The sequence below is a fragment of the Salvelinus fontinalis genome, chromosome 13, assembly GCF_029448725.1.
Source record: "Salvelinus fontinalis isolate EN_2023a chromosome 13, ASM2944872v1, whole genome shotgun sequence".
Lineage (NCBI taxonomy): Eukaryota > Metazoa > Chordata > Actinopteri > Salmoniformes > Salmonidae > Salvelinus > Salvelinus fontinalis.
The window spans coordinates 31,730,961-31,803,049 of record NC_074677.1 but is presented as its reverse complement, the minus strand read 5'-3'; positions in this window follow the sequence as shown (position 1 = coordinate 31,803,049).

The window sequence follows — 72,089 nt, the reverse complement described above, 5'->3', positions numbered from 1 at the left end:
ATTGGTAACGAAAACAACTTTGTTTTCGATGCAGGCGACAGGTGGAAAATATGAACACGTGTATGCAGGACGGCAGATGAGTAAATGTCCTGCACAAACAATTGAGAAGTGTTTGGGGAATTTTGTCCGGGTCAGAAATGTCCCAAAAATTAATTGGTCCGCAAAAGTAAAAATGACTACTTTTATGTGAATGAATAAGGCGAAACACACATCATTTCAAACTGTTATTAGAAAATAAAAAACTTGTTAGAAAATAATTTTAAATTGACAAATAAAACAGGCTGCGTTCTTTGGTTTGAGGGCAGCGCAGGTTAAATGTACTGTTACATAACAATCACATTCTGGAATGGAGAGAACGTTCTAACATCACGTGCATAAAAAAACTCACGCTGGGGCGACCGTTAGAAATATTTGGAACTCACGCATGAAAGGGTTAAAATGGTGTAAAATACATGTATGTTTGAGGAATTTTAATTATGGGGTTTCTGTTATGAATTTGGCGCCCTGCTGTTGAAGAGGTGGGACGCTACCGTCCCACGTACCCTAGAGAGGTTAAAAAATGTATCTCTCCAGAAATAAGTCTCTCACTGATTCCGCCTGTTATAGACCCCCCTCAGCTCCCAGGACACCATATGTGAATTGATTAACCCCCATCTATCTTCAGAGTTTTTTCTGTTAGGTGACCTAAACTGGGATATGCTTAACACCCCAGCCATCCTACAATCTAAGCAAAATGCCCTCAATCTCACACAAATTATTAAGGAACCCACCAGGTACAACTCTAAATCCATAACCACGGGCACCCTCATAGATATTATCCTGACCAACTTGCCCTCCAAATACACCTCTGCTGTTTTCAATCAGGATCTCAACGATCACCGCCTCATTGCCTGTATCCGTTATGGGTCTGCGGTCAAACGACCCCTCATCACTGTCAAACGCTCCCTATAATACTTCTGCGAGCAGGCCTTTTTAATCGACCTGGAAGGATATTGACCTCATCCCGTCAGTAGAGGATGCCTGATTGTTCTTTAAAAATAATTTCCTCAACATCTTAAATTAGCATGCCCCTTTCAAAAAATATAGAACTATTAACAGATGTAGCCCTTGGTTCACCCCAGACCAGCACAAAAACATCCTGTGGCGTACTGCACTAGCATCAAATAGTCCCCGTGATATGCAACTTTTCAGGGAAGTCAGGAACCAATACACACAGTCAGTTAGGAAAGCAAAGGCTAGCTTTTTCAAACAGAAATTTGCATTCTTTAGCTCTAACTCCAAAAAGTTTTGGGACACTGTAAAGTCCATGGAGAATAAGAGCACCTCCTCTCCACTGCACTGAGGCTAGGAAACACTGTCACCACCGATAAATCCACGATAATAAAATATTTCAATATGCATTTCTCTACGGCGGCCATGCTTTCCTCCTGGCTACCCCTACCCCGGCCAACAGCTCCGCAACCCCCGCAGCTACTTGCCCAAGCCTCTCCAGCTTCTTCTTCACCCAAATCCAGATAGCTGATTTTCTGAAAGAGCTGCAAAACCTGGACCCATACAAAACAGCCATCAATAAAAGACAGTACTGTGCAGCCGTCTTCATTGACCTGGCCAAGACTTTTGACTCTGTCAATCACCGTATTCTTATTGGCAGACTCAACAGCCTTGGTTTCTCAAATGACTGTCTCGCCTGGTTCACCAACTACTTCTCAGATAGAGTTCAGTGTGTCAAATCGGGGGGCCTGTTGTCCGGACCTCTGGCAGTCTCTATGTGGGTGCCACAGGGTTCAACTCTCGGGCCGACTCTTTATATATGTATATATCAATGATGTCGCTCTTGCTGGGGGTGATTCCTTGTTCGACCTCTACGCAGACGACACCCTTCTGTAAACATCTGGCCCTTCTTTGTACACTGTGTTAACAAACCTCCAAACGAGCTTCAATGCCATAACACTCCCTCTGTGGCCTCCAACTGCTTTCTTATGTGGACAACCACAAATACATTGGTGTCTGGTTAGACTGTAAACTCTCCTTCCAGACTCATATTAAGCATCTCCAATCCAAAATTAAATCTAGAATCGGTCTCCTTCACTCACGCTGCCAAACATACCCTCGTAAAACTGACTTTGGTGATATAATTTACAAAATAGCCTCCACTACTCAGCAAACTGGATGCAGTCTATCACAGTGCCATCTGTTTTGTCACCAAAGCCCCATACACCACTCACCACTACGACCTGTATGCTCTCGTCGGCTGGCCCTCGCTACATATTTGTCGCCAAACCCACTGGCTCTAGTCTTTGCTAGGTAAAGCTCCGCCTTATCTCAGCTCACTGGTCACCATACCAGCAGGTATATCTCACTGGTCATCCTCAAAGCCAACACCTCTATGGCTGCCTTTCCTTCCAGTTCTCTGCTGCCAATGACTGGAACGAATTGCAAAAATTGCTGAAGTATCTCCCTCACTAACTTTAAGCATCAGCTATCTGAGCAGCTTACTGGTCGCTGCAGCTGTGCACAGCCCATCTGTATATAGCCCATCCAACTACCTACCCTATCCCCATATTGTTTTTATTTCCTTTTTTGGGGGCTCTTTTGAACACCAGTATATATACTTGCACATCATCTGCACATATTTCACTCCAGTGTTAATTTGCTAAATTGTAATTACTTACATCTCAGAAAGTTTTAAACTATCTAGAGGAGTAAAACAAGGTTGTTCACTATCGGCATATCTATTTATTATTGCCATAGAAATGTTAGCTGTTAAAATTAGATCAAACATTAATATTAAGGGATTAGAAATCCAGGGCCTAAAAACTAAGGTGTCATTGTACGCTGATGATTCATGTTTTCTTTTAAAACCACAACTAGAATCTCTCCACGGCCTCTTAGAGGATCTAGATACATTTGCTATCCTCTCTGGATTAAAACCAAATTATGATAAATGTACCATATTACGTATTGGATCACTAAAAAATACACATTTTACATTGTCATGTAGTTTACCAATTAAATGGTCTGACGGAGATGTGGACATACTCGGTATACAAATCCCAAAAGAAAGAAATGATCTCACTCCAATAAATTTTTATAGAAAGTTAGCAAAAATAGATAAGATCTTGCTACCATGGAAAGGAAAATACCTGTATTTGTGGGAAAATCACCCTGATTAACTCTTTAATCATATCACAGTTTACCTATTTGCTTATGGTTTTGCCTACACCTAGTGACCTGCTTTTTAAATTATATGAACAAAAAATATTCAATTTTATTTGGAACGGCAAGCCAGATAAAATTAAAAGGGCCTATTTATATAGAAAGTTGGTTGCAATTTCTGTTTAATCCACCTGAAAGGACGGAACAAATCTTGTGGTTAAATTCAAATATAGTAATTGATAAAAAAAACTGTATTTATCGAAGAAATTTTTAAAAAAGGTATAATTTTTGTGAATGATATCATAAATAGGACTGGTGGAGTAATGTCACACATGCAGCTAACACAAACATATGGAAATGTCTGCTCTACCCAAAATTACAACCAATTAATTGCAGCATTACCACAAACATGGAAGAGGCAGGTAGAAGGGGATAAAAGTAAGGAACTTGTATGTCGGCCTTATATTAAAGAACATAAATGGTTAAAGAAAAGTGTGATAAATAAAAACATATACCAATTTCATTTAAGGACCAAAAAACTTACAGCTGTGCCATAGAAATTGCAAAATAGTTGGGAAGAGATTTTCGATGTACCCATTCCATGGCACATGGTTTATGAATTGATACGCAAAACAACGCCGGATTCAAAACTTCGAATTTTCAAATCTTTTGTGAAGATTCAAATCTTTTGTGAAGCATCACAGCACAGTTGAAAAATATATGGCAAATAAAAATCCGAAATGGATGATGTTGGAAGATAGATGGGAAAGGTTGAGTGGAGCTGAAGGGTGGGACTAATAACAAGATAAACAATGTAGGGCATACGGGATCTGTGAAATGTGTATAGGTGCGGAGCTATTGTGAAATAGCACAGTTACAAGTGGAAATCAAACTGGATGGACAACAGAAATAGAGGAAGGACTAAGAACAAACAAGAGAGAACTATTATAAAGTAGACTGTGTCTGTAAAATGTGTATAAGATGTATAAATTGAAGGTAAAAACAGAAATGTTTATCAGTTTACTCCAATTGGGGGATCGGTGGTAGGGTTTGCGGGGAATAATAATAAAGGTATACTCTTTAAAAAAAGTATGTGTGTATGTATATATGTGTATATGTATGCATACGTGAATGGATATATATATTTACCCCCAAAAATATGGGGGATTGGAAATGATGCAGACAATTACATTGGAAGCAACATTCTTTCCGCAATATTAAGCTGATCCACCCCCCCCAAAAAAAGAAAAGAATAAAAAAAAAATTGTAATTACTTCACTACTTTGGCCTATTTAATGTGTTACCTCCTTACTCCATTTGTACACACTGTAAATAGATTTTTCTATTGTGTTATTGACTGTACTTTTGTTTTATCCCACGTGTAACTCCGTGTTGTTTTTTGTCACACTGCTTTGCTTTATCTTGGCCAGGTCGCAGTTGTAAATGAGTGCTTGTTCTCAACTGGCTTACCTGGTTAAATAAAGGTATAATTAAAGACATGTTTTAAATTGCACAACATGACTTGTCATACAATAAATTACTGACAGTGCGTTTGAAAAGTATTCAGACCCCTTGACTTTTTCCACATTTTGTTATGCTAAAACCTTCATCTAAAATTGATTCAATTGTATTCTTCCATTCAATCTATATACACCCAATAATGAAAAAGCACATCACATTTGTATTAGTATTCAGACCCTTTACTCAGTACTGACTGGCCTAGTTAAATAAAATACTTTGTTGAATCACCTTCGGCAGCGATTACAACCTAGAGTCTTCTTGGCTTCTTGGGTGGCACACATTACAAGCTTTGTACACCTGTATTTGGGGAATTCTGTCAGGTTGGATGGGGAGCGTTGCTGGACAGCCATTTTCTGGTCTCTCCAGAAATGTTCTATCAGGTCCATGTCCGGGCTCTGGCTGGGCCATTCAAGGACATCCAGAGACTTGTCCCAAGCCACTCCTGTGTTGTCTTGGCTGTGTGCTTAGGGTCATTGTCCTGTTGGAAGTTGAACCTTCACCCCAGTCTGAGGTCCTGAGCAGGTTTTCATCAAGGATCTCTCTGTACTTTGCTCCGTTTATCTTTGCCTTGATCCTGACTAATCTCCCTGTACCTCCCTCTGAAAAACATCCCCACAGCATGATTCTGCCATCACCATGTTTCACTGTAGGGATGGTTCCAGGTTTCCTCCAGATGTGACACTTGGCATTCAGGCCAAAGTGTTCAATCTTGGTTTCATCAGACCAGATAATCTTGTTTCTCATGGTCAGAGTCTTTAGGTGCCTTTTGGCAAACTCCAAGTGGGCTGTCATGTGCCTTTTACTGAGGAGTGGCTTCCGTCTGGCCACTCTACCGTAAATGCCTGATTGGTGGAGTGCTGCAGAGATGCTTGTCCTTCTGGAAGATTCTCCCAGCTCTATCAGAGGGACTATCAGGTTCTTGGTCACCTACTTGACCAAGGACTTCTCCACCGATTGCTCAGTTTGTCCGGGCGGCCAGCTCTAGAAATTGTCTTGCTGGTTCCAAACTTCTTTGATTTAAGAATGATGGGGGGCACTGTGTTTTAGGGGACCTTCAATGCTTCAGAAATGTTTTGGTACACTTCCCCAGCTCTGTGCTGACACAATCCTGTCTTGGAGCTCTATGGACAATTCCTTGGACCTCATGGCTTGGTTTTTACTCTGACATGTATTGTCAACTGTGGGACCTTATATAGAGAGCTGTGTGCCTTTTCAAATCATGTCCAATCAATGTAATGTACCCCAATCAAGTTGTAGAAGCATCAAGGATGATCAATGGAAACAGGATGCACCTGAGCTCAATTTGAAGTGTCATAGCAAAGGGTCTGAATATCTATTTACAATAAATTTGCAACATTTTCTAAAAACCTTTTTTCGCTTTGACATTATGGGGTTTTGTGTGTAGATTGCTGAGAAGTTGTTTTTATTTAATCAATTTTAGAATAAAACTGTAATGTACCAAAATGTAACACATACTGACTAACGAGGTGACACAAATCGGTGTTGCTGTACGTGCTAACGAGATATACATGCCAACCTCAAAACACAATTGGAAAATCCAAAACATGTAACAGCTGTTACCTTTGAACAGAATGGTATTAGAGAATTAACAATTCCATATGTGGAAAAATTACCACTGCAACATGTTAATAACACTTTCACCACCACATGTGAACTTGCAATTGCACATGTGAAAGTTAAGCTCAACATGTGAAAACTATTTTGTAAGTAAAATATCTCTATCAATTTTTGATCATATGAAATAAATTGAACACAACACTCCAGACACAGATTAAGGCAAATCCTGGACTATAAATCTACTGCAATGGAGATTCGCCATTGACTAGGCTTTTTAGTTCTGGAATAGGCTTAATCGGTGTCCAAGAAACCATCCCATACTGTTCAGCAGCTAGTATCTGTTCTGCAACTAGAAATTTAGCAGCTAGTAGCTTTCATTTTAAAGGTAATGCAGAATGTAAAAAAAGAAAATATATCTAAAAGCACAGATTTGGGATAAACCAATAAACACTGCACATATGCACACACCTTTGCACATTAGGCTTTTTATGTTTACCATACCAACACCTTATTCTACTTGGAGTGCAGTTGAAGTAAAAGAAGATACATTTACCAGAGAGTGAGAGAGAGAAAGAATTAACTTTGTTTTTCTTCACTTAGCTTTTCAGGCGTGCTCTTGCAACCCTCTCAGTGACTCTTTCTCCACCTTGTCGTCCTCTCGAACAGAGGAACGCTCCAACTGCCCAAAAAATGACCCTACATCCAAGCCTGTCACTGCTACACTAGCAGCTGCTCCCTCACATCTGACCCTGGACTATACCTGCTGCTTTCTCCTATAGGGGGGAGAAGGCTAATCATTTTTTACATTCAGCATCACTATGTCAAGGGAAATATAGTATTCTTTCTAACAAAGATATCTACATATATATCAGGGTGTTGTGTATCCCAGGAAATAATCAAAATTCATGTAAGCGTTACAGTTTTGAAAATCGAGCTTGTCCAAATAAAGTGGTCTCTTGGCACAACTTACCACTGAGTATGGGGTAAATTGCGCCGCTGGACAGGGTAAGTTAAGCCGCCTACACATTTCTGTACTGAATTAAATGTTACCACTACCTTTATAAAACCATATCTGTCTTTGCTTCTCAAACCCAATTCAAAACAATCACAATTGCTTTTTTGTCTTTTAATCTTTAAACACAGGCTTAACACCTAACAAAGGTATTTCTATTTTTTTTTAGATGCAATAAATGTGCAAACCTGTTTTCGCTTTGTCATTATGGGGTAATGTGTGTAGATTGATGAGGGGGGAAAAAAATGTAATACATTTTTGAATAAGGCTGTAACGTAACAAAATGTGGAAAAAGTCAAGGGGTCTGAATAACTTCTGAATGCACTGTATATAGAACAATCTTAAAAGGATCTACTTTGGTTTAGATACAAGCATCATGAAACCTATAAGACAATACATTAATTTGACTTGATGGAAATCTGTTTTTGGACCTAACTTGCTTACTTTTACATTGTGGATTTTTCCTTCACAGACCATGAAATTATGACCTTTTCCTAAATATTGGGTCAAATTAGGCATGGGTCCTCAGAAGGTTCTACAGCTGCACCATTGAGAGCATCCTGACTGGTTGCATCACTGCCTAGTATGGCAATTGCTCAACCTCTGACCGCAAGGCACTACAAAGGGTAGTGCGTACGGCCCAGTACATCACTGGGGCCAAGCTTACTGCCATCCAGGACCGCTATACGAGGTGGTGTTAGAGGAAGGCTCTAAAAATGTTCAAAGACTCCAGCCACAGACTGTTCTCTCTGCCACCGCATGGCAAGCGGTACCGGAGCGCCAAGTCTAGGTCCAAGAGGCTTCTAAACAGCTTCTACCCCCAAGCCATAAGACTCCTGAACATCGAATCAAATGGCTACCCAGATGATTTGCATTGCCCCCGCCCCCCTCTTATTATCTATGCATAGTCACTTTAATAACACCACCGGAATTACCTCAACTAACCGGTGCCCCAGTACATTGACTCTGTACCAGTACGCTATTGCTATTTTACTGCTGCTCTTTAATTATGTTACTTTTATTTATTTATTTAGGTATTTTTCATAACTGCGTTGTTGGTTAAGAGCTTGTAAGTAAGTATTTCACTGTAAGGTCTACACCTATTGTATTTGGCGCATGTGACAAATACAATTTGATTTGAATTACCCCACTCTCCACTACAACTCCTGGCATGGCATCTGACCTCTCGCTTGTCAGAGCAGACTAAATTACAAAGAGGTTCCACAATTATTATGGAAAATGAACATTGCAGTTTCTTTGTTAAACTTCATCCTCTTTCGATGATGACAAAATCTAAGGTACGTTCCATTTTGTAAGTCGTCAAGATAGAAATAATTACGGTCTTGCTTTGAATTTCCAAATGGAGTTGGAGTCTCATTTGAGCTTGGTGTCATTACGTGCAATTACATAGGGATTTGTGATATTCACATTAGCATGGCATTACTAATTCATAAGGTTTATTATTGTCTTGCTTTGCCAGGCTTGATAATACTGTAACGGGTACAAAATGTAGTGTTGTACAAAACAGAGAATCGTTAGCAAACCAGTAATTTACACAAACCAGAGCCAAATTAAGACTTAGCTAAACAAAGCATGTGGAATCATTATGTGTATTAATGTTTTCAGAGTGATTGCTTTGATCTGCACACTAGGGCGTTTATGACATCATCGGATGTTTAACATATTCATAGGTTGCACCTCCGTCACTTGATCGTTCATTAACAATGGCTTGACACATTCTCAAGCCACCCTCTGTCGGCGGCACCATATTCGTGCCCTAAAGTCGTCATACGCATTCTGGACGGAGGCTAACCACAGTTTAGTCTAAATTATAATGATGCTGTCAAATGTTTAGAAGGAAACAACTTTGCCAGCATTATCATGTCATCAAATTTACTTCAGATATATGGCAATGTTGTCATTAGCCAGCAAAGTTCGTGAAAAATAGTTACTTAGCGAACTAGCGTTATATCGTTTTACTGCATCTTATTACGTTTTAGGGATAACCCAGAGTCGAAGTAACATAAGTTTATTACTAGAACAGGGGGCAGGCAAAATGACCGGTCAAGGGCAGGCAGAGGTCAGTAATCCAGTGTGATGTGACAAGGTACAGAACGGCAGGCAGGCTCAGCGTCAGGGCAGGCAGAGGTCAGTAATCCAGTGTGGTGTGACAAGGTACAGAACGGCAGGCAGGCACAGCGTCAGGGCAGGCAGAGGTCAGTAATCCAGTGTGGTGTGACAAGGTACAGAACGGCAGGCAGGCTCAGCGTCAGGGCAGGCAGAGGTCAGTAATCCAGTGTGATGTGACAAGGTACAGAACGGCAGGCAGGCTCAGCGTCAGGGCAGGCAGAGGTCAGTAATCCAGTGTGGTGTGACAAGGTACAGAACGGCAGGCAGGCTCAGCGTCAGGGCAGGCAGAATGGTCTAAAACCGGAAAAACAGAAACTAGAAACAGACAGGAGCAAGGGGGAAAACGCTGGTAGGCTTGACAAACAAAACGAACTGGCAACAGAGAAAACAGGTATAAATACACTGGGGATAATGTGGAAGATGGGCGACACCTGTAGGGGGGTGGAGACAAGCACGAAGACAGGTGAAACACATCTAAAGTTAATAAAGATTTTCCTACTAATTATTTGCCTCCTTTTGAATGGCATTGAATTTCCAAGCCACTGTAATACACTTTTGATGAAATCTTCATCAACGCTCATTGACGATGCATTGAGTAAAATGTTCAATTGGGCATCAGTCGAAAACAAACGTTCAAAACATTATTGGGACGAAACATGCAACCCATTAATACCTCCAAACAAACTGAACCAAACATTTGAGCCAAGTAATCCAACAAAACCCTACACAGTATGATAGTGTCCTTAGTGTTGTCTGTGAATTGGATCTGCTAAGAGCACAACCATAAATAATCCACCTACCTGTAAGGCTGTTTTCTCAGCTACGTCCCTACAATGAACACTTTAAACCTTTTCCCAATTGCTTTGCCGAGAAAACACCATAGCCCCCATGCCAAGTTAATACTATCTTAATCATAGTCATCACTCCAGGCAAATGGATTGAACACACTGGGTGAGACATGCGTTGCCTCAGTCCTCTTCTCTGTTGCTCTTATGGATACAGCAGTAACAAAATGGTACCTCTGCTTTGTTAAAAGCAGAGACATGTAAAAATTTACCATGTCGAAAGTGTGAATATATTGTATGACAATTACCCGTCATGGATGCCATGTATTGTCAATATGAAGACAATACCATATAAAAGGCATTTCTTTAAGGGACAAAGTGTTTATTATATGGTATATGGTCATTATAGATCATTTCATGGTAATAATGTTGGCAGTAAGTAACCAGCCTACTGTCACCCCCACAATACTCCGGAGTATACAGTTTGTGCCGAGGGCACAAGGTCACACATAACAAATCTAGCCTCTCTGGAGTGTCTCGACTTGCCTCTAAATAATCAATACCCACTTTCAGCAGCAGCCAATGACCTGTGTGTTCTGTCTGGGGTTCCACTCTGAGATTGAGGGCTACAATCAACGTTCCAATCCAAACCGCACAAGCAAAAAGCAACTAAGGCATACACCACCACAGTCAAGGTGGAGATCTGTTCTGTGGCCAAGGAATGCCAGAGTAGCAACCTTCTGTTACCTACTGGGGGTCTTCTCCAAACCGATTGTCTGCAATCCCCTGCATGAGAATTGAGGATCCAAGCAGCTTACTGTCCATAAAATGCTTTGCAAGCAACATGACTAATTCAACATACAGCAACATATCAACAAATACCATCCAAAGTATTATATAACTAAATATGTATAATTCCTAATTTCCAGCTTAAGGTCTGCTGTGTTTGTGGAACACTACTTTAGTTAAATTTTTTGAGCTCTCAAGCAAACTTAAACTCTCAATTGCAAAATGTTCAGCAGGTTTAAAGGCAAACCTACAGTATCAGAGGAATTTCCAACCAAAAAACTTTACTGCATGGAAATATATCGCAACTAATCTCGCCCGATTCAAATAATACCGCCACTGACTTTAAGTCCATGTAAAACTAAATTAGAGCCATGGGTGTCTTGGACTTAATCATGTTGTAGTTTTGATGATCAGATAGTGCTGCACTACTAAAGCAGTACAGTGCAATCAAAGAAGTTGTTGCCATGTTGAATTTCCTTCAGGAGCTAATTTGCGTCTATCCTGTTGGGTCATTAACTCGGTGTGACAGGAGAAATGGTGGCATCACTCCCCACGGTGACGTTGATGAACACACTGACTGGGTGGATGATTTAATCATCTACAGGTCAATTTACATATCACACAGTACATACAAAATGGGGGCTGAGGTTGAAAATGCAACTATTATAGAATCTGAATGTATAATAAGCAGAGACATGAGGGCATACAAGTAAAGTAACTGCAGTTAGTGCTCTCTTCTTCCGAAGAAACCTTTGTATGATGATGTAGTCATTGGGTGCAGACAACACATTTCAAAACATAATGGCTCTTTACTGCTGTGAACCTAAAGAAATGCATTCTGAAAAAAAACATTATTTCATAGCATGTCAGCTGTGACAGGCAACACAATTTCTTGTTACGAACAGAGATGAAACATGTCTAGCCACAATTTGTTTTAGTCCTTTAACATCATGCAAATGGAATAGTAAAAATGCTCTCAATAGTATTTGGGTTTGTCTTGGTTGAGAATAAATCACGTTATGTTCCTAATAAATTGTGTGTCAAAAAATAAGTACCTTAAAAATGACAGCGCCTGTTAAATGATTAATAGATTTTGCATGACTAGTCATGTTTAGAATATTAAACAATTTGTACATCAATCCCTTATTATGCCTCAGTCTATAGCACAATTTCATTACATAATTAGAAAATATATATTTTATAGTTTCCACGATACTATTGTTTGGCTGATAAATCACATAATATATTCAGATGTGTAGCTTACTCAGGATCATACATTGTTCAGTACTCTTGGTAAATGGCAGCGGAGAAGAAGGCTGACATTCTACGTGTACCCAACCGATTGTGTTTTTTTGTTTATTTATTTGCAACTTATTTTTTAAACGTATTTTGTACATAATGTTGTCGCTACCGTCTCTTATGACCGAAAAAAACTTCTGGACTGCGATTACTCACCACGGACTGGCAGAATCCTTTTTTTCCTTCAACGAGTCTGACAAGCCCCAAACAAATTATATACTGCTTTCTCGGGAACAGGCCCAGATCCCCGTGATTTGCGTGAAGAGGAGGTGGAGAAAAAGGGGCCAGAGGGCGGGCTGCCTTCTGAGAATTCGTAGGCGATCGGATAAACCCCACTTCCTTCCATTCTGCTAGCAAACGTGCAATCTTTGGAGAATAAAATCGATGACCAACGCGGAAGATTAAACTACCAACGGGACATTCAAAACTGTAATATCTTATGCTTCACGGAGTCGTGGCTGAACGACGACACTATCAACATACATCTGGCTGGATAAGACAGGAAGTGGAGAAAAAAGGGGCCTAGCCCTAAGAAGTTATATGCTGTACCGGCAGGATAGAACAACAACGTCTGGTAAGACAAGGGGCGGCGGACTATGTATTCTTGTAAATAACAGCTGGTGCACGATATCTAAGGAAGTCTCAAGCTATTGCTCGCCTGAGGTAGAGTTTCTCATGATAAGCTGTAGACCACACTATCTACCTAGAGAGATTTCATCTGTATTTTTCATAGCGGTTTACACACCACCACAGACTGAGGCTGGCACTAAGACAGCATTGAATGAGCTGTATTCCGCCATCAGCAAACAAGAAAACGCTCACCCAGAGGCGGCGCTCCTAGTAGCCGGGGACTTTAATGCAGGGAAACTTAAATCCGTTTTACCAAGATTCTGTCAGCATGTTAAATGTGCAACCAGTGGGAAAAAAACAAAGCTCTTCCTCACCCTCCACTTGGCAAATCTGACCATAATTCTATCCTCCTGCTTACAAACAGAAATTAAAGCAGGAAGCACCAGTGACTAGATCAATAAAAAACTGGTCAGATGAAGCAGATGCTAAGCTACAGGACTGTTTTGCTAGCACAGACTAGAATATGTTCTGCGATTCCTCCGATGGCATTGAGGAGTACACCACATCATTCATTGGCTTCATCAATAAGTGCATCAATGACGTCGTCCCCACAGTGACCGCACGTACATACCCCAACCAGAAGCCATGGATTACAGGCAACATCCGCACTGAGCTAAAGACTAGAGCTGCCACTTTCAAGGAGCGGGACTCTAACCCGGAAGCTTATAAGAAATCCCGCTATGCCCAACGACGAACCATCAAACAGGCAAAGCGTCAATACAGGACTAAGATTGAATCGTACTACACCGGCTCTGACGCTCGTCTGATGTGGCAGGGCTTGCAAACACAATAACACTGAGGCATGCATGAGAGCACCAGCTGTTCCGGAAGACTGTGTGATCATCCTCTCCGCAGCCGATGTAAGACCTTTAAACAGGTCAACATTCACAAGGCCTCAGGGCCAGACGGATTACCAATACGTTACTGCGAGCATGCGCTGACCAATAACTAATAACATTTTATTATGTGTTCATATTGGACATTTCTGGGGCTCAAAGGTGACCCATATACACCTGAAATAGACCACGTTGATGGAATGATGAAAGTGTAAATTATGTTTGCTCGTTGCAATAGTGTTCTCCTTTTCCAGGTCTCCTCAATTGCACAGCAAACTGGATGATGCATTGCATATTAAATATACCTTCTACAAAATATTGGAAAACAGTGATCCCATTTTTGAGTAGCCACCATTTCAAATATGTCACTAAACAGCATGTGGCCTTCTTTCGCTTCCAGTGGTAAATTGATAGGATGTTACATGGTGGGGGAATGCCATGAGATGTCATCTCCAATAAAGAATCAATATGTTTCCTGAACAGGAACGCTTCAGAAATCAGAGGTGGTTGCCATGACAACCCAGCAATACCCAGCACCCCATCTACCTGTGGCTTGCCATCCAGGCCCTATTTTACAATTGCAAGAGGTTTAAGCTTGTTTAGGGTTTTATGATCCCTATGTACAGACTAGAATACTAAGCAGTGGAGGGAAAGCACAAGCTCAATCACTTAAATCTGCCAAAGTTATGTTGAAGGAAGTCGTTCCAATATTTTAAATGGCAAGCCCAATATAGTTTACAGGGATTTACATAAACATCCTATATATGCTGCTGGCTCAACCGTTTTTGGTGCTGTTGCCTTAACTTCCCTAGGGTAGGGGGCAGCATTCGGAATTTTGGATGAAATGCATGCCCAAATTAAACTGCCTGCTTCTCGGGACCAGAAGATATGATATGCATATAACTGGTGATTTGGATAGAAAACACTAAAGTTTCCAAAACTGTTAAAATAGTGTCTGTGAGTATAACAGAACTGATTTGGCAGGCGAAAACCTAAGAAAAATCCATTCAGGAAGTAGTTTTTGGTTTTGTAGTTTTCTATTCAATGCCATTACAGTATCCATTGACTTTAGTCTCAAATTGCAGTTTCTATGCCTTCCACTAGATGTCAACAGTCTTTAGAAATTGTTTCAGGCTTGTATTATAAAAAGGAAGAAGTAAGAGCAGTCTGAATGAGTGGACCCTAAAGTGTCACAGAGCTATTTCATGCGTGCGACCGAGAGTGCCTTTCTTGTTTACCTTTTATATTGACGACGTTATTGTCCGGTTGAAATATTATTGATTATTTAGGCTAAAAACAACCTGGATTGAATATAAACATCGTTTGACATATTTCTATGAACTTTACGGATACAATTTGGATTTTTTTGTCTTCCTGTTTTGACTGCACGTTTTCTTCAGTAATCCACAGGCTCAAAAACAAACAAAACTGAGGTTTTTGGATATAAAGAGACTTTATCGAACAAAAGGAACATTTATTGAGTAAATTAATGTCTGCTGAGCGCAACCATATGAAGATCATCAAAGGTAAGGGATTCATTTTATCTCTATTTCTGACATGTGTAACTCTACTTGGCTGGCTACTGTTTGTAATGATTTGTCTAGTGGGCTATGTTCTCAAATAATCGTAAGGTATGCTTTCGCCGTAAAGCATTTTAAAAATCTGACACCGTGGTTGGATTCACAAGAAGTTAATCTTTAAACCTATGTAAAATATGTTTTGTTTTTAAAAAATGTATAATGAGTATTTCTGTATTTGAATTTGGCGCCCAGCAGTTTCACTGGCTGTTGAAGAGGTGGGACGCTACCGTCTCACATGCCCAAGAGAGGTTAAAAGACAGATAGATATCCTTCTGTCTGGCAACGCCATGTCTATAATTACATTACCCCTTTTATATACAGACAAAAATAACACTCTTTCCCCCCATACCATATTTAACCCAGCTTTTGTTTCTGTCTGAAATGGGTAGGGGTAAAAAAAAAAGTGGAACATTAATAAAACCCACCTCAAGACCTAGTCATTAAACCTGTATTTTCAGAGACCCTCTAACCAAAAACCAGGTAACGGGGCTGTGAGAATGGCTCTCTGTTTTTATGCAGGTAAATTCATTAGCATTTTCATTGTTAATTAACAGCTCCCCGAAAAATATCTTCATTTTTTGGTTTAACGTGTTGTGTAAAGTAGTAGAAGTTTTTTTTTTGCCTTTTACACTGAAACCTACCGTTTACCTTAGTTGGCAGCACTATTTTCATGTATTTCTGAAAGCCAGCATGTTGCTGTGAATGTGAACAGCAGCCCTTTCAAAGCATAGCAGGGGTGGGTTTAGAATGTATCAGACTTGATTGCAGAATTGGAGCTTGTTCCAAGTAAACAGTGGGTTTTATCTGGGGTTTGTGTAAGGCATGATCAGTGCCAGGGCTGCCTCTCCAGGAGGTGAGGGAGGGCACCATGCTCCCTGCAAAGCCCCAGATGATTGAGGAGGATGGGGCAGGAGTGGAGGGGGTCTAAGACCTTTGCCAAGACCAAAACCTCCTTCTGCCACTCTTTGTTCAATTTAAAACATCTGATTTTTATTCACTGGAATGATAAATTGGATGCGAGAAATTGACAGGTAGGGAATGGTTTAAATCCCATTTGCTTTGAAATCATAATGTCTTTATCTTTATTCTATGTCCATTTTGATATCAGCTAAATTTGAAAACTGGTCATTAAATTGCATATCAATTTACTGTGGTGTTTTATTGGGATATGTACATTTGCAAAATACAGTACCGTAATTTCCGGACTATAACTCGCTACTTTTTTCCCACGTTAACATTACATTTACATTACATTTAAGTCATTTAGCAGACGCTCTTATCCAGAGCGACTTACAAATTGGTGCATTCACCTTATGATATCCAGTGGAACAACCACTTTACAATAGTACATCTAACTCTTTTAAGGGGGGGGGGGGGTTAGAAGGATTACTTTATCCTATCCTAGGTATTCCTTAAAGGTGGTGGGGTTTCAGGTGTCTCCGGAAGGTGGTGATTGACTCCGCTGACCTGGCGTCGTGAGGGAGTTTGTTCCACCATTGGGGTGCCAGAGCAGCGAACAGTTTTGACTGGGCTGAGCGGGAACTGTACTTCCTCAGAGGTAGGGAGGCGAGCAGGCCAGAGGTGGATGAACGCAGTGCCCTTGTTTGGGTGTAGGGCCTGATCAGAGCCTGAAGGTTAACCTCGCGGTTTATACAATGACGCGGCTAATTTATGATAATTCTTTTTTTTCACAAGATTCACGCCGCCAAAAAACTGAGCACCGTCACATAATGTGACGTAAATATCGAGCGCGCTCAAACTTCCCATCATTCTGATTACGGTAGTCATTTTGTCACCCTCATCATGGCAAAGACACAGAGAAATGCATATGATGCAGCTTTCAAGTTGAAGGCGATCGATCTGGCTGTTGGAAATGGAAATAGAGCTGCTGCACGGGAGCTTGGCCTTAATGAGTCGATGATAAGACGTTGGAAACAGCAGCATGAGGAACTGACTCAGTGCAAAAAGACAACAAAAGCTTTCAGAGGGAAGAAAAGCAGATGGCCCGAACTAGAAAATGAGCTTGAAGACTGGGTCAACACACAACAAACAATCGCCACCGCAAGAAGTTTGACTTTCTTGGTAGGCTACTATTTACTGCTATTTTTTTTATTTTTGTTACAAACGGTGTTTCGTTAAAGCCTATTTATTTTTGTTACAAGCCGTGTTTCGTTTAAAGGCGGTGTAAAGTTCATTTGTTTCAATGTACCGGTAGGCACTTGCGGCTTATAGACATGTGCTGTTTATTTATGTACAAAATAAATATTTTCAAAAAATTCAGTGGGTATGGCTTATATTCAGGTGCGCTTAATAGTCCAGCAATTACGGTATGTTAAATTAATATTGACAATTAAGCATGGTTGGTTACCAATAAAGCTCCTCATTAATATTGGTAGTTAAGTTTAATAGTTAAAGTAATCTGTGATTTCTATTTGTATTTTTCTTTTAAATGAATGATATACACCCATTCTTGAAGAATTTAAATTATTCTCAGAAGTTATATATATATAGTCGAAGTCGGAAGTTTACATACACCTTAACCTCAGATTTTCACAATTCCTGACATTAAATCCTCATAAAAATTCCCTGTCTTAGGTCAGTTATGTCAGAATAATAGTAGTGAGAATAATTTATTTCAGCTTTTATTTCTTTCAACGCATTCTCAGTGGGTCAGAAGTTTACATACACTCAATTAGTATTTGGTAGCACTGCCTTTAAATGGTTTAACTGGGTCAAACATTTTGTGTAGCCTTCCACAAGCTTCCCACAATAAGTTGGGTGAAGTTAGGGCCATTCCTCGTGACAGAGCTGGTGTAGCAGGTTTGTAGGCCTCCTTGCTCGCACACGCTTTTTCAGTTCTGCCCACAAATGTTCTATAGGATTGAGGTCAGGGCTTTGTGATGGTCACTCCAATATCTTGACTTCGCTGTCCTTAAGCCATTTTGCCACAGCTTTGGAAGTATGCTTGGGGTCATTGTCCATTTGGAAGACCCATTTGCCACCAAGGTTTAACTTCCTGACAAATGTCTTGAGATGTTGCTTCAATATATCCACATCATTTTCCTTCCTCACGATGCCATCAATTTTGTGAAGTGCACCAGACCCTCCTGCAGCAAAGCACCCCCACGCTTAGCGGTTGGGATGGTGTTCTTCGGCTGGCAAGCCCCCCCTTTTTCCTCCAAACATAACGATGGTCAAACAGTTCTATTTTTGTTTCATCAGACCAGAGGACATTTCTCCAAAAAGTGCGATCTTTGTCCCCATGTGCAGTTGCAAACCCAGGTCTGGCTTTTTTTATGGCGGCTTCTGGAGCAGTGGCTTCTTCCTTGCTGAGTGGCCTTTCAGGTTATGTGGATATAGATACTTTTGTACCTGTTTCCCCCAGCATCTTCACAAGGTCCTTTGCTGTTGTTCTGGGATTGATTTGCACTTTTCACATCAAAGTACGTTCATCTCGAGGAGACAGAACTCGTCTCCTTCCTGAGCGGTATGGCGGCTGCGTGGTCCCATGGTGTTTATACTTGCGTACTATTGTTTGTACAGATGAACGTGGTACCTTCAGGAGTTTGGAAATTGCTCCCAAGGATGAACCAGACTTGTGGAGGTCTACAACTTTTTTTCTGAGGTCTTGGCTGATTTCCCCATGATGTCAAGCAAAGAGGCACGGAGTTTGAAGGTAGGCCTTGAAATACATCCACAGGTACACCTCCAATTGACTCAAATTATGTCAATTAGCCTATCAGAAGCTTCTAAAGCCATGACAATTTTCTGGCATTTTCCAAGCTGTTTAAAGACACAGTCAACTTAGTGTATGTAAACTTCTGGCCCACTAGAATTGTGAATTATAGGTGAAATAATCTGACTGTAAACAATTGCTGGAAAAATTACTTGTGTCATGCACAACGTAGATGTCCTAACCGACTTGCCGAAATGTGTGGAGTGGTTGAAAAAAATGAGTATTAATGACTCCAACCTAAGTGTATGTAAACTTCCGACTTCAACTGTGGTACCAGTCAAAAGTTTGGACACACCTACTCAATCAAGGGATTTTCTTTATTTGTACAATTTTTTTATTTTAGATGTAACGGTCGTCTGTTGAAGAATGATCGGACCAAAGCGCAGCAAGTGTTCATGCTTTTTATTACTGTAACGATCGTCTAAGGGAGTGGACCAAGGCGCAGCGTTTTGAGCGTACATACATATTTATTAACGATGTCGACAATAAAAATCCAAACGAAACGTGACGCCAACGTAGTGCTCACAGGCAACTAAACATGGACAACTACCCACCAAACCAACATGGAAAATGGCAACCTAAATAGGCTCCCCAATCAGAGACAACGATAAACAGCTGTGTCTGATTGGGACCCATAAACCTACATACCCCTAGACAATACAAAATCACCATAGATGACTAAAAGACAGTACAAAAACTAAACAAACCACCCTTGTCACACCCTGACCTAACCAAATAATAAAGAAAGCAAATATAACTAAAGTCAGGGCGTGAGAATTACAACTGAACACTAATAACAAAAAGAATGAACGAAGGTGTCAGGTGCAGAAAACACAAAACAGAAAATAACTACCCACAAAGCATCGGTGGGGAAAAGCTACCTAAGTATGATTCTCAATCAGAGACAACGATAGACAGCTGCCTCTGATTGAGAAATGAACATAGCATGCCCACCCAAATCACACCCTGACCAAACCAAAATAGAGACATAAAAAGCTCTCTATGGTCAGGGCGTGACAGTAGAATAATAGTGAATACATCCAAATTATGATACAACACATCATGTAGTAACCAAAAAAAAGTGTTAAACAAATCAAAATATATTCTTCAAAGTAGCCACCTTTGCACACTCTTCGCATTCTCTCAACCAGCTTCACCTGCAAGACTGTTGGAAAAGCATTCAAGAAGGTTGGAACCAAAAATCTAAAATTTGGACTCAGCAGACCAAAGGACAGATTTCCTCCGGTCTAACGTCCATTGCTTGTGTTTCTTGGGCCAAGCAAGTCTCTTTTTTTATTGGTGTCCTTTAGTAGGGGTTTCTTTAAAACAATTCGACCATGATGGCATGATTTTCGCAGTCTCCTCTGAACAGTTGATGTTGAGATGTGTCTGTTACTTGAACTCTGAAGCAGGTAACTCTAATGAACATATCCTCTGCAGCAGAGGTAACTCTGGGTCTTCCTTTCCTGTGACGGTCCTCACGAGAGCCAGTTTCATCATAACACTTGATGGTTATGATGGTTTTTCTCTCCCAAGTGGACATTCTCTCTTTCTCCCCTGACCCATCTGTCTATCGCCTCCTTTGAATTCCATGCTGTCACAGTTACCAGCCCTTTCAAGCTTAACATCCTTATCATTTATCGCCCTCCACGTTCCCTTATAGAGATCATCAATGAGCTTGACGCCCTGATAAGTTCCTTTCCTGAGGATGGCTCACCTCTCACAGTTCTGGGTGACTTTAACCTCCCCACGTCTACCTTTGACTCATTCCTCTCTGCCTCCTTCTTTCCACTCCTCTCCTCTTTTGACCTCACCCTCTCACCTTCCCCCCCTACTCACAAGGCAGGCAATACGCTTGACCTCATCTTTACTAGATGCTGTTCTTCCACTAATCTCATTGCAACTCCCCTCCAAGTCTCCGACCACTACCTTGTATCCTTTTCCCTCTCGCTCTTATCCAACACTTCCCACACTGCCCCTACTCGGATGGTATCGCGCCGTCCCAACCTTCGCTCTCTCTCCCCCGCTACTCTCTACTCTTCCATCCTATCATCTCTTCCCTCTGCTCAAACCTTCTCCAACCTATCTCCTGATTCTGCCTCCTCAACCCTCCTCTCCTCCCTTTCTGCATCCTTTGACTCTCTATGTCCTCTATCCTCCAGGCCGGCTCGGTCCTCCCCTCCTGCTCCGTGGCTCGACGACTCATTGCGAGCTCACAGAACAGGGCTCCGGGCAGCCGAGCGGAAATGGAGGAAAACTCGCCTCCCTGCGGACCTGGCATCCTTTCACTCCCTCCTCTCTACATTCTCCTCTTCTGTCTCTGCTGCTAAAGCCAATTTCTACCACTCTAAATTCCAAGCATCTGCCTCTAACCCTAGGAAGCTCTTTGCCACCTTCTCCTCCCTCTTGAATCCTCCTCCCCCTCCTCCCCCCTCCTCCCTCTCTGCTGATGACTTCGTCAACCATTTTGAAAAGAAGGTCGACGACATCCGATCCTCGTTTGCTAAGTTAAACGACACCGCTGGTTCTGCTCACACTGCCCTACCCTGTGCTTTGACCTCTTTCTCCCCTCTCTCTCCAGATAAAATCTCGCGTCTTGTGACGGCCGGCCGCCCAACAACCTGCCCGCTTGACCCTATCCCCTCCTCTCTTCTCCAGACCATTTCCGGAGACCTTCTCCCTTACCTCACCTCGCTCATCAACTCATCCTTGACCGCTGGCTACGTCCCTTCCGTCTTCAAGAGAGCGAGAGTTGCACCCCTTCTGAAAAAACCTACACTCGATCCCTCCGATGTCAACAACTACAGACCAGTATCCCTTCTTTCTTTTCTCTCCAAAACTCTTGAACGTGCCGTCCTTGGCCAGCTCTCCTGCTATCTCTCTCAGAATGACCTTCTTGATCCAAATCAGTCAGGTTTCAAGACTAGTCATTCAACTGAGACTGCTCTTCTCTGTGTCACGGAGGCGCTCCGCACTGCTAAAGCTAACTCTCTCTCCTCTGCTCTCATCCTTCTAGACCTATCGGCTGCCTTTGATACTGTGAACCATCAGATCCTCCTCTCCACCCTCTCCGAGCTGGGCATCTCCGGCGCGGCCCACGCTTGGATTGCATCCTACCTGACAGGTCGCTCCTACCAGGTGGCGTGGCGAGAATCTGTCTCCGCACCACGTGCTCTCACCACTGGTGTCCCCCAGGGCTCTGTTCTAGGCCCTCTCCTATTCTCGCTATACACCAAGTCACTTGGCTCTGTCATATCCTCACATGGTCTCTCCTATCATTGCTATGCAGACGACACACAATTAATCTTCTCCTTTCCCCCCTCTGATAACCAGGTGGTGAATCGCATCTCTGCATGTCTGGCAGACATTTCAGTGTGGATGACGGATCACCACCTCAAGCTGAACCTCGGCAAGACGGAGCTGCTCTTCCTCCCGGGGAAGGACTGCCCGTTCCATGATCTCGCCATCACGGTTGACAACTCCATTGTGTCCTCCTCCCAGAGTGCTAAGAACCTTGGCGTGATCCTGGACAACACCCTGTCGTTCTCAACTAACATCAAGGCGGTGACCCGTTCTTGTAGGTTCATGCTCTACAACATTCGCAGAGTACGACCCTGCCTCACGCAGGAAGCGGCGCAGGTCCTAATCCAGGCACTTGTCATCTCCCGTCTGGATTACTGCAACTCGCTGTTGGCTAGGCTCCCTGCCTGTGCCATTAAACCCCTACAACTCATCCAGAACGCCGCAGCCCGTCTGGTGTTCAACTTTCCCAAGTTCTCTCACGTCACCCCGCTCCTCCGCTCTCTCCACTGGCTTCCAGTTGAAGCTCGCATCCGCTACAAGACCATGGTGCTTGCCTACGGAGCTGTGAGGGGAACTGCACCTCCGTACCTTCAGACTCTGATCAGGCCCTACACCCAAACAAGGGCACTGCGTTCATCCACCTCTGGCCTGCTCGCCTCCCTACCTCTGAGGAAGTACAGTTCCCGCTCAGCCCAGTCAAAACTGTTCGCTGCTCTGGCACCCCAATGGTGGAACAAACTCCCTCACGACGCCAGGTCAGCGGAGTCAATCACCACCTTCCGGAGACACCTGAAACCCCACCTCTTTAAGGAATACCTAGGATAGGATAAAGTAATCCTTCAACCCCCCCCCCCCCCCCCCTTAAAAGAGTTAGATGCACTATTGTAAAGTGGTTGTTCCACTGGATATCATAAGGTGAATGCACCAATTTGTAAGTCGCTCTGGATAAGAGCGTCTGCTAAATGACTTAAATGTAAATGTAAATGTAATGGTTTTTGCGACTGTACTTGAAGAAATGTTCAAAGTTCTTGAAATTTTCCGCATTGACTGACCTTCATGTCGTTTCTCTTTGCTTATTAGAGATGTTCTTGCCATAATATAGACTTGGTCTTTTTTTTTTGTCTCTCTGAGTCATCTCCCTGACCAAGGCCCTTCTCCTCTGATTGCTCAGTTTGGCCGGGCGGCCAGCTCTAAGAAGAGTCTCGATGGTTCCAAACTTCTTCCATTTAAGAATGATGGCCACTGTGTTCTTGGGGACATTCAATGCTGCGGTATCCTTCCCGATCTCTACGTACAATTTCTTCGACCTCATGGCTTGGTTTTTGCTCTGACATGCACTGTCAACCTTGGGACCTTAGGGGTGAGCCTTTCCAAATCATGTCCAATCAAGTAGTAGAAATATCTTAAGTATGATCAATAGAAACAGGATGCAACTGAGCTCAATTTAGAATCTCATAGTAAAGGGTCTGAATACTTATGTAAATAAGGTATGTTTTTTATTTGAAATACATTTGCAAACACTTCTAAAAACCTGTTTCGCTTGGTCATTATGGGATGTTGTGTGTAGATTTGAGGGCCATTTTTTAAATCCATTTTAGAATAAGGCTGTAACGTAACAAAATGTGGAAAAAGGGAATGGGTCTGAATACTTTCAGAATGCACTGTATATATATATATTTATAAGCAGTAAGGCACGAGGGGGTGAGGTACACGCATATGGTCAATATACCACGGCTAAGGGCTTTTCTTATGCACGACGCAACATGGCGTGCCTGGTTACCAACGTAATTACAGCAGTAAAAATAAATGGTTTGTTATACCCGTAGTATACGGTCTGATATACCACAGCTGTCAGCCAATCATCATTTAGGGCTCGAACCACCCAATTTATAAATATATACATATGTATACACAGTATATACCGTGACATTTTGAAAATGATGATAATGCCACTTTTCAACTTTGTCCACCTCTCGATTCCAAAAGCCAATAAAAATATATATTAGATGACAATTAACTTGTGCACATTCCTTCAATATAATTACACTATGCTCAACCTTAATTACCAACTTAGTCTTGGTGAAAACACTTAACAACTTTGAGTGAGGCAGGACAGGAATGTGGCCCGAAATGCTCATTGGAACTGGGAAATATGAGGTTTCAACTCTGTAATAACCACTTGAATGACCCTCCTAAGTCATATTTAGCAGACCTGTACAGGATTCATCCCCAAGTTTCATCAGTCTTGCCTCATTTGTATTTAAAAAGGAACTTATTTTTTTAACAGCATCCTCTCCTGAGTCCGTAGGGGAGTTGCAGCGATGGGACAAGACTAACTACCAATTGGGGAGAAATGAAAGGTAAGGTCATGGGGACGAAGATACTTCAATTTTCTTCCAAGAGTTGCTGAATATCCTCCTCCTGTCTACTGTTTTAATATACAGTATTTGGCATTTCTTGAGTTTTTATGTCAGCTTTTTGCTCACTCCGGTAACCTGTGCCTTAACATTAATCTGAGTCTGATCCTAATTAATAAACTGGTCATATTAGATTTCTAGAACAATGATATGAGGTGTACTGTATTTTATAGCATAGGCTAAGAGAGATGACATGCACAGTGCTTTTATGGTCAACATAACTGCTGAAAAAATAAGAAACAGAGCTATGGATGGCGCAACTGTTGCACATTGCATGCTAATTCAGTATCTCTGCACACAAGGATGTGTCTTACAAAATACACCTGAATTGACAGAGAAAAAGCGGCTTAACCAATTGTTGAAATATATTATTGTATCAGTACAAACAAAAATGCTCAGAGGTATTTGGCAATCATCTACGGGACTAATGGAAAACAAAACATCTGAACCAAGTGCTTTCCCCCCCACTCAGTCTCAGATATGGATATCAATTGTTACTGAAAAGCATGGAATTTTGCACAGATGGATAGAAAACAAGCAATTATGAATGGCTGTTAAGTGCCCAAAGCCTCGAACCATGTCATTGCATTTGAAAGAGAGACAGGCCAAATTTCCCTCGCTTCTTCAACATGAGCACACATAAATGTTGCTGGTCTTTTCCACTGACCCTTTTAAAAGTTAATCACGGTGAATTTACTCTGTGATTCTCAGCTTCTCATTGTTCCCCCACTGGCACAGGATGCAATTATTCTTAATGACAATTAAGATTTTGACCTTTAGTTTACTGAAAACAGAGGTGCACAAATTACTTTACAGCTTCCTTTGAGAAGTCCCAAGGTGCAGAGACTGAGATGAAATCTCATTGGAGGACTTAACTTGAAAGGTTAAGATACCATGGACATTGTTGTGTGCTTCCCACACATTCAATCTATGGCATGTTCCGTCTTGTTATAACAGTTGATATATACATTGGCCCTAAAGGGAAAAGTAGCGTTTAAAATGTAGTGATAGCATGCACACTTTTATACTTAGACTAGCAGGTTAGTCCATTAGTAGCTAGCTAGGTTTAACCCAAAAATGCTAATATGGCTAACACTTATTTGTACACGGTAGTTTTCTCTCTCTTATGAGTGCACAAGAAACACAATCAGGGCTGAAACAAAACACACAGCAACAAATGTTTGATTAGTCACGGCGTCTATTGCTCTTCTTAAATTTTGCACTTGCAAAACCCCCTCAGTCGTCCAAAACAAAGTGGGAATAAAAGCGCTGTGCTCCTTTAAGATTTAATTTAAAGTGAATTTTTTACCCTCAAAATACCAACATATTTGACATACATGGCCATCTGGAGTCATTTTGACCAAGAAAAAACTGTTGCTTTTTCCAATAATCAGCCTTCTTCTAAAACGTATTAAATTGTATTTTTTCCTCATCAATCTACACACAATACCCCATAATGACAAGGCAAAACCAGGATTTTATAATTTTTTGCATGTCATTTTGAACATGGTTATACAGTACCTAGTTATAACAAGTTATAACCATAGGCGAGTACATAAGGCGCTCCATCTCTGCAGGTGATCTGGTAAAAATCACGAATAGAGGTCCCCATCCACCCTCTGAGGATTTACAGTAACAGTCAAAAGTTTGGCACACCTACTCATTCAAGGGTTTTTCTTTATTTTTACTATTTTCTACATTGTAGAATAATAGTGAAGAAATCAAAACTATGAAATAACACATATGGAATCATGTAGTAGCCAAATCTAAAATCGATTTTGATTAACACTTTTTTGGTTACTACATGATTCCATATGTGTTATTTCATAGTTGAAGTCTTCACGATTATTCTACAATGTAGAAAATAGTAAAATTCAAGAAAAACCCTTGAATTATTAGGCATATTTTTATATGCAAACATTTTTTGTTATTTTGTTTTTGTACACAGTCACACGATACGTGGTATTGAGTTGAACAATCTTAGGCGAGTACATGGGGTGCTATATCTCGGCAGAGGATCTGTCTATCTGGTCAAAATCATTGATACAGGTCACCCTCCACCCTCTGGTGGTATAGATACATTGTTATTATGTCTTCAGAGAAATCTAGATTCAAGTAAAGATCCTCTCTTTCAAATAAAACATTTGAAGAACTGAAATTTGAAGAACCACCTTTGGGCTATGATAAAAAATGATGTCGCTAGAATGAGGGTTAAACCGCAAAAAGGCATGATTTGTTTGCCTCAGCCAACCTTCCTCCTGTGATGGACAGTCAAACAGCAGGCTGACCTTTATGAAAAAGGAGTCCATCTTATTAAAGCCTGTTCATATCTTAAACCCCTGTCACTTAATTATAATATGCTATTAATTAATTTCTGCCTTTTAACATGGACCCTTTTTTTGATCAGGGACCACAGGTCAATCAATACCAATATCCTGTTTGTGAAGGTGATCGTGGAGCCATAATTTACATCTTTCTAATATAATTAAAGAACCTTTTCCCCTCTCCATATTGCTTTATAAACTCATAATTATCATGCCTTAGGCTTAGTGCTTTCTCTAATGCAATTTCACTGTGCAATCAAAAACATTAGTGTGCGAGTGAATTATGTGTATGTCCATAGGTTTAATACAAAATGTGCAATGCTTGGTGTGTATGCTTGGTCACACTCTCAGGGGTGTGTTTTTTTCCACAGGTAACAGGCGTCGACACAGATGAGCTGTGTGCCTGGAGAGCGGATACATCGCATTTCTCGACATTTCAATTTCAGGAAGAAAGGGGCAGACCGTGCACACCAAATGGACCTTAAAATGGGTTAGGTTGACAGTGCAGGCTGAGGATAATGTCACCTACTCAACCCTATCCCAACACTATGCATTGATAATGGTAAGGGTACCCGACTTGCTGCCAACCAAATGTGTTTTTTTTTTACTCAAGGATGTGGTTGACTGGCCAACTCACCGAGATGCATTATAAGGCATATGCAGTACTATAGGCACATGCATTAAATGTGCATGTGTTACTCAGAAGCATGTCAACCACACTCATAGAAAAAAAGGTTTCCAAAAGGGTTCTTCGGCTGTCCCCATAGGAGAACCCGTTTTGGTTCCAATGTAGAACCCTCTGTATAAAGGGTTCAACCCAGAACCAAGAAGGTTCTAACTGCAACCAGAAATTGTTATTCAAAGGGTTCTCCTATGTGGACAGTAGAAGAACCCCAATACACTGATTACCAAAGGATCTGCCACAGGTAATAGAACTGCCACCACAAACACCAAACAGGAGCAAGATTACCATCCAAAAACGGTGTGCACCAATTTTGGGAGAACCACTCACTACATACCATTGCAAAATGTTTTAAAGCATTAAAATAACTGAGCAGTAAACACAGCCCTTAAAAATCCTCACAGGTCCTCCCGAGTGGCGCTGCATTGCAGTGCTTAAGGCATCACTACAGACCCGGGTTCGATCCCAGGCTGTGACACAGCCTGCCATGCCCTGGAGACTCATAAGGTTGAGCATTATTGGCCCAGCATCGTCTGGGTCAGTGGAGGGTTTGGCCAGCTGGGATTTCTTTGTCCCATCGCGCTCTAGCAACTCCTTGTGGCAGGCCGGGCGCCTGTAAGCTGACTTCGGTGGCCAGCTGGATGGTGTTTCCTCCGACACATTGGTGCTGTCTGGCTTCTGGATTAAGCGAATAGTGTGGCAAGGTTGGGTTGTGTTTCGGAGGACGCATGGCTCTTGACCTTTGCCTCTCCTGAGTCCGTAGGGGAGTTGCAGTGATGGGACAAGACTAACTACCAATTGGGGAGAAAAATGGGTAAACATTATTTAATTTTTTTACCCTTTCAACATTAACCTATTCCTCTGATGCCCTGCAGAACACTTTTTTGCCTTACTGGAGGGGAACATCCTATGGCTTATCCTACATTTATCATCAGGAGAAAAGTTGTCAGCAGTTCTATTCCAGGCTGCAGTGCGAGAGGGCCCTGAGCATGAATTATGGTAGGCCAAAAGTACATATTATGATAAAGTGGAATAATAGCATTTCACATTCATATGATATATTTCTACTTTCTGGTACAGACATTATTGGAGCAATCAATCAACATAGGGAAATGAAAGATTACCTTTCTGCAGAAGTAGAAAATGTTAGTGGAAGTCTTATTTATATTTCCGTTCACCAGTTGTGAGCAATTTGAGTTGTAAGGATTTCGCTTACGGGTGACCTCATCTTTTAGAGTTAAGGGCATGTAGAGTTTACCCAAGGAAATCAGAATGTATTACTTTGGTTTATAATTCAAACATTAATAAAACAATTTGGCCTGATCAATACAACCAACCAAATTGAAGCTAAAATATTGTGCTGTGTCGCAGTCATTTTGATTTCATGCCACCCATGACATACACCCATGGATGCTATGCTGTGTTCATAACCAAGTGGGTTGGTGGTATTTGCCACGTACGACTGGAAAAAATCCACTTGAATGGCCTTTTAATTGGTAATTACGAGTGGTCACTTTTCTATCATTCCTGAGTTCCAACTTCTCCCACATACTGACCTCTTAAGGCACACTATAATTATTATTATAAACACTATCATTTGTTTACATGATAGCTGTACTTTTAGTTTATGGTTGACACAGCTTGTTGGCCATTAGCCAATTGGCGTTTCTGAACGAGTTCAAAACATGTGAATGCATCCAACAGGTATTTATGACTTCACAAACGGTAATTACTAGCTCTAATTGCTAAATCAATTAACATAGTTCTGAATATTTTAATTATCTTCCTTGGATGTTGAGACTATGTTTTAGTGGAATGTATGTTGCAATTAAACAAGTTTATACAACGGGTGGGTCTAATCCTGAATGTTGATTGGTTAAGACCGCATTCCAGTCGGTGTCTGTTCCACAAGTTAGCACCAGCTAAATATACTCTGTTCCATCTGACTGCGCAATCTACTGTCTCATCAGCCCAGCCAGGCACTTTATAACCTCTATGGACAATTCCCTTGACCTCATGGCGAAGCATGGTGTTGGCAGCATCATGCTGTGGGGATGTTTTTCTGCGGCAGGAACTGGGAGATTACTCAGGATCGAGGGAAAGATTAACGGAGCAATGTACAAAGAGATCCTTGATGAAAACCTGTTCAGAACCTCAGAGGTGTATATACAAGCATTTTGTTACGTTACAGCCTTATGTCTTTCTCATCAATCTACACAATAACCCATAAAGACAAAGCAAAAACAGTTTTTTTGAAATTGTTGTAAATGTATTAAAAATAAAATATTACTATTATATTTTGTGTTAAACTTGGAACATTGTTATACTCAGAAGTATATTATATAAAGAGTGAAAGAGACTGTTTTTTACATCAGAAGTTAATGGTTATCTGTAGGAGCCAGATGGCTGTGGAATGTGTTAATGGAGATCTTTGGATTAGGCCTCAAGGGGGTTGAGGTCAGGTCAGATTCCCTTAAGGTTGTTTTATCCTATCACTTCGTCTTCCTGTCGGACCATAAAAGATGTAAGGATTGTAGAAAAGGAGGAGTGTCTAAATTTGAGTATATATACTGGTGGTGGAAACATGTGTGGTCGGATACAGCTGTATTGACCCTCTGGACAGAATAAACTTGGTTAAGCTTTCATAAATGTCCGTTTAGTTTTTTACTCTGAGAATTAGAACTTAACATTACATTTACATAAGTATTCAGACCCTTTACTCAATACTTTGTTGAAGCACATTTGGCAGAGATTACCGCCTTGAATCTTCTTGAGTATGACGCTACAAGCTTGGCACACCTGTATTCGGGGAGTTTTCCCATTCTTCTCTGGAGATTCTCTCAAGCTCTGTCAGGTTGGATGGGGAGTGCTGCTGCACAGCTATTTTCAGGTCTCTCAAGTCCGGGCTCTGGCTAGGCCACACAGACATTCAGAGACTTGTCCTGAAGCCATTCCTGTGTTGTCTTGGCTGTGTGTGTTAGGCGGAGCGACACAGGGGAACCCAAGAGCAGACTCAGACGAGGAAACAGGGATGAATGAACCAAGATATTGTGAATTTAAGTATGCCCTCTCTAATTCTCTCTTTCTCTCTCTCGGAGGACCTGAGCCCTAGGACCATGCCTCAGGACTACCTGGCATGATGACTCCTTGCTGTCCCCAGTCCACATGGCCGTGCTGCTGCTCCAGTTTCAACTGTTCTGCCTGCGGCTATGGAACCCTGACCTGTTCACCGGACGTGCTACCTGTCCCAGACCTGCTGTTTTCAACTCTCTAGAGAACGCAGGAGCGGTAGAGATACTCTTAATGATCGGCTATGAAAAGCCAACTGACATTTACTCCTGAGGTGCTGACTTGCTGCTGTGATTATTATTATTTGACCATGCTGGTCATTTATGAACATCTTGGCCATGTTCTGTTATAATCTTCACCCGGCAAAGCCAGAAGAGGACTGGCCACCCCTCATATCAGCTGATGTAAGAAGGGCTATATAAATTTGATTTGATCTAATGTAATACAGGGAGATATGGAGTGCAGATCCGGGGAAGCTTGGATGAGTTGCAGAAAACCAAATGTGGAGACTGAGGTTGGATTGAGCTGGGTAGAACCAGGTAAACAGGTCCGGAGGGGAATTAAAGGTAGTGGTGGTGAGCTAAATCCAGAACAGGGTAGTAGGGTGGTGAGATGTGGAACGGGAGATCAGATACAGAGCAGTAAATGAGCAGAGATTACAATCTGGCAGAGTGGAAGTAGCAGGACTGAGTATTTGTAGAGGTCTTAATTATGGAACGAGTTGCAGCTGGTAGGGATCTGCTCTGACTCCAGCACACCTGTCTCCAACCACACAATCACACAGAGAGAGAGCGAGAGAGAGAGTGTGTACTGGGGGAGTAACTGCCGGTCAAGAAGACACCGGATGAACACAAGAGGGCGTAGCAGGAGCAGATGTGACAGTGTGCTTAGGGTTGTTGTCTCATTGGAAGGTGAACCTTCGCCCCAGTCTGAGGTCCTGAGCGCCCTCGAGCAGGTTTTCATCAATGATTACTTGGTACTTTCCCTGCTGTTTTGTCTATCATAAATGTGTTTGACTGTTATTTTATAAAATAATTACGTTCAATTATTATGCGATTAAATAACAATTAATTAAGTAGTAATCTGGACACCACGGGAAAGTTATTCGACGAGTTACTAAACTCTAAAGACATAAATATCTCTTACATAAGTCACAGTCAATTCCTTCAGTCTCATTCTGGATATCTGCATGAACCCTAGCCTGAATGATGAATCAGCAATATACAAATGGCTTAACTTCTCTAGGATATGTGGGAGGCTAACGTCCTACTTGGCCAAAAGCCAGTAAAAATGCAGAGTACCAAATTCAAATATATTACTATAAAAATCAAACTTTCATGAAATCACACATGAAAGACACCAAATTAATAAAGCTACACTTGTTGTGAATCCAGCCAACATGTCTGATTTCAAAAAGGATTTACGGCGAAAGCACACCAAACGATTATGTTAGGTCAGTAGATAGCCACAGAAAACACAGCCAGTTTTCCAACCAAAGAGAGGAGTAACAAAAAGCAGAAATAGAGATAAAATGAATCACTAACCTTTGATGATCTTCATCAGATGACACTCATAGGACTTCATGTTACACAATACATGTATGTTTTGTTCGGTAAAGTTCATATTTATATCCAAAAATCTGAGTTCAGGCGGGACGCTACTGTCTCATTTGGCAAAAAGCCAGAGAAAATTCAGCGCGCCAAATTCAAATTAATTACTACAAAAATTTAACTTTCATTAAATCACACATGAAAGTTACCAAATTAAAGCTACACTGGTTGTGAATCCAGCCAACATGTCAGAATTCAAATAGGCTTTTCGGCAAAAGCAAACAATGCTATTATCTGAGGATAGCGCAATAGTAAACAAGGACAGAGAAGCATATTTCAACCCTGCAGGCGTGACACAAAACGCAGAAATAAAAATATAATTCATGCCTTACCTTTGACGAGCTTCTGTTGTTGGCACTCTAATATGTCCCATAAACATCACAAATGGTCCTTTTGTTCGATTAATTCCGTCGATATATATCCAAAATGTCAATTTATTTGGCGCGTTTGATCCAGAAAAACACAGCTTCCAAATTGCTCAAACGTGACTACAAAATATCTAAGGTTACCTGTAAACTTTGCCAAAAAATGTCAAACTACTTTTGACGTTAATTATCGATAAAATTGAAGACGGGATGATCTGTGTTCAATACAGGATTAAAACCAACTATAGCTAGCCTTCTGCTCACGCGCTTCTATCTAACAGGACACTTAATGTGACTCTCATTCAAGATGGCCATCCTTCTTCATTACACAAAGGAATAACCTCAACCAATTTCTCAAGACTGTTGACATCCAGTGGAAGCGGTAGGAACTGCAAGCAGGTCGATTAGAAATCTGGTTTCCCAATAAAACCTCATTGAAAAGAGAGTGACCTCAAAGAAATTCTGAATGGTTTGTCCTCGGGGTTTCGCCTGCTAAATAAGTTCTGTTATACTCGCACGCATGATTCAAACAGTTTTAGAAACTTCAGAATGTTTTCTATCCAAATCTACTAACACTATGCATATCTTATCTTCTGGGGATGAGTAGCTGGCAGTTGAAGTTGGGTATGCTTTTCATCCAATCGTGAAAATGCTGCCCCCTATCCTAGAGAAGTATTATTTACTAACTAACTAAATAATCACACAGTATTCCATAAACACACAAACAGGATAGCTTACACATTGATTTCTACACAATGCAATGAAAAGTCCCTAAAAAAAGTGGAAAAGTGGACTAAACCAATATGATGGCTTGTTACACAAAATGGCGGATTCAAAAGAGAGACAAAGGGAGAGACAAAGGACTTCCACTATCGCACATACAGCTGATAACTATGCTCATGGTAAGGTGAATACTTTGCACATGAACCGCCGCTCATTCTAAAAAATTGCAATGTACACATTTACGTGTGCATGTCTTTGTGGTCTCTCTGTTGAAAACACTCGACCCATCTACGGGGAGTAATTCGACAGAAAGTCTCTGGTTGTCCACCAGAGATCACCATGTCTTTTGTATTCGTAGCTTCTTGGTTTCGGAGTGTCTGAGAACGGATCTTCCAGAGGAAGTGTTCATTAGAATGGATCTTTCAACATACCACCTGGTGGTTCTCGGTCAAGTTTACTAGACTAAAGTACTTAAACAGTTGCAGAGCGAATGTTCCTGTGTAGTTGTCTTCTTCTTCTTCTTCTTCTTCTTCTTCGAGAGAGAGTTTGAGTTTCTAACCATGTCATACCTTTCAGCTCACGCTGTCAGTCCCGCTGGTCTAATGTAGAGCTAGAACCCTTTTACATGCCCGTAGCAACCCGGCAATGTACTGGTCTCTAGGGATTTAAATGTCTTAACCATTTGTAACGTATTCATTTAGCGCTGCACGTAACTGGTCTATAGAGCGTACTTCAGCGGGTAATTTTAAATACCTGGGGAAAAAGAGTGTTCCATTAAATTTGGCATAATGTCTGTGCTCACGTGGGTGTGGTTACTGAAGGGATGAACTTTACATGAAAAGTTCTCATTTAGAAGGCTTTTCTCATTTCATCTTCTCACAAATAGTTTCATATTTAATACTAAAGGTCCCCCATTTGAATGTAAACCTGACAACTGAGCGGACCAACTGTAACCTGATCCTTCAGATCTTCACAGGACAGCTCCGTTCATCTTTCCCTCGATCCTGACTAGTTTCCCAGTCCCTGCCGCTGAAAAACATCCCCACAGCATGATGCTGCCACCACAATGATTCACAGCAGGGATGGTGCCAGGTTTCCTCCAGACATGACACTTGGCATTCAGACCAAAGAGTTCAATATTGGTTTCATCAAACCAGAGAACCTTGTTTCTCATGGTCTTAGAGTCGTAAGGTGCCTTTTGGCAAACTCCAAGCGGGCTGTTGTGTGCCTTTGACTGAGGAGTGGCTTCCGTCTGGCCACTCTACCATAAAGGCATGATAAGTGGAGAACTATAGAGATGGTTGTCCTTCTGGAAGATTCTTCCATCTCCACAATGGAACTCTAGACCTCCCAGACTAAGGCTCTTCTCCCCCGATTGCTCAGTTTGGCCTGGCGGCAAGCTCTAGGAAGAGGCTTGGTGGCTCTAGGAGCTGGCCGCTCGGTACCCTTCTCCAGACACAATCCTGTCTCGAACCTCTACGGACAATTGTTTTGACCTCATGGCTTGGTTTTTGCTCTGTCAACTGTGGGACCTTATATATAGACAGGTATGTGCCTTTCCAAATCATGTCCAATCAAGTTGTAGAAACATCTAAAGGATGGTCAATGGAAACAGGATGCACCTGATGTCACATATTTCTAGGAGTGGTGGGTGTAGAGTCAGGTGCAGAGAGCAAACCTCCAAAGAAATGCGTTATTGCGCGTGTTCTAGCCAAACAAACAGGCAATGACCATAGAACACGTATGTCTCCAAAACAGTGAAAGAATATACAACACAATACACAGGCGAAAAAAACAACAGCACCACTGACAGTAAGGATAAGCACGCACAACAGCAAGCGAGCACTAAAGTATAAATAGACCAAATAAATGAACCAAAATGAGCAACAGGTGAAAACAATCAAGACAAAAGGGATCGGTGGCAGCTAGTAGACCGGTGACGACGACCGCCAAGCACCGCCCGAACAGGCAGAGGAGCCACCTTTGGTGGAAGTCGTGACAGTACCCCCCCCTGACGCGTGGCTCCCGAAGCGCGCCGACGTCCCGGAGGGCGAGGCGCAGGGCGATCCGGATGGAGGCGGTGGAAGTCACTCAGCAGTGCTGGATCTAAGATGTCCTCCACCGGTACCCAGCACCTTTCCTCTGGACCGTACCCCTCCCAATCCACGAGGTACTGCAGGCCCCTCACCCAACAACGGAATCCCCGTCTAGAGTCCAAGATGGCACGTACCGTATACGCCGGGGGCCCCTCGATGTCCAGAGGGGACTGAGGGTCCTCCGGTACCTCACCTTCCTGCAGGCGACCAGCTACCACCGGCCTGAGGAGAGACAAATGAAACGAGGGGTTAATGCGATAGTAAGGGGGGAGCTGTAACCTATTACACACCTCGTTTATCCTCCTCTGGACTTTAAATGGCCCCACACACCACAGCCCAAGCTTCCGGCAGGGCAGGCGGAGGGGCAGGGTTCGGGTCGAGAGCCAGACCCGGTCCCCCGGTGCGAACACGGGGGCCTCACTGAGGTTGCCCTCAGTGCTTACCTTCTGCCGCCCACCAGCCCGTTTTGGCGATTCCTGGACGGCTCTCCAGGTCTCTTTTGAGTGCTGCACCCATTCCTCCAACGCAGGAGCCTCGGTCTGGCTCTGATGCCAAGGTGCCAGGACCGGCTGGTATCCCGACAGGTTCGTGGAGGAGTGGCGGAGTGAGTTTTGGGCCACCTCCGCCCATGGGACGTACCTCGCCCATTCTCCTGGCCGGTCCTGGCAACATGACCACAGAAACCTACCCACATCCTGGTTCACTCTCTCTACCTGCCCATTACTCTCGGGGTGAAACCCTGAGGTCAGGCTGATCGAGACCCCCAGATGCTCCATGAATGCCCTCCAAACCCGGGACCTGAACTGGTGACCCCGATCAGAAACTATGTCCTCAGGCACCCCGTAATGCCGGAAGTCGTGGGTAAATAAGGCCTCCGCAGTCTGCAGGGCTGTAGGGAGACCGGGCAACGGGAGGAGAGGGCAAGACTTCGAAAACCGATCCACAACAACCAGGATCGTGGTGTTCCCCTGAGACAGGGGAAGGTCGGTGAGGAACGTCCACCGATAGATGTGACCAAGGCCATTGTGGAATGGGGAGGGGCTGTAACTTCCCTCTAGACAGGCGTCTAAGAGCATTACTCTGAGCGCACACTGAACAGGAGGAGACATAAAACCTCACGTCCTTAGCTAAAGTGGGCCACCAGTACTTCCCCCTAAGACCTCACACCGTCCTCTCAATACCCGGATGACCCGAGGAGGGTAGCGTGTGGGCCCACTGGATCAATTTGTCACGAACACCAAGCGGCACGTACTTCCGGCCCGCTGGACACTGTGGTGGCGTGGGTTCTAACCGTGACGCCCACTCAATGTCCGCGTCCACCTCCTATACCACCGGTGCCACCAGACATGAGGCCAGAAGTATGGGGGTGGGATCAATGGACCGCTCCTCGGTATCATAAAGACGGGACAGTGCGTCGACCTTAGTGTTACGGGAACCTGGTCTATAAGAGATGGTAAAACGAAATCTAGTGAAAAACATGGCCCATCTTGCCTGGCGAGGATTCAGTCTCCTCGCTGCCCGGATGTACTCCAGGTTACGGTGGTCAGTCCAGATGAGAAAAGGGTGCTTAGCCCTCTCAAGCCAATGTCTCCACACCTTCAGAGCTTTAACCACAGCCAGCAACTCCCGGTCCCCCACGTCATAGTTTCGCTCCGCCGGACTGAGCTTCCTTGAAAAGAAAGCGCAGAAGCTTCGGTGGCGTACCCGAGCGCTGAGATAGCACGACTCCAACCCCAGCCTCGGACGCGTCCACCTCCACCATGAATGCCAAAGAAGGGTCCGAATGAGCCAATACGGGAGCATCGGTAAACAGCGCCTTCAGATGACTAAACGCTCTGTTTGCCTCCGCTGACCACCGCAAACGCACCGCCCCCCCTTCAGCAGTGAGGTAATGGGAGCAGCCACCTGACCAAAACCTTGGATAAACCTCTGGTAGTAATTGGCAAACCCTAAAAACCGCTGCACCTCCTTTACCATGGTTGGAGTCGGCCAATTACGCACGGCTGAGACGCGGTCACACTCCATCACCACCCCAGATGTGGAAATGCGATACCCCAGGAAAGAGACGGCTTGCTTGGAGAATACACATTTCTCAGCCTTGACATACAGGTCATGTTCCAACAGTCGCCCAATTACCTTTGCTCACCAGGGACACATGCGCGGCGAGTGTGGCAGAATAGATCAGTATGTCATCGATATAGACCACCACACCCTGCCCGTGCAGGTCCCTGAGAATCTCGTCTACAAAGGATTGAAAGACGGCTGGAGCATTCTTCAACCCATATGGCATGACGAGGTACTCATAATGGCCAGATGTGGTACTAAACGCGGTCTTCCACTCATCTCCCCCCCGGATACACACCAAGTTATACGCACTCCTGAGATCCAGTTTTGTGAAAAAGCATGCTCTGTGAAATGATTCCACCGCCGTAGCGATGAGAGGTAGCCGGTAACTAAACCCTACTGTGATGGAATTTAGACCTCTATAATCAATGCACGGACGCAGACCTCCCTCCTTCTTTCTCACAAAAAAGAAACTCGAGGAGACGGATGACGTGGAGGGCTGAATGTACCCCTGTCCCAGAGATTCAGTGACATATGTCTCCATAGCCACCGTTTCCTCCTGTGACGGCGGGTACACGTGACTCCTGGGAAGTGCTGCGTTTACCTGGAGGTTTATCGCACAATCCCCTCGTCGATGAGGTGGTAATTGGGTCGCCCTCTTTTTACAGAAAGCGGTAGCCAAATCGGCATATTCTGAGGGAATACGCACAGTGGAAACATGTTCTGGACTCTCCACCGTCGTTGCCCCGATGGAAACTCCTATACACCTACCTGTCACGTTCCTGACCTTATTTCCTTTGTTTAGTTGGTCAGGACGTGAGCTGGGTGGGCATTCTATGTTTTGTGTTTCTATGTTGAGTTTATTGTTTGGCCTAATATGGTTCTCAGGCAGGTGTTTGTCATTGTCTCTGATTGGGAACCACATTAAGGTAGGCTGTTTCTCACTGTTTGTTTGTGGGTGATTGTTCCTGTTCGTGCGTTCATGTGTTTTATGTTCTCTCGTTCAAGACTGTAGCGTCGTTGGTTTCGTTTTGTTTGTTTTGTTCATGTTAAAGTAAGGGTTCCAATAAATATGGAAACGTACCACGCTGCGCTTTGGTCCTCCTCTCTTCCACCTAACGACGAGCGTTACAGAATCACCCACCATAATCGGACCAAGCAGCGTGGGAATGAGCAGCAGCGACAGCAGCAGCAGCGGCCCATTACGCAGGACTCGTGGACTTGGGAGAAGGATCTGGGCTATACAACCTGGGAGGAAATAGAGCACTGGTCAATCGATCCAGAGAGAGTGCCGGAGCCCGCCTGGGATTCGTTGGAACAGTGCGAGGAGGGATACAGGAGAATGGAGGAACGGAGACGTTATCAAGGTACGCGGCTAGCACGGAAGCAGCCCCAAAAATTTCTTGGGGGGGGGGGGATAAAAGGGAGTGTGGCGAAGTCACGTAGGAGACCTGCGCCAACTCCCCGTGCTTACCGTGGAGAGCGAGAGTACGGGCAGACACCATGTTATGCGGAAGAGCGCACGGTGTCTCCTGTACATGAGCTCAGCCCGGTGCGGTACATTCCAGCTCCACGTATCGGCCGGGCTAGAGTGGGCATCGAGCCAGGTGCCATGAAGCCGGCTCAACGTATCTGGCCCCCAGTACGTCTCCTCGGGCCGGTGTACATGGCACCAGCCTTACGCATGGTGTCCCCGGTTCGCCAGCACAGCCTAGTGCGGGCTATTCCACCTCGCCGCACTGGCCTGGCTACGGGGAGCATTAAACCAGGTAAGGTGGGGCAGGCTCGGTGCTTAAGAGCTCCTGTAAGCCTTCACGGTCCGGTATATCCGGCGCCACCTCCTCGCCCTAGCCCAGTACCACCAGTGCCTACACCACGCACCAAGCCTCCTGTGCGTCTCCAGAGCCCTGTGCGCCCTGTTGCTGCTCCCCGCACTAGCCTTGAGGTGCGTGTCCTTATCCCGGTACCACCAGTTCCGGCACCTTGCACCAGGCTTACTGTGCGCCTCAGCCGGCAAAAGTCTGCCCAGCGCCGTCTGCGCTATCCGTTTGTTCGTCTGCCCAGCGCCACCTGCACTGCCCGTCTGCCCAGCACCATCTGAGCTGTCCATCTGCCCAGCGCCGCCTGTGCTGCCCGTCTGTCCTGAGCCTTCAAAGCCGCCCGTCTGTCCTGAGCCTTCAGAGCCGTCCGTCAGTCAGGAGCCGCCAGAGCCGCCCGCCAGCCAGGAGCCGCCAGAGCCGCCGGCCAGCCAAGAGCCGCCAGAGCCGCCGGCCAGCCTGGAGCCGCCAGAGCCGCCGGCCAGCCAGGAGCCGCCAGAGCCGCCGGCCAGCCAGGAGCCGCCAGAGCCGCCGGCCAGCCAGGAGCCGCCAGAGCCGCCGGCCAGCCAGGAGCCGCCAGAGCCGCCGGCCAGCCAGGAGCCGCCAGAGCCGCCGGCCAGCCAGGATCTGCCAGAGCCGTCGGTCAGCCTGGACCTGCCAGAGCCGCCGGCCAGCCAGGACCTGCCAGAGCCGTCAGTCAGCCAGGAGCTGCCAGAGCCGCCAGCCAGCCAGGAGCTGCCAGAGTCGTCATTCAGCCAGGAGCTGCCTGTCACGCCAGCGATGACGGAACTGCCCCTCAGTCCGGTGCTGCCCCTTAGTCCAGTGGGGTTAATATGGAGGGTCGCCATTAAGAGGAGGCCACGGAAGCGGGGATTAACTATGGTGGGGTGGGAGCCACGTCCAGAGCCAGAGCCGCCACCGTGGACAGATGCCCACCCAGACCCTTCCCTATAGGTTCAGGTTTTGCGGCCGGAGTCCGCACCTTGGGGGGGGGGGGGGGGGGGGGGGGGGGGGGGGGGGGGGGGGGGGGTGTAACTGTCACGTTCCTGACCTTATTTCCTTTGTTTAGTTGGTCAGGACGTGAGCTGGGTGGGCATTCTATGTTTTGTGTTTCTATGTTGGGTTTATTGTTTGGCCTAATATGGTTCTCAGGCAGGTGTTTGTCATTGTCTCTGATTGGGAACCATATTAAGATAGGCTGTTTGTTTGTGGGTGATTGTTCCTGTTCGTGCATTCATGTATTTTATGTTCTCTCGTTCAAGACTGTAGCGTCGTTGGTTTCGTTTTGTTCGTGTTAAAGTAAGGGTTCCAATAAATATGGAAACGTACCACGCTGCGCTTCGGTCCTCCTCTCTTCCACCTAACGACGAGCATTACACTACCTGAACACTCCTCTGACCACCCCTCTAGAGCCCCCTGTTTCCATGAAATCTTGGGGTTGTGAATAGCCAACCAGGGAATCCCCAGGAGAATCAATGAGGAAGAGACTAATCCGCTCCTTACGACCCCCCTGCGTTACCATGTCCAGTGGAACCGTGGCCTCCCTGACCCTAACGGTCGACTATCTAGGGAGTGCACGGGGAAGGGTTGGCCTATCTGCACCAACGGAATCCCTAACCTATGAACTAAACCGTGGTCCATAAAACTCCCAGCTGCACCTGAATCGACTTGCGCCTTATGCTGGGAAGAGGGGGAAAACTCAGGAAAAGAGATTAGTACAAACATATGACCATCAGGGGGCTATGGGTGAGTCTGGTGCTGACTCACCTGGGGTGTCCGAGCAGTGTTCTGCCTGCCCTCTCGACTCCCAGACGAGCTCCTCCAGCACCGGTCGGCAGTGTGCCCTCTCTGACCACAACTGGTGCAGGAGGAGCCTCCTCCTCTGGTCGCCCTAGACGCAGCACTCCCTAACTCCATGGGTGTTGGAGCGGGAGTGCTGGGGGGTGGAACTAACAGAACCTGTTCTGGACGCCCGCGAGCAGCTAGCAGGTTGTCCAGCCGGATTGACATGTCGATTAATTCGTCCAGTATGAGGGTGGTGTCCCGACAAGCTAGCTCTCTGCAGACGTCCTCCCGGAGGCTACACCGGTAGTGGTCCATCAGGGCCCTGTCGTTCCACCCCGCTCCAGCGGCCAGGGTCCGAAACTCCAGCGCAAAGTCCTGCGCGCTCCTCGTCTCCTGCCTAAGGTGGAACAGCCATGAACTCTGGATAATGGTCCCTCGCTGAGTCTGGACCCTCCCAGACCGCGTTGGCCCACTCCAGGGCTCTGCCCGTCAGGCAGGAGATGAGGACACTCACACTCTCCTCTCCCGAGGGAGTTGGGAGAACGGTCGCCAGGTAAAGCTCCAGCTGGAGCAAGAACCCCTTACACCCAGCAGCCGTTCCATCGTACTCCCTTGGGAGCGCGAGCCGAAGAGCGCTGGGTCCGGACGCAGCCAGAGAAGTAGATAGCGCAGGCTGAGGAGGAGCTGGAGACGAAGTAGGGAGGCCACTTCTTTCCCATCTCTCCATCATCTGATCCATCGCCGTCCCAATCCGGTGTAGGATGGCTGTGTGGTGGAGGACACACTCTTCCATGGAGGGGAGGGGGGCGCGGCTGCTCCCCTCCAATCACATTGTAGGATTTATGAATTTATTTGGTCACCTACAAACAAGCAAGATTTCTGTCTCTCACAGACCTGTAACTTATTCTTTAAGAGGCTCCTCTGTCCTCCACTCGTTACCTGTATTAATGGTACCTGTTTGAACTTGTTATCAGTATAAAAGACACCTGTCCACAACCTCAAACAGTCACACTCCAAACTCCACTATGGCCAAGACCAAAGAGCTGTCAAAGGACACCAGAAACAAAATTGTAGACCTGCACCAGGCTGGGAAGACTGAATCTGCAATAGGTAAGCAGCTTGGTTTGAAGAAATCAACTGTGGGAGCAATTATTAGGAAATGGAAGACATACAACATACAAGTTTGCTAGAGAGCATTTGGATGATCCAGAAGAAGATTGGGAGAATGTCATATGGTCAGATGAAACCAAAATAGAACTTTTTGGTAAAAACTCAACTCGTCGTGTTTGGAGGACAAAGAATGCTGAGTTGCATCCAAAGAACACCATACCTACTGTGAAGCATGGGGGTGAAAACATCATGCTTTGGGGCTGTTTTTCTGCAAAGGGACCAGGACGACTGATCCGTGTAAAGGAAAGAATGAATGGGGCCATGTATCGTGAGATTGAGTGAAAACCTCCTTCCATCAGCAAAGGCATTGAAGGTGAAACGTGGCTGGGTCTTTCAGAATGACAATGATCCCAAACACACCGCCCGGGCAACGAAGGAGTGGCTTCGTAAGACGCATTTCAAGGTCCTGGAGTGGCCTAGCCAGTCTCCAGATCTCAACCCCATAGAACATCTTTGGAGGGAGTTGAAAGTCCATGTTGCCCAGCAACAGCCCCAAAACATCACTGCTCTAGAGGAGATCTGCATGGAGGAATGGGCCAAAATACCAGCAACAGTTTGTGAAAACCTTGTGAAGACTTACAGAAAACGTTTGACCTCTGTCATTGCCAACAAAGGGTGTATAACAAAGTATTGAGATAAACTTTTGTTATTGACCAAATACTTATTTTCCACCATAATTTGCAAATAAATTCATAAAAAATCCTACAATGTGATTTTCTGGATTTTTTCCCCCTCATTTTGTCTGTCATAGTTGAAGTGTACCTATGATGAAAATTACAGGCCTCTCTCATCTTTTTAAGTGGGAGAACTTGCACAATTGGTGGCTGACTAAATACTTTTTTGCCCCACTGTATATAACTAAAGTTGAAGTCGGAAGTTTACATACACCTTAGCCAAATACATTTAAACTCAGAATTCCTGACATTTAATCCTAGTAAAAATTCCCTGTTTTAGGTCAGTTAGGATCACCACTTTATTTTAAGAATGTGAAATGTCAGAATAATAGTAGAGAACAATTTATTTCAGCTTTTTTCCCCCCAACACATTCCCAGTGGGTCAGAAGTTTACATACACAGTATTTGGTAACATTGCCTTTAACTTGGGTCAAACGTTTCGGGTAGCCTTCCATAAGCTTCGCACAATAAGGTGGGTGAATTTTGGCCCATTCCTCCTGACAGAGCTGGTGTCACTGAGTCAGGTTTGTAGGCCTCCTTGCTCGCACACGCTTTTTCAGTTCTGCCCACACATTTTCTATAGGATTGAGGTCAGGGCTTTGTGATGGCCACTCCAATATCTTGACTTTGTCCTTAAGCCATTTTGCCACAACTTTGGAAGTATGCTTGGGGTCGTTGTCCATTTGGAAGACCCATTTGCGACCAAGCTTTACCTTCCTGATTGATGTCTTGAGATGTTGCTTCAATATATCCACATAATTTTCCTACCCCGTGATGCCATCTATTTTGAGAAGTGCACCAGACCCTCCTGCAGCGAAGCACCCCCATAACAGTCCCCACACAGTCAACTTAGTGTACGTAAATTTCTGACTCACTGGAATTATGATACAGTGAATTATAAGTGAAATAATCTGTCTGTAAACAATTTTTGGAAAGATTACTTGTGTCATGCACAAAGTAGATGTCCTAACCGACTTAGCAAAACTATAGTTTGTTAACAAGACATTTGTGGAGTGGTTGAAAAACGAGTTTTAATGACTCCAACCTAAGTGTTTGTAAACTTCTGACTTCAACTGTATATATATAAACTCAGCAAAAAAAGGAACGTCCCTTTTTCAGTCTTTCAAAGATCATTCGTAAAAATCCAAATAACTTAACAGATCTTCATTGTAAACGGTTTAAACACTGTTTCCCATGCTTGTTCAATGAACAGTAAACAGTTAACCTGTCTAGGATCAGCGTGGCGCTAGCGGCACACCCCCCCCCCCCCCACTGAAAAACCAGTGCCGCGAAATTCAAAAAAAATATTTTTTTAAAATATTTAACTTTCACACATTAAAGTCCAATACAGCTAATGAAAGACACAGATCTTATGAATCCAGTCAACATTTCCGATTTTTAAAATGTTTTACAGGGAAGACACAATATGTAAAGATGTACATCTATTACCTAAAAACACATTAGCATAATCCACCATCTTTTATTTGTCCACCAACACCAGTAGCCATCACCAATTCGGCTAAACTAAGATATTTATAGCCCCTAACCAACAAAAAAACTCATTAGATGACAGTCTGATAACATATTTATGGTATGGGATAGGTTTTGTTAGAAAAAAGTGCATATTTCAGGTATATGGCATAGTTTACAATTGCACCCACCATCACAAATGGACTAGAATAATTACAATGAGCAACGTGTTTACCTAACTACTAATCATCAAACATTTCGTAAAAATACACAGCATACACGAATCGAAAGACACAGATCCTGTGAATACAGACAATATTTCAGATTTTCTAAGTGTCTTACAGCGAAAACACAATAAATCGTTATATTAGCTTAGCACATAGCAATTAGCAGCCCAGCATTGATTCTAGCCAAAGTGAGCGATAAAAGTCAACATCGCCAAAAGATATTAATTTTTTCACTAACCTTCTCAGAATTCTTCCGATGACACTCCTGTAACATCACATTACAACATGCATATACAGTTTGATCGAAAATGTTTATATTTAGCCACCAAAATCATGGTTAGACAATGTGAAATGTAGACAAGCTGGTAAAGAAAACGTCCTTGCGCCACTTAGACAGTGATCTACTCTTATACATAAATACTCATAAACGTGACTAAAAAATATAGGGTGGACAGGGATTGATAGACAATTTAATTCTTAATACAATTGCGCTATTACATTTTTTAATTTATCCTTACTTTTCAATACAGTTTGCGCCAAGCGAAGCTACGTCAAAAAACATGGCGTCCTAAGCCACTAAAATGTTTCGACAGAAACACGATTTATCATAATAAAAATGTCCTACCTTGAGCTGTTCTTCCATCAGTATCTTGGGCAAAGGATCCTTTCTTGGGAGAAATCGTCTTTTGGTGGAAAGCTGTCCTCTTGCCATGTGGAAATGTCAACTACGTTCGGGATGAACTGAAAAGCGTTCCCAACTTTTCACATCGTTGCAAAAATAAATGTCCCAAAATCGCACTAAACGGATATAAATTGCTATAAAACGCTTTAAATTAACTACTTTGTGATGTTTGTAACTCCTATAACGAGTGAAAAGATGACCGGAGAAATATAACAGGCTAAACTAATGCTTGGAACAGGAGAGGGTCGGTGTCTTCCACGCGCGTTACGCAGCAAGAAAAGACTTGCTAGCTAAAGGTTTTTTTCATTTGTAGGGCCTGTGAACGAGCAATCGAGCCCGTTGGAATCGTCATCACGTAAAGGCATCCAGGGGAAGACGTAAGAAGTGTCCGTATAGTCATAGCAACGACAGTGCCCGTTTAAATGACTTCAGAAAAGTGGCCAACGTTTCTCAAATCTGACTCCATGTCAGGGAAATTGCTGTAGAATGGGCTCTGTTCCACTTAGAGACAAAATTTCAACTCCTATAGAAACTATAGACTGTTTTCTATCCAATAATAATAATAATATGCATATTGTACGATCAAGGATTTTGTGGGAAGCCGTTTAAAAAATTAGCCACATTAGCATAAATAGTCTAAACAGCGCCCCCATCCCCAACAGGTTAATGAACATGCACCTGTAGAACGGTCGTTAAGACACTAACAGCTTACAGACGGTAGGTAATTACACAGTTATGAAAACCTAGGACACTAAAGAGAACTTTCTGTGGAGTCTGAAAAACAACCAAAAAGAAAGATGCCCAGGGTCCCTGCTCATCTACGTGAACATGCCTTAGGCATGAGGACTGCAGATGTGGCCAGGTCAATAAATTGCAATATCCGTACTGTGAGACACCTAAGACAGTGCTACAGGGAGACAGGACTGACAGCTGATCGTCCTCACAGTGGCAGACCACGTGTAACAACACCTGCACAGGATCGGTAAATCCGAACATCACACCTGCGGGACAGGTACAGGATGGCAACAACAATTGCCCGAGTTAAACCAGGAACACACAATCTCTCCGTCAGTGCTCAGACTGTCCGCAATAGGCTGAGAGAGGCTGAACTGAGGGCTTGTAGGCCTGTTGGAAGGCAGGTCCTCACCAGACATCACAGGGAGAACAACGTTGCAGCAAAGCTGTCATCAAGCCAAAGGGTGGCTACTTTGAAGAATCTCAAATATTAAATATATTTACATTTGTTTAACACTTTTTTGGTTACTACATGATTCCATATGTTTTATTTCATAGTTTTGATGTCTTCACTATTATTCTACAATGTAGAAAATAATAAAAAATAAAGCCCTTGAATGAGTAGCTGTGTTCAAACTTTTGACTGGTACTATATCTACTGCTGTACATATTCTTAGTATATAGATTGCTTTTAGATTACTGATAGTGTTCTTTGGGTTGTTCTGACATTTTTTGTTTCTACTGAAAAAGAAATGGTGTACTCGTTTGACATTTTTCTGCACTGATAGGAGCTAGTAAGACAAGCATTTTGCTGCACCTGCTATAACATCTGCTAAACTGTTTATGCAACAGATCAACTTTGATTTGATATGTATCACTGTCATGATGTGTACTGTATCCATGTGTCCATTGTGTGCTGTTTCCAGATCAGATAAATAGGCTTCAGCTGTTTTTCATTGCTTGTGCAATGCTGCCATCTTTTGAGGAGTAGTGAGTGACATTGCTTATCTGAGTTAAAATTTCTCTTTCTGAGTCACTGTTTCCTTTTGATTTCATCTTATTCCTAATGGTCTAAAACCTTTTGGGAAATGTTTGTTTCCATGCAAATGATACAGACCTGCCAAGGTTGACCCCAAAGATATGAAAAACTGCTCATAGAAATGTCACAGTAACTTCGCATTCTTTTGTATTTCTTTCTGTTCAATGGTCATTTCAATAATTGATATATACCCATTGCTTTTTTAATATAATTTAAATGCCCCATTATCTTAGTACAGAGCTGTAAAAAAAAAAAAAATTTGACCTTTTTCTAACCAGGCAAGCCTAGAGCGCTGCCTTGCCCCATCATAACTGTCACGGCCGTTTAAAGGAGTGGACCAAGGCGCAGCGTTTTGAGCGAACATACTTCTTTATTTAACGATGTCACCAACAAAACAATAAATATCCAACCGACACGTGAAGCCAATGTAGTGCATCCAGGCAACTAAACATGGACAACTACCCACAAAATCAACATGGAAAATGGCAACCTAAATAGGCTCCCCAATCAGAGACAACGATAAACAGCTGTCTCTGATTGGGAACCCATTCAGGCCACCATAAACCTACATACCCCTAGACAAGACAAAAACTAAACAAACCACCCTTGTCACACGCTGACCTAACCAAATAATAAAGAAAGCAAATATAACTAAAGTCAGGGCGTGACAATAACCCCAACTATAGTCAGGGTTGGGTAGGTTACTTGCTAAATGTAATCCGTTACAGTTACCTGTCCAAAATTGTAATCAGTAACGTAACTTTTGGATTACCCAAATGTAGTAGCGTAATCTGATTACATTCAGTTACTTCTAGATTAGAAGGAGAAGACAAAATGGTATAGTACCTGTCAAAAGTTTGGACACACCTACTCATTCAAGGGTTTTTCTTTATTTGAACTATATTCTACATTGTAAATAATAGTGAAGCCATCAAAACTATGAAATAACACATTTAGAATCATATAGTGAGCAAAAAAGTGTTAAACAAATCCAAATATATTTCATATTTGAGATTCTTCAAAGTAGCCACTGTGATGGCATTTTCCTGTATTACCAAATGAGGAGAGTTGCAAACTACACACCAGTCAGATTTATACTTAAACTTCATCTTTAATGAGCTTTAAGCTTTAGCCTTTGACTTTCAACAATTCACTATCTATAATGAATTTTGAGAGCACCTACAGAAGAATACAAAGATATTTTATAGCCAAGATAGACCCCTCTCAACTTACATGACGAACCACAGATCTTAGAAACAGTTCACAAAGGTTAAGATTTGTATGAAAGATATCTATAAAACATAGCAGACAGTTACTGCTGTGTCAGCAGTTCTCATTGTAAAGACCAGTGTCTAGCCCCCTCCTACTCAAAACTGGAACCCGTCTCACCCTGGTACGGTATAGCACAAAAACATTACCTTTACTATCTGGAATGCTCTTTAGGCTTTATTACCAACGACATCGTAAATCTCCTCTGTCAGTGCTTTCACATAGAGGCACTGGTGTGGAACACACACATAATAGTTGACAGAATCCTCTATTCTGTCATAAAAAAACAACCATTCTAATGCAATACAAAGGTTATAATATATTCTTACAAGCACTATAACATAATCTTGCAATTTTCCACGACACCACCCATTGCCTAGATGGCAGCTTTGCACACTCTTTGCATTCTCTCTACCAGCTTCATGAGGTAGTCACCTGGAATGCATTTCAATGAACAGGTGTGCCTTGTTAAAAGTTAATTTGTGGAATTTCTTTACTTTTTAATGCGTTTGAGCCAATACGTTGTGTTGTGACAAGGTAGGGGTGGTATACAGAAGATAGCCCAAGTCCATATTATGGCAAGAACAGCTCAAATAAGCAAAGAGAAACGACAGTGTATCATTACTTTAAAACATGTCAGTCAATCCGGATAGTTTCAGTCGCAAAAAACATCAAGCGTTATGATGAAACTGGCTCTCTTGAGGACTGCTACAGGAAAGGAAGACCTTGAGTTACCTCTGCTGTAGAGGATAAGTTCATTAGAGTTAGCAGCCTCAGAAATTGCAGCCCAAATAAATGCTTTATAGAGCTCAAGTAACAGACACATCTCAACATCAACTGTTCAGAGGAGACTGCGTGAATCAGGCCTTCATGGTCGAATTGCTGCAAAGAAACCACTATTAAAGGACACCAATAAGAAGAAGACACTTGCTTGGGCCAGGAAACACGAGCAATGGACATTAGACCGGTGGAAATATGTCCTTTAGTCTGATGAGTCCAAATTTGAGATTTTTGGTTCTTACCGCCATGTCTTTGTGAGATGCAGAGTAGGTGAACGGATGATCTCTGCATGTTTAGTTCACACCGTGAAGCATGCAGGAGGAGGTGTGATGGTGTGGGGGTGCTTTGCTGGTGACACTCAGTGATTTGTTTAAAATTCAAGGCACCCTTAACCAGCATTCTGCAGTGATACACTATCCCATCTGGTTTGCGCTTAGTGGGAATATAATTTGTTTTCCAACAGGACAATGACCCATAACACCTCCAGGCTGTGTAAGGGCTATTTGACCAAGAAGGAGAGTGATGGAGTGCTGCATCAGATGACCTGGACTCCACAATCACCCGACCTCAACCCAATTGAGATGGTTTGGGATGAGTTGGACCGCAGAGTGAAGGAAAAGCAGCCAACAAGTTCTCACCATATGTGGGAACTCCTTCAAGAATGTTGGAAAAGCATTCCAGGTGAAGCTGGTTGAGAGAATGCCAAGAGTGTGCAAAGCTGTCATCAAGGCAAAGGGTGGCTACTATGAAGATTTTAAAATATATTTTGATTTGTTTAACACTTTTTGGTTACTACATGATTCCAAATGTGTTATTTCATGTCTTCACTATTATTCTAGATTGTATAAAACAATACAACTTTAAAAAAAACCTGGAGTGAGTAGTTTCGTCCAAACTTTTCACTGGTAGCAACTACAGATTGACCCTTAAGTCTATCAAAAGTGTGCGAGTTTGAGCATGTCTCCAATAGGCCTATGGATTTTTTTTCATCAGCATGAATTAGATTGAGCAATAAAAGCCTTACTTTTATTCCATAGGATCCGCACTATGCAGCTGTTGCAAGAACGCATTTTTCACTGGCTGTACACTGGTTTAAAAAACAATGAATGATAGGCAGCTTAAATTGAGAAAACAGAGAAGTGTCAAAGATGATTTTTTCGCAAACATCCTTTCTGAATATTAAAGTAATCATTGAAGTAATCATCTAGTTTTTCAAAAGAATCTGTAATCTGATTACAATCTTTTTTGCTGGTAATATAACAGATTACAGTTACCATTTTGTTGTAATCCCTTACATGTAATGGATTACATGTAATTCGTTACTCCCCAACCCTGACTTTAGGGGTGTATTACTCCATTGTTTATAGCTTGAGTTTTTGTAAACACATACTCAGGATTGTGCCTTTAAGACTAATCATGGATTCATCTATTTATCATTTGCATTAATGGTGATCCTGCAGTCATGTCCAACTCCATCTGTGGCAATGTCAGTTTTAAAGTTACAATAGACATGTATCTGTAGTATCCCATGTGATATACAGATAATGAGGTTCCACGCATTGTAGCTCAATTACTTTTCCTCTTATGCTCTGCTCATATACATACATCATACATTTGGGGCAATTATTTGATGACGTGACAATGCTTCTTTCGTGTGTGAGATTCCACTGTACACCTTTAGACGGTGGAAACTAAACCACCAAACCCACAAGATTGCTTGTGGTGGTCACTGCAATAATGTGTCAGTAAAATAAACTAGGTTCGTGGTTAACCAGGAGAGCAAGTTATGTTTTTAAAGGTACAATTGAGTCAATAGCAGCATCAATAATAGAACTGTGACTGAATTTCAACAATGAATTTGTCATTGTCATTTTCCTTGGAGAATTAACTGCACACAAACGATCACTAGATGGCAGCAAGTCCATTTCTTTTACTCCAATAGTCGATTTCCATTTTGCGTCTACTGTGTGACCTGAAATGGGGAAAAGATAGAGTGTGAACTGAAGAATGGCATGTGATGAATGCATTAGATGAACATACTTTTTTGTCAGCGCAGGCATATAATAGGAAATGCCAAGGCCTCCACAATACCTGCACTTTGACTCTAATTTAAGTGCACAGGCCCTATGCAGTCAGTGTATGGGCAGGAACAACATTTTGCTACAGGGAATTGTTACAGTATTTATCATGCTTGACTAGATATCCCCCTTCAGTCATAATTAGAATATCTTTCAAATACAATATTTTGTAAACACGCCCTGATCTGTTCCTGTGACTGTCTCCACCCCCTCAAGGTGTCGCATATTTTCCCCAGTGTATTTATCCCTGTGTTTCCTGTCACTCTGTGCCAGTTTGTCTTGTGTGTTTAGTCAAGTCAACCAGTGTGTTTTTCCCCATACTCTTTTTGCTATTCTCCTTTTTATAGTCCTTCTGGTTTTGACCCTTGCCTGTTTCTGGACTCTGTACCCGCTATTCTGCCTGCCTTGACCACGTGCCTGTCTGCCACTCTGTACCTCCTGGACTCTGATCTGGTTTTGACCTTTTGCCTGTCCATGACCATTCTCTTGCCTACCCCTTTGGATAATTAAACATTGTAAGACTCTATCCATCTGCCTCCTGTGTCTGCATCTGGGTCTCGCCTTGTGCCTTGATAATTTTGGGTAAAATACTGATGTTAGCATAGGACCTCTTGGAGCACACTATTGGACTGTGGATACTAAAATATTACAGGCCAAGTTTCATAGAAATAATCTCCATTAAGTGCTATTTGGTCAGGGACTAGGCTTAATTGGTGTCCGGGAAACAAGCCTTACTGTATGTAGGAGGTATTCGTTTTCAGAAGTCTTGGAAAATCTATAAGCAGTGTTCACAATCTACATTTTAGTCATCTTGTGAGTGATCAAAATATTTACAAGCAGTCATCTTTTGACAAGTTGCCCTGGATTTAAACTAGAGGTCGACTGATTATGATTTTTCAACGCCGATACCGATTATTGGAGGACAAACAAGCCGATACCAATTAATCGGCCGATTTAAAAAAATAAAAAAATAAAAAAATTGTATTTATACACTGCTCAAAAAAATAAAGGGAACACTTAAACAACACAATGTAACTCCAAGTCAATCACACTTCTGTGAAATCAAACTGTCCACTTAGGAAGCAACACTGATTGACAATAAATTTCACATGCTGTTGTGCAAATGGAACAGACAAAAGGTGGAAATTATAGGCAATTAGCAAGACACCCCCAATAAAGGAGTGGTTCTGCAGGTGGTGACCACAGACCACTTCTCAGTTCCTATGCTTCCTGGCTGATGTTTTGGTCACTTTTGAATGCTGGCGGTGCTTTCACTCTAGTGGTAGCATGAGACGGAGTCTACAACCCACACAAGTGGCTCAGGTAGTGCAGCTCATCCAGGATGGCACATCAATGCGAGCTGTGGCAAGAAGGTTTGCTGTGTCTGTCAGCGTAGTGTCCAGAGCATGGAGGGGCTACCAGGAGACAGGCCAGTACATCAGGAGACGTGGAGGAGGCCAACAACCCAGCAGCAGGACCGCTACCTCCGCCTTTGTGCAAGGAGGATCACTGCCAGAGCCCTGCAAAATGACCTCCAGCAGGCCACAAATGTGCATGTGTCTGCTCAAATGGTCAGAAACAGACTCCATGAGGGTGGTATGAGGGCCCGACGTCCACAGGTGGGGGTTGTGCTTACAGCCCAACACCGTGCAGGACGTTTGGCATTTGCCAGAGAACACCAAGATTGGCAAATTCGCCACTGGCACCCTGTGCTCTTCACAGATGAAAGCAGGTTCACACTGAGCACATGTGACAGACGTGACAGAGTCTGGAGACGCCGTGGAGAACGTTCTGCTGCCTGCAACAGTCATGGTGTGGGGTGGCATTTCGTTGTGGGGCCGCACAGCCCTCCATGTGCTTGCCAGAGGTACCGAGATGAGATCCTCAGACCCCTTGTGAGACCATATGCTGACACATGCACATTTGTGGCCTGCTGGAGGTCATTTTGCAGGGCTCTGGCAGTGATCCTCCTTGCACAAAGGCGGAGGTAGCGGTCCTGCTGCTGGGTTGTTGCCTTCCTATGGCCTCCTCCACAAGCCAGGTTCATCCTTGGGAGCAATTTCCAAATGCCTGAAGGAACCACGTTCATCTGTACAAACAATGGTACGCAAGTATAAACACGATGGGACCGCGCAGCCGTCATACTGCTCAGGAAGGAGACGCGTACTGTCTCCTAGAGATGAACGTGCGAAAAGTGCAAATCAATCCCAGAACAACAGCAAAGGACCTTGTGAAGATGCTGGGGGAAACAGGTACAAAGTATCTATATCCACATAACCTGAAAGCCCGCTAAGCAAGGAAGAAGCCACTGCTCCAAAACCACCATAAAAAAAGCCAGACTACGGTTTGCAACTGCACATGGGGACAAAGATCGTACTGTTTGGCCATAATTACCATTATTGGAGGAAAAAGGGGGAGGTTTGTAACCCGAAGAACACCATCCCAACCGTGAAGCACGGGGGTGGCAGCATCATGTTGTGGGGGTGCTTTGCTGCAGGAGGGACTGGTGCACTTCACAAATAAATGGCATCATGAGAAGGGAAAATTATGTGGATATATGGAAGCAACATGTCAGGAAGTTAAAGCTTGGTCGCAAATGGGTCTTCCAAATGGACAATGACCTCAAGCATACATTAAAAGTTGTGGAAAAATGGCTTCAGGACAACAAAGTCAAGGTATTGGAGTGGCCATCACAAAGCCCTGACCTCCAGCCTATAGAAAATGTATGGACAGAACTGAAAAAGTGTGTGCGAGCAAGGAGGCCTACAAACCTGACTCAGTTACACCAGCTCTGTCAGGAGGAATGGGACAAAATTCACCCAATTTATTGTGGGAAGCTTGTAGAAGGCTACCTCAAACATTTGACCCAAGTTAAACAATTTAAAGGCAATGCTACCAAATACTAATTGAGTGTATGTGATGAAATAAATAAAAGCTGAAATAAATATTCTGACATTTCGCATTCTAAAAATAAAGTGGTGATCCTAACTGACATAAGACAGGGAATTTTTGCTAGGATTAAATGTTTGGAATTGTGAAATACTGAGATTAAATGTATTTGGCTGAAATGTATGTAAACTAGAGGTCGACCGATTATGATTTTTCAATGCCGATGCCGATTAAATCAGCCAATTTTTAAATATATATTTGTAATAATGACAATTACAACAATACTGAATGAACAATGAACACTTATTTTAGCTTAATATAATGAAACATGTTCAATTTGGTTTAAATAATGCAAAAACAATGTGTCGGAGAAGAAAGTAAAAGTGCAATATTTGCCATGTAAAAAAGCTAACGTTTAAGTTCCTTGCTCAGAACATGAGAACATATGAAAGCTGGTGGTTCCTTTTAACACGAGTCTTCAATATTCCCAGGTAAGAAGTTTAAGTTTGTAGTTATTACAGGACTATTTCTCTCTATACGATTTGTATTTCATATACCTTTGACTATTGGATGTTCTAATAGGTACTTCAGTATTGCCAGCCTAATCTCGGGAGTCGATTGGCTTGAAGTCATAAACAGTTCAATGCTTGAAGAGCTGCTGGCAAACGCACGAAAGTGCTGTTTGAATGAATGCTTACGAGCCTGCTGCTGCCTACCACCGCTCAGTCAGACTGCGCAATCAAATCCTAGACTTAATTATAATATAATAACACACAGAAATACGAGCCTTAGTTCATTAATATGGTAAAATCCGGAAACTATCATTTCGAAAACAAGACGTTTATTCTTTCAGTGAAATACGGAACCGTTCCGTATTTTATCTAACAGGTGGCATCCATAAGTCTAAATATTGCTGTTACATTGCACAACCTTCAACATTGTCATAATTATGTACAATTCTGGCAAATTAGTTCGCAACGAGCCAGGCGGCCCAAACTGTCGCATATACCATGACTCTGCGTGCAGTGAACACAAGAGAAGTGACACAATTTGCCTAGTTAATATGGCCTGCAAACATGAATTTATTTTAACTAAATATGCAGGTTTAAAAAAATATACTTCTGTGTACTGATTTTAAGAAAGGCATTGATGTTTATGGTTAGGTACATTCGTGCAACGATTGTGCTTTTCTTAAATCAACCCTCGTTTGGCGAAGTTGGCTGTCTTTGTTAGGAAGAAATGGTCTTCACACAGTTCGCAATGAGCCAGACGGCCCATACTGCTGCATATACCCTGACTCTGTTGCACAGAACGCAAGAGAAGTGACACAATTTCCCCAGTTAAAAGAAATTCATGTTAGCAGGCAATATTAACTAAATATGCAGGTAAAAAAATATATACTTGTGTATTGATTTTAAGAAAGGCGTTGATGTTTATGGTTAGGTACACATTGGTGCAACGACAGTACTTTTCTTGCAAATGCGCTTGTTAAATCACCCATTTGGCGAAGTAGGCTGTGATTCAATGATAAATTAACAGGCACCGCATCGATTATATGCAACGCAGGACAAGCTAGATAAACTAGTAATATCATCAACCATGTGTAGTTAACTAGTGATTATGTTAAGATAGATTTAAAAAAAAAATAAGTTTAATGCTAGCTAGCACCTTACCTTGGCTCCTTCCTGCACTCCTCGCATAACAGGTAGTCAGCCTGCCACGCAGTCTCCCCATGGAGTGCAATGTAATCGGCCATAATCGGTGTCCAAAAATTACGATTACCGATTATGAAAACTTGAAATCGTCCCTAATTAATCGGCCGACCTCTAATGTAAACATCTGACTTCAACTGTATCCTGTTGCCTTGTCACTTTACCCCTCCCTATATGTACATACTGTATCTACCTACAGTACCCATCAAAAGTTTGGACACACCTACTCATTCAAGAGTTTCTCTTTATTTGACTATTTTCTACATTGTAGAATAATAGTGAAGACATCAAAACTATGAAATAACATATATGGAACCCGTAGTAACCAAAAAAGTGTCAAACGAATCAAAATATACTTTGCCTTGATGACAGCTTTGCACACTCTTGGCATTCTCTCAACCAGCTTCATGAGGTAGTCACCTGGAATGGATTTCAATTAACAGGTGTGCCTTGTTAAAAGTTAATTTGTGGAATTTCTTTCCTTCTTAATGCGTTTGATAAGGTAGGGGAGGTATAAAGAAGATAGACCTATTTGGTAGAAGACCATGTCCATATTTTGACAAGAACGGCTCAAATAAGCAAAGAGAAACGATAGCTCATGATTAATTTAAGACCTGAAGGTCAGCCAATTTGGAAATTTTCAAGAACTTTGAAAGTTTCTTCAAGTGCAGTCGCAAAAACCATGAAGCGCTATGAGGACCGACACAGGAAAAGAAGACCCAGAGTTACCTCTTCTGCAGAGGATAAGTTCATTAGAGTTAACTGCATCTCAGATTGCAGCCCAAATAAATGCATGTCAACATGTCAACATCAACTGTTCAGAGGAGACTGCATGAACCAGGCCTTCATGGTCGAATTGCTGCAAAGAAACCACTACTAAAGGACACCAAAAATAAAAAGAGACTTGCTTGGGCCATGAAACACGAGCAATGGATATTAGACCGGTGGAAATCTGTCCTTTGGTCTGATGAGTCCAAATTTGAGATTTGTGGTTCCAACCGCCGTGTCTTTGTGAGACGCAGACTAGGTGAACGGATGATCTCCGCATGTGTGGTTCCCACCGTGAACCATGGAGGAGGATGTGTGATGGTGTGGGGGAGTTTTGCTGGTGACACTGTCGTGATTTATCTAGAATTCAAGGCACACTTAACAAGCATGACTACCACAGAATTCTGCAGTGATGTCCCATCTAGTTTGCGCTAAGTGGGACTATCATTTGTTTTTTTTAACTTGACAATGACTCAACACACCTCCAGGTTGTGTAAGGGCTATTTGACCAAGAAGGAGAGTGATGGAGTGCTGCATGGTTGAGAGAATGCCAAGAGTGTGCAAAGCTGTCATCAAGACAAAGGGTGGCTATAGTCAAATTAAAAATAGTCAAATTAAAGAAAAACCTTGGAATGAGTAGGTGTGTCCAAACTTTTGACTGGTACTGTAAATAGTAGACATCTGTCCTGACTCATGCTCTTGGTCAGTCACTGTTTCACAATAACAAATTGTATTCCTCAACTTCTGTCTTTAGTGAAATTGGGTGGCACATTTGCCACAGATGCTGCTGCTACAGTCTATTATCTATCCTGTTGCCTAGTCACATTACCCCTATCTATATGTACATACTGTATCTACAGTACTTAAGTTTCACATGGACTCTGTTGTGGTACCCCATGTATATAGCCAAGCCATAATTGCTCATTGTGTATTTATTCCTTGTGCTACACATTTTTTTTATTGTATTCTGTATTGTAAGCATTATACAGGTTGAATGAAAAACCACATTGACATGGTCTATAATCAGCAAAGTTACAATACCAGAGCTAGTGTTATGTAAACAGTACTGCGAGGAGCAAGTTTTTCTTTACATGCAGGTTAGGGAAATGTGAAAGGTATAGTGCCACTTTATAAGATGTCAATATAATGTGGTTGTTTGTAATTTTGTCTTGCCTTTTAATCATTATGCTATTTGTTTTTACCATCGAGGACCACTTTGTAAACAAGTGTTTTAATTAATACTTTTAAGTGCTATTCTCTGTGTCCACATTGTGCATTTTGTTGTATGTCTTTTACCCAAATATATTCAATTCAATAATATTTCCACATTAAATCAGATATTATTTGTCACACGCTTTGTAAACAACAGGTGTAGACTAACAGTGAAATGCTTAAACCATAGAGGCTAAATACATCTGATCTGAGTCATATGTCCAAACCATCTCTGCATTGAGCTTTGCTCCTTGAATGCCAATTGCTGAGAGAGCCCACTAGTCCTGTATCTGTGTGGTGGACCAATGGCTTGGTTGTCTGATTGTGAAACAGATAATGGATTAAGGCAGCCTGGAACACAACCATGCTCTGCATTGCTAGTGGGGGATGTCAAGTAGATTGCTAGCTAATTACAAACTCTCCAATGCATGTGGAGAGAATTCTATACATACCCCTCTTTTAGGATGTGAAGGCCTACTCTGAAATACATTAGGTTACAACTTCTGTTGTTTTCAAAATCCTTTGGATTATCATTAATTCTGACTCCATTAGTCTTGTTCTTTGACATCAAGGCTTGTCCAGATGGGTTGAATAATAGTTGTAATACATGTCTATCACTGCCTCCATTTGGTAACATATGGTATTGAATGATTCAGTGGATGTCTGAAAATGCTGTGGTTTTGTGGACATCCGTCCTGACTCATGCTCTTGCTCAGTAACTATTTGACCATAACAAATTGTTTTCTTCAATTCCCAAGTTCTTCTGGCTTTAGTGAAATTGGGTGGCAAAGGTGGCAGTGCTGCAAGGAATACATTGTGTTAACCAATGCAACATAAATATGTTATAGGATACTACATTATCTCATACAGTCCACGATAGTTAGAGAGGAAGGCAGCATATACATCTAAGCACTAAATAAAATACATTTTGAATATCCATATGTTGACGTGCATACAGAGATCCCAGGAGAAGGAAGGTGTTGTGTCTCCAGGAAGAAATTATTTCTGATTTGCACAGGGAGATGATAATGCAGATGGACATTTTAATATTTCTGCAGAGAGCCATGATCTCTGTATTCATATGGGCATCAGTGACAGTCATGCAACCATATAATAAATATATCCAGCACACAGCTCTGTATCAAAGGTAGTAGTACATAAAAAATCTGAATCAAGACATTTGTTGAATGATTCATGTTTTTACCTTCACATGACTACTCAAAAGTTGAAATATGTGCAGGAATACATCCAAAGGCACATTAATACTATCACATTAAATGAATCTTTCTAACATTTGGAGCAGGCCTATCCTTGGAATTGATATGACTAGCATGCCTTGGACATAATGATGAGATTATTGTGGATTCTATTTGTTGTTGTTTTCTTTTCAGCAGTGATTTCTGAGAAGTCTACAGTTAAGGTGTACTGTACATTGGCTAACTTATGTGACATAATGAACAAATATGTATACTGCCATAACAGCACAACTGTTATAGGATACTACATTATCCTACAGCTACTCTACATATTCCAGTATTTTAGTTGTAATGAATGTCGAGTTACTTTGCACTAACTTTTCATATCAGCCAGCCACTAAATAACATGTTGTCAGAATGTAATAATCTTGCCTGGGACATAACGAGGACAATTAACAGGGATAAAAAAAATTGCAGATGTGCTTCACCTGCCTTGACCTGCCTTGTATTGACTCCGCATTTGTCAGTGGCAAAGTCACTATATAACAATTTCATAAAAGCATCAATTTGCTCTATATGGGGAGGCATGCTCAAAATAGATTCCATTAGAAACAGTGTTTGTGAGGCTTCAACCACCCGCATTGAGGGCTGCATAATGAATAATGAGTGATACTTCGATCAAATCCTCACGCTGCAAAATGAGCCAAGGAAAAGTTCACATCTTTACTCATCACACTAAAGAACCATCTGCACCCTACTCCAAGGCATAATGGCAGTTTGAAGAATGAAAAGCAATTTATTGATGCTACACAACGTGATTGGATTCAATGTCTCCATTACTAGCGACAAAGTGTGTTGCAGGTAACATATTTTTAATGTCATAAATGCAGGGGGAGGGGAGTTTACAGAATTGTCAGACACTAAGGGCAAAGTAGAACTGGTGAGAAGAGCCCTTGCAAATGGCTAGTACATCTCCATTTATTACCTCACAGGTCTTATGTACAATACAGTGGGTATCATAAGTATTCACCCCCCTTGGATTTTGTCAAATGTTTTTGTGTTAGAAAGTGGGATATAAATGGATTGAATTAATCTACACAAAAAATACTCAATAATGTCAAAGTGAAATGAAATTTCTACAAATTAATCAAATTAAAGTACTAAAATATAGTTGTTGTGTAAATATTCAACACCTTGTTTAGGGTAGCCTAAATTAGTTCAGGAGTAAAATGTAACAAAGCACATGCTGAAGGCTACTGTCACGCCCTGACCATAGTAAGCTGTTTTTTCTCTGTGTTGGTTGGGGCGTGATAGTGACTAGGGTGGGTCATCTAGGTGAATTGTATTTCTATGGTGGCCTGATATGGTTCCCAATCAGAGGCAGCTGTTTATTGTTGTCTCTGATTGGGGATAATATTTAGGTAGCCATTTCCCCCATTGTTAGTTGTGGGATCTTGACTATGTTTAGTTGCCTGTCTGCACTATTTTGTATAGTTTCATGTTTCGTTTGTGCTTTAATGTTTCGTTTTGGTGAGTTTTCAGTTTAAAAAATATGTGGAACTCTACTCATGCTGCGCCTTGGTCTCACTCATACGACGATCGTGACAGCTACTTGGGCTCACTGTGTGAAATAATAGGGATTTACATTATTTTTAAAAGACTACCATTAACTCTGTCCTCCATACATACACATCTGTAAGGTCCCTCAGTCAAATACTGAATTTCAAGCAAAGATTCAACTACAAAGAACAGGGAGCTTTTCGAAAGTCTCATAAAGAAGGGCAGATTAGTAGATTTGTAACAATAACAAATCAGACATTGAATATCTCTTTATGCATGGTCAAGTAAAAGAATGATGCTGTGGATGATGTATTAAACCACCCAGACACAACAAAGATACAGTTGTCCTCCTGAACTGAGCTGCAGGACAGGAAGGAAACTGCTCAGGTACAGTATGTTGCCATGAGGCCAATGGTGATTTTAAAACAGCTACAGAATTCAATGGCTGTGATGGGAGAAAACTGAGGTTGGAACAACAACATTGTAGTTACTTCACAATAATGACATTGTCACAATGTCAAAAATGCTACTTAAATATGATCCCCAATTAGAGACAAAGATTACCAGCTGCCTCTAATTGGGAATCATACCAATCACCAACATAGAAAAACAAAACTAGAACCCCACATAGAATAGTAAACTAGACTAACCCGCAGTCACGCCCTGACCTACTCTACCATAGAAAATAAGGGCTCTCTCTGGTCAGGACGTGACAGACATACATTACAATAAAATTAATCCAAAACATGCATCCTGTATGCAACAAGGAACTGAAGTTAACTGCAAGAAAACACAACAAAGGAATACACTTTTTGGCCTAAATGCAAAGCATTATATTTGGGCCAATCCCACACAACACATCACTGAGTAAACTGCTTCCTTATTTTCAAGCATGGTGGTGGCTGCATCACGGTTTGCGTAAATACTGGGGAGCTTTTCCAGGGTAAAAATAAACGGGATGGAGCTACAGTAAGCACAGGAAACATCCTAGAAGAAAACCTTCCTCAGTCTGCTTTACACCAGACACAGAGAGGAATTCGCCTTTCAGCAGGACAATAACCTACAACAAAAGGCCAAATCTACAGTGTTGATTACAAAGAAGAGAGTGAATGTTCCTGAATGGCCAAGTTAAAGTTCTGACTTAAATTTGCTTAAATCTATGGCAAGACTTGATAATTGCTTTCTAGCCATGACCCCCAAACACCTTAACAGAGCTTGAAGATTTTTTTTTTTAAAGGCAAGTATTGCACAATCCAGGTGTGTAAAGCTCTTAAGAGACTTATTACCCAAGAAGACTCACAGTTACAATCGATGCCAAATGTGAAGAAATCCAAGGGGATGAATACTTCTAGTGTGTGAGTGTGTGTATGTCTGCACATTTGCCATTCTTTGTTTAAGATCGGAATAGAAAAGGCCATGTGCAGGAGGACCATAATCACATTTCTATGTATTGACCAACAAATCACAACCTGTGATAAACTGTGTAAATTAATTCCATATGACTTATCATTACATACCTACACTTTCGAATAAGTCAATAAAGGTATATTATTTACACATTTAAAACCATAGCTACAAAAACCACAGCACCCCACAAATAATAATTTACATTTCATGACCTGAAGTTATTTTCCATTCCTTTCCCCTACTTCTTTGTTTTATTTCACATATGCTTAATTATGATGCTCCCTCTGCTCGCCTGGGAATCTCAATCATTTTCCTGTCTGGATATGATTGTCTACAAACAAGTTTAACACAAATGAACAAGTCACTTCTGCATTCATGATCATTACATTCCTCATTGCATGATGCGTTGACAATCTTTATGTGGTCCATAGCCATGGTGGAGTAACTCTAATATGTCAGTGAAACCCCAGAAGGTAATGATAGGCTGTTTAGAATAACGAGGACTACAGTATACTAAACAGGCCCAAGCAGGAAAAAGGGAGCAGAATTGTAGCCTTCCTTTGCGGCCACTGGTGGACATAATATACCCTTGCGGTATTGATATATTTAGGTTATCAGGCACCACCAGAAAACATGCAAAGCTACAATACTCAACTCTAGAATTCATTTGACTGTTGGTGTTGAATACTTATCCTGACCTTTGCTTCTCTGGGATGAATTGTAGTAGACTACGGTGCCAAGCTGGAGGAGAGAAGACAATGCACTCAATCTTCAACAGACACTGTTAAATCCTTCATTATGCTTTCTCTGGGCTTTTCTATTATCAAGTTCTTGTTTCAGGAATAAAGCCTGCCTACTAAGCCTTTGCCAGAGGCAATGTGTCTCAAACCCTGCCATATTCGGGTTTGAAATAAGTACGGAAGTATGTCCTTCGCAAGTTGTTGCAAATTTACTTCTCAACCATTTATCAATGTAGTGAATTAATTTGCATATTGTTGGAGCAGAATGTCACATTTCACCACAGTGCATACTTTTCATATCGATTGTACACAAGCTATGTAAGCTATGTTAAATCGCAACAAAATCAAACAGGAACCAATACTGTTTTGAGGCCAATGCAAGAGAAGAACAAAGTAAAATGCAAACCAATGTTTGCTGATGTCAAGGTAAATTACACCTGAAAAATTATATACAGTATTTCAGTTCCTCAATGTATTCAATATATATCCAAATTTGCATATCACCATTTTAAGTTGGAGTTCCTCTAAAAAGGTAACAGCAACTTACATCTCAGAGAATGGAAATAATATCTATGTGTATGAAAGGAGGAAACGGCCCTTGAAAGGCAAGAGAAATGCTGCTAATTTACTAGAGCCCAACAAATCCTTTCATGCTCGAGTAAGTCCAAACCAAGGTGATGAAACTGCACCATCCTGATAGGGTAGCCTGCATTTTATGCAAGTTACACATGCCATTGCCATTTAATGGTTTACTGACATTTATAGAGATGTGTATTTTATTGGGATAGTAGCGTCATGCTGAAATTCGTAAGGAAATCTATTTTGTGTTGTAAAAAACAAACACAAGCTAATTAGGGAACATAATGGAGCGATAACTACCAGACTGTGAAAACAACAAAGAATTCTCAGGAATAATTGCCATCTCTGATACTGCCAAATCTATATACAGTACTGCTCCAATCACTGCAACATTACTATTAGTAAAAAGCATTGAATCGGGGAGCAAGTTTCCTGGAAGCCACTTTCAAGGGCAAGTCCTTTGACGAGAGCCATACCCTTTGGCCTGGAGTGTAGACTGGAACTGAGGAACGGCGACGGTTGGCTTAGGATTGGGTCCTGGCGGAGGCACGGTGAAGGGCAGCCCGGGCCCTCCTCCAGGTGCGATGACAACGGCGCATGTGGTCATGGACTAAGGGCACTGCTACCTCGACCGCAGGGAACAAAGGGGGTTGATAGCCCAGAGCGTTGATGAGGGTGTTGTGGGCATATTCCACCCAGGGTAGCTGAGCACTCCAGGAGGAAGGGTTCGTCGAAGTCACACAGCGTAGGGCAGTCTCCAGCTCCTGGTTGGCCCGTTCATCAGTCTGGCCGTTGGTCTGGGTGTGAAATCCAGATGAAAGACTAACATGAATACCAAGAGCTGAACAGAGGATCTCCATACCTGGGGTCCCGTCGGAAACGATGTCAGTGGGAATGCCATGCAGCCGAAACACATGGGATACCAGCAGGTCCACAGTCTCCCTGGAGGATGGACTCTTGGAGAGGGGAATGAAGTGAGCCGCTTTGGAAAATCTGTCGATAATGGTAAGGATGACTGAGTTACCGTTAGATGGGGGAAGGCGAGTGACAAAGTCCAGAGCTGTGTGTAACCAGGGGCGACTGGGTATGATAAGAGGGTGAAGCAGACCGGAAGTGGGTTTGGTGGAGGTTTTGTTCCGGGCAAAGACCGAGACGAACTCCCGGACGTCTCTCTCCATGGTGGGCCACCAAAAGCGCTGATGCAGGAAGGCGACAGTCCGGTTCATGCCAGGGTGACAGGTTAGGTAGAATGCTCTGAAGTTCGTCAGTGGGCCCAAACTGAATCTGGAACAAACAGAGCCTTTCTATGACTTACCTGGGTCAGGCTGGTTCTGCTGAGCCTGGCGAATACGGGACTCGATCTCCCAGGAGACAGCGGAAACGATGCAGGTGGATGGCATAATGGTCTCTGGCTCGGAACCTGTGTTGTTGGTGGTGAACTGATGGGAGAGGGTGTCAGGCTTGATGTTCTTAGATCTGGGGCGATAAATGAGTATGAAGTTGAATCTTCCAAAGAACAATGCCCACCTGGCCTGCCAGGAGTTCAGACGTTTGGCAGTCTGGATGTAGGACAGGTTTTTGTGGTCCGTCCACACAATGAAGGGAGGAACCTAACCCTCTAACCAGTGACGCCACTCCTCAAGAGCCAGCTTCACAGCCAGAAATTCCTGGTTACCCATGTCTAAATTTATTTCTGCAGGTGAGAGCTTGCGGGACAAGAAAACACATGGGTGGGGCTTCTGATCAGAGGGGGAACGTTGAGACAGAACAGCATCTACCCCGGTGTCAGAGGCATCCACCTCGACGAACTGGAGTTCTGGGTATGGCTAGGTGAGGATCGGAGCGGAAGTGAAGCGGCGCTTGAGTTCCCGGAACGCTGCCGCTGCCTCAGGGGACCAGTGGAACGGAGTAGAGGTGGAGATGAGAGGGGCTGCCAAACGGCTGTAATTATGGATGAAACGTCTGTAAAAATTGGCAAACCCCAGGAAACGCTTTAGCTGCTTCAGATTCGGAGGCACAGGCCACTCTGACTGCCCTAACCTTGGCAGGGTCCATCTGTAACTGTCCTTTTGCAATGATGTAACCCAGGAAGGACACAGAGGAAGCATGAAACTCACATTTCTCAGCCTTAACAAAAAGCTTATTCTCCAACAGCCAATGGAGAACTTGACGAACGTGTTGCTGGTGAGCCTCAAGGTCCTAAGAAAAAAATAGAATGTCATCCACATAGACAAAAACGAAGCATCTAATCACATCCTTCAGAACGTCATTAACCAGGCTCTGAAAAACAGCAGGAGCGTTAGTGAGACCAAACACCATGACCAAATACTCAGTGTCCAAGTGGTGTGTTAAACGCCGTTTTCCACTCGTCCCCCTCTCTGATGCAGACAAGGTGGTAAGCATTCCAGAGGTCGAGTTTAGGGAACACCGTGGCACCATGGAGGGGGCCAAAAGCAGAATTCTCAAATATCAATGAATTGAGTAGAAGTGTCCAGACCCAACTGGGTAACAACACCTCGGTCCAGGAAACTCTCGTCGGCACCCGAGTCGATGAGGGCAGGTAGAGAAAAATCCTGGCTTTGCCATACAAGAGTGCCATCTAGCAAGGGTCTGGGGGAAGATGGACCGGCGTTTTGACTCAACACTATATCCCCCACAACAGCCGAGCCACCCCCTTTAGCTGGCCTCAGTGAACAAGTGGAGACAAAGTGACCAACCTGGCCACAGTATAGGCAGCTCCGAGTGCTGACTCGCCGCTGCCTCCCCTCAGGAGAGAGACGGGCCCGGTCGAGCCGTGTGGGTTTGGGTTCTGTCCTCTCTCTCTGACGTTCACGGAGACAGTTGTCAATGCAGATGGCGAGAGAGATGAGCTCCTCAAGGCCATCAGGCTCATCCCTGAACACCAACTCATCCTTGATGGTTTCGGTGAGAGCGTTCTGGAATGCTCCCCGAAGGGCCTCCTCATTCCAGCCGCTCTCAGAGGCGAGGGTGCGAAATAGGGGGGTGCTCCCTCTGCTGTTTCCTGAAGTCCACAATCATCTCCTTTGTTTTGTTGACGTTGAGTGTGAGGTTATTTTTCTGACACCACACTCCGAGGGCCCTCACCTCCTCCCTGTAGGCCGTCTCGTTGGTAATCAAGCCTACCACTGTAGTGTCGTCCACAAACTTGATGATTGAGTTGGAGGCGTGCATGACCACGCAGTCGTGGGTGAACAGGGAGTACAGGAGAGGGCTCAGAACGCACCCTTGTGGGGCCCCAGTGATGAGGATCAGCGGGGTGGAGATGTTGTTACCTACCCTCACCACCTGGGGGCGGCCCGTCAGGAAGTCCAGGACCCAGTTGCACAGGGCGGGGTCAAGACCCAGGGTCTCGAGCTTGATGACGAGTTTGGAGGGTACTATAGTGTTAAATGCTGAGCTGTAGTCGATGAACAGCATTCTCACATAGGTATTCCTCTTGTCCAGATGGGTTAGGGCAGTGTACAGTGTGGTTGCGATTGCGTCGTCTGTGGACCTATTGGGTCGGTAAGCAAATTGGAGTGGGTCTAGGGTGTCAGGTAGGCTGGAGGTGATATGGTCCTTGACTAGTCTCTCAAAGCACTCATGACGGAAGTGAGTGCTACGGGGCGGTAGTCGTTTAGCTCAGTTACCTTAGCTTTCTTGGGAACAGGAACAATGGTGGCCCTCTTGAAGCATGTGGGAACAGCAGACTGGGATAAGGATTTATTGAATATGTCCGTAAACACACCAGCCAGCTGGTCTGCGCATGCTCTGAGGACGCGGCCGGGAATGCCGTCTGGGCCTACAGCCTTGAGAGGGTTAACACGTTTAAATGGTTTACTCACCTCGGCTGCAGTGAAGGAGAGCCCGCAGGTTTTGGTAGCGGGCCGTGTCAGTGGCACTGTACTGTCCTCAAGGCGAGCAAAAAAGTTATTTAGTCTATCTGGGAGCAAGACATCCTGGTCCGCGACGGGGCTGGTTTTCTTTTTGTAATCCGTGATTGACTGTAGACCCTGCCACATACCTCGTGTCTGAGCTGTTGAATTGTGACTCTACTTTGTCTCTGTACTGGGACTTAGCTTGTTTGATTTCCTTGTGGAGGGAATAGCTACTTTGTTTGTATTCGGTCATGTTTCCGGTCACCTTGCCCTGGTTAAAAGCAGTGGTTCGCGCTTTCAGTTTCACGAGAATGCTGCCATCAATCCACGGTTTCTGGTTTGGGAATGTTTTAATCGTTGCTGTGGGTACGACATCGTCAATGCACTTTCTAATGAACTCGCTCACCGAATCAGCATATTCGTCAATGTTGTTGTTGGACGCAATGCGGAACATATCCCAATCCACGTGATCGAAGCAGTCTTGAAGCGTGGAATCAGATTGGTCGGACCAGCGTTGAACAGACCTGAGTGCAGGAGCTTGCTGTTTTAGTTTCTGTTTGTAGGCTGGAAGCAACAAAATGGAGTCGTGGTCAGCTTTTCTGAAAGGAGGGCGGGGGAGAGCCTTACATGCGTCGCGGAAGTTAGTATAACAAGGATCCAAGGTTTTACCAGCCCTGGTAGCACAATCGATATGCTGATAGAATTTAGGGAGTTTTGTTTTCAGATTAGCCTTGTTAAAATCCCCAGCTACGATGAATGCAGCCTCAGGGTGTGTGGTTTCCAGTTTACAAAGAGTCAGATAAAGTTCATTCAGGGCCATCAATATGTCTGCTTGGGGGGGAATATGTACGGCTGTGATTATAATCGAAGAGAATTCCCTTGGTAGATAACGCGGTCGACATTTGATTGTGAGGAGTTCTAGATCAAGTGAACAGAATGACTTGACTTCCTGTATGTTGTTATGATCACACCACGTCTCGTTGATCATAAGGCATACACCCCCGCCCCTCTTCTTACCAGAAAGATGTTTGTTTCTGTCGGCGCGATGCGTGAAGAAACCAGCTGGCTGCACTGACTCCGTTAGCGTCTCTCGAGTGAGCCATGTTTCCGTGAAGCAGAGAACGTGACAATCCCTGATGTCTCTCTGGAATGTTACCCGTGCTCGGATTTCATCAACCTTATTGTGAAGAGACTGGACATTGGCGAGTAGTATGCTAGGGAGTGGAGCGCGATGTGCCCGTCTCCGAAGCCTGACCAGGAGACCGCCTCGTTGGCGTCATTGTTTAGGGTCACCGGCTGGGATCAGATCCATTGTATTGGGTGGAAGGCAAAACACCAGATCCGCTTCGGGAGAGTCATATTCCTGGTTGGAACGATGGTGAGTTGACGTTGCTCTTATATTCAGTAGTTCCTCCCGACTATATGTAATGAAACCTAAGATTACCTGGGGTACCAATAAAAGGAATAACACGTAAAACAACAAAATACTGCATAGTTTCCTAGGAACGCGAAGCGAGGCGGCCATCTCGGTCGGCGCCGGAAGTAGATATAATAATATATAATAATACGCTCATCTGGCACAGGGGAGGGAGATTCAACTAGGAGGCTTGAGTAATTGGCCCAGTCTGCCATGGTCCTCAAAATACATGATGCCTCCTTACCTGGTTTGTAAGCAAGCTACTTTATTAATGTTTAGCTTGTCAAGGAAATATTGATACAACTAGAATAAAACGGCAACACAAACAGTCCAAGATGGCGTAGCAGTGTAGGCGTGTTTTTGTTCGTCCTCCCTTGTACTTTTGTATTTTTCGTATATATATATATATATATTTTTTTTTTCTATGTCTTTTCGATTTTTAATTCGATTATACCTTCCGGTAACCTGCCTCACCCAATGTGATACGGAATCGCTATTATTTTTAACTTTGGAACACTTTCAAGAACCTCCAGTAGCTAACCAGCTAATGGAGGTTAGTAGCCACTGCTAAAAACGAGCAGTGTCTGCACTCTCCACAACAACGCCGGATTCCTGCCGTAATCCCTGAGCCACTACTTCTGATCCTCACAGCTAGCTTGCAGCTAGCTTGCACCCAGTACCGAAGCTATCCCCTAACGCCACTGTCACGAAGCTAGCACCAGTTAGCAAACAAAATTCTACAATACCTCTTTCGCCATCTGGCTTGGATTCTCTGTCGACGCCGCACCACCACGTCTGGTCTGCCGACAAATACTCCATCCGCTGTGCCCTCACCCGGCCTCCGTCTGAGCAGACCACCCCCGGGCTACTAACTTTAAACGCCGCGTGCTAGCGTGGTGACGGCTTCCCTGTTCCATCCACTGCTCCCCCCTGGACCTGGACACTACGATCACTTGGCTACATAGCTGATGCCTGCTGGACTGTCCATTAATCACGGTACTCCATTCTGTTTATTTGTGTTTATCTGTCGGCCCCAGCCGCAAACTCAGGCTCTGTGTGTAGTTAATCCGACCCTCTCTGCCTAGTCATCGCCATTTTACCTGCTGTTGTTGTGTTAGCTGACTAGCTGCTGTTGTCTCACCTGTTGTTTTAGCTAGCTCTCCCAATCAAGACCTGCGATTACTTTATGCCTTACTATATGTCTCTCTCAAATATCAATATGCCTTGTATACTGTTGTTCGGGTTAGTTATCATTGTTTCAGTTTTCAATGGAGCCCGTAGTTCCACTCCTAATACCCTCTGATACCTCCTTTGTCCCACCTCCCACACATGCGGTGACCTCACCTATTATAACCAGCATGTCCAGAGATACAACCTCTCTTATCATCACTCAGTGCCTGGGCTTACCTCCGCTGTACCCGCACCCCACCATACCCCTGTCTGCACATTATGCCCTGAATATATTCTACCACGCCCATAAATCTGCTCCTTTTATTCCTTGTCCCCAACACTCTAGGCGACCAGTTTTGATAGCCTTTAGCCGCACCCTCATCCTACTACTCCTCTGTTCCTCGGGTGATGTGGAGGTAAACCCAGGCCCTGCGTGTCACCAGGCACCCTCATTTGTTGACTTCTGTGATAGAAAAAGCCTTGGTTTCATGCATGTCAACATCAGAAGCCTCCTCCCTAAGATTGTTTTACTCACTGCTTTAGTACAATCTGCCAACCCTGATGTCCTTGCCGTGTCTGAATCCTGGCTTAGGAAGGCCACCAAAAATTCTGAGATTTCCATACCCAACTATAACACTTTCCGTCAAGATAGAACTGCCAAAGGGCGAGGAGTTGCAATCTACTGCAGAGATAGCCTGCAAAGTTCTGTCATACTTTCCAGGTCTATGCCCAAACAGTTCGAACTTCTAATTTAAAAAAAAGTACCTCTCCAGAAATAAGTCTCTCACTGTTGCCGCCTGCTACCGACCCCCCTCAGCTCCCAGCTGTGCCCTGGACACCATCGGGGAATTGATCGCCCCCCATCTAGCTTCAGAGTTTGTTCTGTTAGGTGACCTAAACTGGGATATACTTAACACCCCGGCAGTCCTACAATCTAAGCTAGATGCCCTCAATCTCACACAAATCATCAAGGAACCCACCAGGTACAACCCTAAATTCGTAAATATGGGCACCCTCATAGACATTATCCTGACCAACTTGCCCTCCAAATACACCTCTGCTATCTTCAATCAGGATGTCAGCGATCACTGCCTCATTGCCTGTATCCGCTACGGGTCCGCGGTCAAACGACCACCCCTCATCACTGTCAAACGCTCACTAAAACACTTCTGCGAAGTGAAACACTTTTCTAATCGACCTGGCCCGGGTATCCTGAAAGGATATTGACCTCATCCCGTCAGTTGAGGATGCCTGGTCATTCTTTAAAAGTAACTTCCTCACCATCTTAGATAAGCATGCTCCGTTCAAAAAAATGCAGAACTAAGAACAGATATAGCCCCTGGTTCACTCCAGACCTGACTGTCCTCGACCAGCACAAAAACATCCTGTGGCGAACTGCAATAGCATCGAATAGTCCCCGCGATATGCAACTGTTCAGGGAAGTCAGGAATCAATACACGCAGTCAGTCAGGAAAGCAAAGGCCAGCTTTTTCAAGCAGAAATTTGCATCCGGTAGCTCTAACTCCAAAAAGTTCTGGGGCACTGTAAAGTCCATGGAGAACAAGAGCACCTCCTCCCAGCTGCCCACTGCACTGAGGCTAGGTAACACGGTCACCAATCAATCAATCAAGTTTATTTTATATAGCCCTTCGTACATTAGCTAATATCTCGAAGTGCTGTCCTGAAACCCAGCCTAAAACCCCAAACAGCAAGCAATGCAGGTGTAGAAGCACGGTGGCTAGGAAAAACTCCCTAGAAAGGCCAAAACCCCTCGCCCTCCAGGTTCCCTTGGAGAGTTCATCAATGAGCTTGATGCCTTGATAAGCTCCTTTCCTGAGGACGGCTCACCTCTCACAGTTCTGGGTGACTTTAACCTCCCCATGTCTACCTTTGACTCATTCCTCTCTGCCTCCTTCTTTCCACTCCTCTCCTCTTTTGACCTCACCCTCTCACCTTCCCCCCCTACTCACAAGGCAGGCAATACGCTTGACCTCATCTTTACTAGATGCTGTTCTTCCACTAACCTCATTGCAACTCCCCTCCAAGTCTCCGACCACTACCTTGTATCCTTTTCCCTCTCGCTCTCATCCAACACTTCCCACACTGCCCCTACCCGGATGGTATCGCGCC